This window comes from Pseudophryne corroboree, chromosome 1 (genome assembly GCF_028390025.1).
Source record: "Pseudophryne corroboree isolate aPseCor3 chromosome 1, aPseCor3.hap2, whole genome shotgun sequence".
Lineage (NCBI taxonomy): Eukaryota > Metazoa > Chordata > Amphibia > Anura > Myobatrachidae > Pseudophryne > Pseudophryne corroboree.
Window position 1 is genome coordinate 451,684,839 of NC_086444.1, and position 72,089 is coordinate 451,756,927.

General features: G+C 45.8%; 1 protein-coding gene across 1 annotated transcript; it reads left to right on the forward strand.

Moving 5' to 3' along the window:
• Positions 1-4,326: 4,326 nt before the first annotated feature.
• On the forward strand, positions 4,327-38,911 carry LOC134892613 (twisted gastrulation protein homolog 1-A-like). The gene is made up of 5 exons (XM_063913623.1): positions 4,327-4,557; positions 13,049-13,168; positions 13,764-13,863; positions 15,043-15,252; positions 36,704-38,911. Exons 1-5 carry the CDS (start codon positions 4,546-4,548, stop codon positions 36,949-36,951), a joined length of 690 nt encoding a protein of 229 aa, XP_063769693.1. The 5' UTR covers positions 4,327-4,545; the 3' UTR covers positions 36,952-38,911.
• Positions 38,912-72,089: the final 33,178 nt, after the last annotated feature.

A 72,089-nucleotide genomic window follows, 5' to 3' on the forward strand; every position in this document is an offset into this window, starting at 1 on the left:
CAATGACCTGCTTTCAGCCAAATCCAGGGGCCACTTCTCTCTGCTTATCCTTCTGGACCTCTCTGCTGCCTTTGACACCGTTGATCATCCTCTCCTCCTCCGCACACTCCAAAACATTGGCCTCTCTAGCACTGTCCTTGACTGGTTTAACTCTTACCTCACTAACTGCTCCTTTTCTGTGTCTGCCTCCGGCACAACCTCACACCCTTCCATCCTTTCTGTTGGTGTACCTCAGGGTTCTGTCCTCGGCCCCCTTCTGTCTCCCTGTACACCTCTTCTCTGGGTGCGCTCATTAACTCCTTCTGCCTTCAATACCACCTCTATGTTGATGACACACAACTCTACCTCTCCTCTCCTGATCTGTCCCCTTCTGTCCTCTCTCAGGTTTCCAGCTGCCTCTCCGCCATCTCCTCCTGGATGGCTGAGCGTTCTCTGGAGCTCAACATGGACAAAATTTAACTCATTATCTTTCCCCCAGCCAGAGTAACACCCCCTACCGATATCTCTATCACTGTTGACAACACCATCATCTCCCCCGTTCCCCAACTATGCTTGGGCGTCACTCTTGACTCCTCCCTCCCCTTTGCACCCCACATCCAAGCTTTGGCGCAATCCTGTCGGTTCCAGCTACGCAATCATGCTCGCAACAGGCCATTTCTCTCCCAGAGTGCAACTAAATTTATCCTCCACTCACTGGTCATCTCACAGCTCGACTACTGCAACATTCTCCTAACTGGCCTCACTTGCTCCCCTTCAATCTGTCCTCAACTCCGCAGCTAGGCTTATCTTCCTCTCCCGCAGCTCCACATCTACCACTGCCCTTCGACAAAATCTGCACAGGCTCCCATTCCCCTACAAAATCCTCTTCAAACTCCTCACTCTCACATACAAGGCCATCTCTAATTCCACTGCTCCCTACATCTCCAACCTCCTCTCACTTCATACTCCCTCCCACCCCTTACGGTCCCCTCTCCTCTACCCTGGTCACTTCTTCCCATGCTCGAGTTCAAGATTTTGCCCGTGCTGCACCACTTCAGTGGAATGCGCTCCCCCACTCCATTAGACTCTCCCCGACCTTGCAATGCTTCAAACAGGCACTGAAAACCCACCTATTCATCAAAGCGAACCCTTCTGATGCATAACCTAGTCCTGAGGCTGCTCCTCCATCCCCCTGCCTCATGCCTTGACCATCTTTGCTTTGCTTACATCCTGACATCAGGCTACCTCCCTGTCATCTGTCTGTCGCCCCTTTCTACTAGATTGTAAGCTCCTCAGAGCAGGGCCCTCTTTCCTCTTGCTGTCAAAACCCTCTTCTCCACACATTTCACTCAAAGCCCTCTCCTACTCAGTGACCATCTTTACCCGCTTTTTCTCCTGCTGGTAAAGGCTCATCTCTATCTATGGCCATCAGCAGGGGCATTTTAAGAGAGGAGGAGGCCCGTGTTCAGCCTCCTCCGTCGGGCCCCCTCCTCTCTGCCCAGAGCGCCGTAGAGTCTGAGCACTAGAGGGCTCAGACTCTACTGCGCATGCGCAGATCTCCGGGAAAATGGCGCGGCGGCCATTTTCCCTGAGATCTCTCTACTGCGCATGCGCAGAACGCCGTGAAAATGGCCGCTGGGCCATTTTCACTGGGTTCTAGCGGCGCTACGGATGCCGGCGCTGGACTTCGGAGTGGTAAGTATTTTACAAATGGGTGCAGTGTGTGCGGTGGGGGCCCCCTCTGGACTTAGGGGCCCATGTGCACCGCACACACTGCACCCATTATAGAAACGCCAGTGGCCATCAGCTCCTAGTAGTACGCTGATCACTCACTTGCTACTTACTTCTAAGCTGTATTATGTTTTGAGAATTGTGGTGCTCTTTGTTACCTGTACTCTATTTTTGTTATTTATTTACTATAATGTTAAGTTTTGTCTCCCTGTGCTGTCCTTTGTACGGCGCTGCAAAACGCTTGTGGCGCCTTATAAATAAAATGTAATAATAATAAAATAATACAGTGGTGTTTGAACGTTTGTGAAGCCTTCTATATTTCTGCTGAGATTTGCCTAAACCTACCTCAGATTTTCACACAAGTCCTAAAAGAAGATAAAAAGAGCCAAATCAAACACATGAGACAAAAAAAAAAAAGACGTGCTAATTTTTTCATTAAGCACAATCTGTGGGTGGCAAAAGTATGTGAACTTTTTGGCTTTCAGTATCTGGTATGACCCCCTTGTGTAGCAATAACTGAGGGATTTTACACCAACATACCCCTTACTTCCATACAAAACAGATTCAACTCTGTTATGTTGGTGAGTTTCCTCCCATGAACTGCTCAATTTCGGTACTTCCACAACATTTCGATTGGATTAAGGCCAAGACTTTGACTTGGCCATTCCAAAACTTTACATTTATTCTTCTTTAACTATTCTTTGGTTGAATGACTTGTGTGCTTTGGGTCGTTGTCTTGCTGCATGACCCACGATCTCTTGAGATACAGTTCATGGACAGATGTCCTAACATTTTCCTTTAGAATATTCTGGTGTAATTCTGAATTCATTGTCCCATCAATGATGGCAAGTCATCCTGGGCCAGATGCAGCAAAACAGGCCAAAGCCATAAAACCACCACCACCGTGTTTAACAGATGGTATGAGGTTTTTATGCTGGAATGCAGTGTTCCCCTTTCTCCAAATATAACGCTTCTCATTTAAACCAAAAAGCTCAATTGGACTCATCTGTCCACAAAACATGGTTCTAGAGCCTTCTGGCTTGTCCAGGTGAAACTGCAGACGGGAAGCAATGTTCTTTTTGGAGAGCAGCGGCTTTCTCCTTGCAATCCTGCTATGCACACCATTGTTGTTCAGGGTCCTCCTGATGGTGGGCTCATGAATATTAACATTAGCTAATGTGAGAATGGCCTTCATTTGCTTAGAGGTTACCCTGGGTTCCTTTGTGATCTTGAGAACTATTAGACGCCTTGCTTTTGGCGTAATCTTTGTTGGTCAATCACTCCTGGGGAGGGTAATAATGGTCTGGAATTTCCTCCATTTGTACACAATCTGTCTGACTGTTGATTGGTGGAGTCCAAACTCTTTAGAGATGGTTTTGTAACCTTTTCCAGCCTGATGAGCATCAACAACTCTTCTTATAAGTTCCTCAGAAATATCCTACGTTCGTGGCATGATACACTTCCACAAACATGTTGTGAACATTCACAGATCCCTGTTCTTTTAAAAAGACAGGTTGTCCACTTTTGTTTATCGAAAAGCCGCTACACAGGACCCTCTGAGGTTAGAGGAGAGAAAATGTCATACCCATCGAAGAAAAGGGTACTTCACAGTAAGGGCAGTAAAAATTTGGAATTCTCTGCCAGAGAAGGTAGTCATGGTGGACTCAGTCAATATGTTTAAAAATGGATTAGATAAATTCCTAGCTGAAAGATATATCCCAGGAAACAGCATTTACAGGAAGAAAATTTTAGAAAAGGCATGACTTATAGTTGTAATTTAGACTTAAAAATATAACGTCATCTGGCCTGTATAGTTAAAATATAGTTATATACAGATTAGTGTAAGAATTATAATACAGGTTGAACTTGGACATTTTGTCTTTTTTCATTCTCATTAACTATGTTACTATGTTACACCTGATTATCAACCATAGATTAAAAATACCTGACTCATTTCACCTTTAAAATATCTGCTAAGCCTAAAGGTTCACATACTTTTGCCACTGACAGTTATCTGATATTGGATCATTTTCCTCATTAAAAAAAATGTGAAAGTTTAATTTTTTTGTCTCATTTGTTTGATTTGGTTCTCTTTATCTATTGTAGGACGTGTGTGAAAAACTGAGGTAGTATTAGGCCAAATTTCAGCAGAAATATAGAAAATTCTGAAGGCTTCACAATTTTTTAAGCACCACTGTAGCTATAACTAATAGGCAGAATGCCACTGTATTTAGTAGTCCTACTATCCAAGCCCCATACATTTTCTTCAAAAGCAGGACAGTTGGGAGGTATGCCCATATGTTATTTGTGTGTGCAGCCACACTACACAGGCCTGCTTAGCTGAAATGCTTTAAATCAGAGCTTCCCAAACACCACCAACCTTACAATGCAGGTTTTAACTAAGGCTATCCATGCTTGAACACAGGTGACTTAATTAGTAGCTCAGTTAATTTGATTCAACCACAAGGTGCAGTAACTTCCTGTGTAATAATGTGTTCTGCACAGTGAGCGCTTCCTATTGATTTACCCTCCCCCTGTAGCTGGTGACTTTCTACATCCAGCTCCACATTTTCACTTGGCTCCCATCCAAATTATAATCTTTTCCACATGTGTCTTGTTTTTCTTTGCATACTCCCCATAGATATTGAGTTTCTCTGCGACAGTCTTCCCCCTCTGTCCAACTACTCCCCCTTATCCTTCTTCCACCCACAGGCTCTCTTTTTTTCCTTACGCTTCCCTCTTTCTTATACATCACCCTCCTCTGCCACACACAGTCTGTCCACACAGGGCACGGTGCTTCGTAGAGACAGCGGAACAAACTACTGGGTAGTGATTATGGAGAAGAAAGTAAGTACAAGATTGTGGTTACAATGAGGATGCTTTCTGGGTTGTATCTACAGTACAATATAAGCCATGGGAGATGCATATTTCTGGCAACACTAATGTACAGTTTTATGATTCTTTGATTTACTCCTTATGCATTTATATTTTGTTTTTCTTCTTTCTGGCTTCCTGCTAAATGGCCTATATCAGTTATCCTTTTATGTTGTTTAATGCGCGGAGAATACAGAGCCGGTAGTGTACCACATGTGGTACATGATTAGCAAATGGGTGTACAGTTATACACATTGGCTCGCGGCAGCATAACATGTTAACATGGTTTCTAGCCAGTGGTGGTAAAACCAAGAATTTGCCAGTTTTATATCTACAGAAGAGCCATAGAACTTTGTGATGACCTTATGAAAAATACAGCATAAATATTACTTCTAGTTTTACAAAATAGGAATCTGAGCAGTTTTCCAGTGAGACCTATCAGATACATTTCCTGCCCACAGCTCCTGCTTTTAAAGAACAGATTTTGACCCTGGCCAGTTCATATTCTCAATACAATCCTCAATGTACAGTAACGTGCGTTATGTTTGTGACACATTAAGAATGTAGCAATCTAAATTCATGGATTACGCACAAACCGCACAATCTGCATAAATGCATCCTTCCTAGCCGTTCTGCTTCCTGAGGTCAGAAATTAAATGTCTACAAAGAGGACAAACATTTCAATGTTTCCCAGCCCCCGAATGAGCCTGAGAATCTCATTTTGCAAAAAAAGTAGAATTTAAAACAAGATTTTATTTTAAACACAAATTATTGACATTTTTTTTTAGAGATTCCAGATTTTTTACAATAAAAGTATATAAAAGTGTATATACTTTTCATTTCAAGATTTTTTTATTAATTTGTCAAGGATAAAACATTTAATGAACTAAGTGTCGTTACAGCACTCTTCTTACAATTTAGATTGTCTGACATAAACATTAATATTAGTACATTGTACACCTTAAGTTCTATCGTACCAGTGTCATATCATAAGTATATGCACCAGCAAGGTGAAACCAATAGCACAGCATAGCAATTTCACATGTAAACAAACATCCATTTAAAAGTAACTAATAACACCCCTTCCAACGTCGGTGCTGTGTAATGACAATTTAGGCTGACTGTTAATTCCCTTTTTTTTCAATAGATACATCCTACCTAATAAGGTTTAACACCTGGCCACTGGTGCACACCTACAGAACATATAGACATACTGGGTTAAGGAAAAGTGTGATATACTCTGCGACAAGTGCGTACAAAGTGGAATACTTGATGCCTACTAGTCACAGGACAAACATTTTTGTTGGCTACACAAAGTATACAAATCAAAGCCTGACTTTATTTAGCTGCCAGAAACTTCCATATTGAAAATACAGGTTGAGTATCCCATATCCAAATATTCTGAAATATGGAATATTCTGAAATACGAACTTTTTTGAGTGAGAGTGAGATAGTGAAATCTTTGTTTTTTGATGGCTCAATGTACAAAAGCTTTGTTTAATACACAAAGTTATTAAAAATATTGTATTAAATGGCCTTCAGGCTGTGTGTATAAGGTGTATATGAAACATAAATGAATTGTGTGAATATACACACACTTTGTTTAATGCACAAAGTTACAAAAAGTATTGGCTAAAATGACCTTCAGGCTGTGTGTATAAGGTGTATATGTAACATAAATGCATTCTGTGCTTAGATTTAGGTCCCATCACCATGATATCTCATTATGGTATGCAATTATTCCAAAATACGGAAAAATCCGATATCCAAAATACCTCTGGTCCCAAGCATTTTGGATAAGGGATACTCAACCTGTATCAGTCTTGTCTGTCTGCTATCAGCATATATCTTCACCCAGGAAAATAAGAATATAGGGGTCATTCCTAGTTGATCGTTCGCTAGCGTTTTTCGCAGCGCAGCGAACAGGTTACTACTGCGCATGCATATGTACCGCAATGCGCAGGCGCATCGTACGGGTACAAAGAGGATCGGTGCTGGGCGATGGATTTGACGAAGAATCCATTCGCACAGCCGATCGCAGGGAGATGGACAGGAAGAAGGCGTTTGTGGGTGGCAACTGACTGTTTTCAGGGAGTGTTTTGAAAAACACAGGCTTGTCCAAGCGTTTGCAGGGCGGGTGTCTGACGCCAATTCCGGGACCAAAAAGACTGAAGTGATCGCAAGGGCTGAGTAAGTCCAGAGCTACTCAGAAAATGCAAAAAACTTTTTCATCCCGCTCAGCTGCACAGGCGTTCGCACACTTGCAAAGCTAAAATACACTCCCCCGTGGGCGGTGACTATGCGTTTGCATGGCTGCTAAAAGTACTCGGAATGACCCCCATAGTTTACTGTGTACAGAATCCTTGGATTTAATATATACATACCCCGGTTATCAGCTGCATCACTGACAATATATTTAGCTAGTAAAAAATAAAAACATTAAGGCTCCATAAAGACAGATTCACAGCGACACTGCTAAGTAAGGAATGGAAAATGACCTCCCTGCACAAAGCAAACATAGATTTTACAGGCACAAATTGCACATTATCTAAATTATTTTGTCACATGTGAATTAACTTTGCTTCTGTAAATGGACTTGCTATTGTTAGATGGTTGCTGTCCATGTGCAGCAGGCATGTCAAACTCGTGGCCCTCCAGCTGTTGTGAAACTGCAAGTCCCAGCATGCTTTGCCAGAATACCTTCCACTGATCAGCTGGTAAAGCATGCTGGGACTTGTAGTTTCACAATAGCTGGATGACCATGAGTTTGACATGCCTGATGTACAGTATATGGCATATATACAGCTGATAATTTGAGCTGGTTTCCTTTGTTAGAAGTGAATGTTAATATGGCCAGAACGTGCTGGTCAGGCTGGTCTTATGCTGCCAGGTGAAAATCTAAGGGGCCCATTTATCAGGGATCGCATATTCAATGCGATGTGGGCGCGATATTAGCACACAGGATCACATTGCAACAAGAGCTCATATCTGTGGGATGTATGATCCTACACAGGCAGGGACAGGTGAGCCCATCCCCTCGATGTGTTGAGTGTGGTGCCACGGCTCCTGCACGTGCGTGGTCCCCGCTGACTGCACATGCTCAGCGGCTGCTTCCAGGGACGATTTCGGGGGAACCCTCTGACGGTTTGAGATGCGATGAGTAACACATAAGCTGCAATGGGCCTCAGCCATTTTCAGATGGCGTCAGCTGTGGGGACCAATATCAGGAATGCTTTGCATTTGGTATATTGATAAATCTGGCAGCATTGCATCCCCCCTAGAAACCTATGTTCGATGTGGCTGCCAGCGGGAATGAAGGGATGGCTGCAGGTATTGGATATATTTTCTGTGTTACATAGGAACATAGAATTTGTCGGCAGATAAGAACCGCTTGGCCCATCTAGTCTGCCCCTTTTTTTTTTATCTCTAACCTTGTTTGATCCTTATTTCTTTGTAAGGATATCCTTATGTCTATCCCATCATGTTTAAATTGCTCTACTGTCTTAGCCTCTACCACCTCTGATGGGAGGCTAGTCCACTTGTCCACTACCCTTTCTGTGAAGTAATTTTTCTGCAAATTACCCCTGAACCCCCCCCTCCAGTCTCAGTGCATGTCCTCGTGTCCTATTGCTTCTCTTCATTTGGAGAATGTTTCCCTCCTGGACTTTGTTAAAACCCTTGACAGAGGCGGAACTACCGCCAGTGCAACCAGTGCGTTGCACTGGGGCCCGCCTCTGTCCAGGGGCCTAAAGCATGTAATGAGTCAAACTGACTCATTGCATGCCACTGTGTGCTGCGGGCAACCGCTGCCCGCAGCACACAGCCGCCCGGACAGAGAGGAGAGGAGCGCAGCGGTACAGGGGAGAAGGAGGAGGAGGGAGGTGGAGGAGGGAGCCGCAGAAGCGCTTTGTTACAGGTGGAGGCGCTGCTGCTGCTGTCCCTCTGCTTCACTATAGGCTGCCTTCCGAGAAAAGCCTATAGTGAAGCAGAGGGACAGCAGCAGCAGCAGCACCTCCACCAATAACACAGCGCTGCTGCGGCTCCCTCCTCAACCTCCCTCCTCCTCCTTCTCTCCTGCCCGGGAATTGTGACCAGAAGCTGCACCGAGGAGCCTGAGCGTGCGGAGAGGGTAAGTATAATTCATTCTTTCTTTCTTTCTTTCTTTCTTTCTTTCTTTCTGTCTTTCTGTCTTTCTTGGGACTGTCTGCCGTAATGTGTAAAAACGGGGAATCTGCCTGCCGCAATGTGTAAAAAGGGGGAATCTGCCTGACGTGATGTGTAAAAACGGGGAATCTGCCTGCCGCAATGTGTAAAAAGGGGGAATCTACGCTGTCTGCCGTAATGTGTAACGAGGGCACGCTGTCTGCCGTAATGTGTAAAAAGGGGACGCTGTCTGCCGTTATGTGTAAAAAGGGGACGCTGTCTGCCGTTATGTGTAAAAAGGGCACGCTGTCTGCCGTAATGTGTAAAAAGGGGAAGCTGTCTGCCGTTATGTGTAAAAAGGGCACGCTGTCTGCCGTTATGTGTAAAAAGGGCACGCTGTCTGCCGTAATGTGTAAAAAGGGGACGCTGTCTGCCGTTATGTGTAAAAAGGGGACGCTGTCTGCCGTTATGTGTAAAAAGTGTACGCTGTCTGCCGCTATGTGTAACAAGGGCACGCTGTCTGCCGCTATGTGTAAAAAGGGGACGCTGTCTGCCGTTATGTGTAAAAAGGGGACGCTGTCTGCCGTTATGTGTAAAAAGTGCACGCTGTCTGCCGTTATGTGTAAAAAGGGGGACGCTGTCTGCCGTAATGTGTAAAAAGGGGATGTTGTCTGCTGTAATGTGTAAAAAGGGGAAGCTGTCTGCCGTTATGTGTAAAAAGGGCACGCTGTCTGCCGTTATGTGTAAAAAGGGCACGCTGTCTGCCGTAATGTGTAAAAAAGGGACGCTGTCTGCCGTTATGTGTAAAAAGGGCACACTGTCTGCCGTTATGTGTAAAAAGTGTACGCTGTCTGCCGCTATGTGTAATAAGGGCACGCTGTCTGCCGCTATGTGTAAAAAGGGGACGCTGTCTGCCGTTATGTGTAAAAAGGGGACGCTGTCTGCCGTTATGTGTAAAAAGTGCACGCTGTCTGCCGTTATGTGTAAAAAGGGGGACGCTGTCTGCCGTAATGTGTAAAAAGGGGATGTTGTCTGCTGTAATGTGTAAAAAGAGGAAGCTGTCCGCCGTAAGGTGTAAAAGGGTCTCTACCTGGTGTAGTGGTGCTACTGTGCGGTGTAATTTTAATAATGGAGACTACTGTGCACCGTTTTATGAATTGGTATTATTTTGTGGCCACACCCCTTCCCCACGAAGCCACGCCACTATGTATTTTTGCCTACGGCGTGCACTGCCCCTGTTTTGCATGCAGGGGTGGGGCTCCGATGCCGTTACTTGCACACAGTGCTAAAATGTCTAGTTACGGCACTGTTGCTAGGTATCCATTTCTCTGGCCCTGAGCAGGTCCCACTCACCAGATCCTCTCCAGGGGTGAGGGGGTGGACTTGGATGGGATGGGGGGGGGGGGGGGGGGCAAAGCATTTTGTCGCACCTGGGCCCACCGCTCGCTAGTTCCGCCACTGACCCTTGATATATGTGAAAGTTTCTATCATGCCCCCCTTTCCCTTCTCTGCTCCAAACTATACATATTGAGATTTCTTAGTCTTTCTGGGTATGTTTTGTGATGTAGGCCATGCACCATTTTAGTTGCCCTTCTTTGTACAGTCTCTAATGTATTAATATCCTTTTGAAGATATGGCCTCCAGAATTGAACACCGTATTCTAGATGAGGCCGTACCAATGACCTATACAGTGGCATTTTTACTTATTTCTTTCTGCTGCTGATTCCTCTCCCAATGCAGCCAAGCATCTGACTAGCCTTTCTCATTGCCTTGCTACATTGCTTACCTGCCATTACGTCATCTGAAATAGTGACTCCTAGATCCCTTTCCTCCTGAGTAGTTTCCAGTATAGTGCCATTAATACTATATTTAGGGGTATATTCAATTAAAGTCGGATCCATTCCGACATGTATTTGTCGTAATGAATCTGACAACCCTTATTCAATCCCATCTAAAATTCGACTTTTTCAAGTCGAATTTAGATGGGACACAGAGGAGGAGAGGGGGGGGGGGCGAGCCGCGGGGGGACAGCCGGCAGGCATACAGGGAGATCAGCGCTACGGAGTAGCACTGCAGCAGGATGTCACTCAGCCGCCCGACCTCACAGCAGCTTCCACCCGGCTCCAGCAGTGTGCTGGAGCCGGGTGGAAGCTGCCGTGAGGTCGGGCGGGTGAGTGACATCCAGCTGCAGCGCTGATCTCCCTGTATGCCCGCCGGCTGTCCCCCCATCTCCCTGCGGCTCCCCCCCTCACCTCCTCAGGGTCCGCATCTCAGTCCGACATCATTTTGATGTCGGACTGAGATGGTCGAAAAGGGGGCCAAAACCTGTTGGATTTGGCCCCGTTTTTCGACATCAACACGTGGATCGGCAGATATTCCACCGATCCATGTGCTTTTCGACAAGTCGAATTTATCGACTTGTCAAAACATTTAGCAAAATATTGAATAGGTTGAATCAGGTTTCGACCTTAAAAAGTCGAAAACTGCCGTCTTTTCGACATACAGCTGTTTTCAACTTCAATTGAATATACCCCTTAGCCTTTGGATTTTTGAGGCCCAAGTGCATGATTTTGTATTTTTTGGCATTAAACTGTAATTGCCACACTCTTGACCATTCCTCTAGTCTACCTAGATCCTCAATCATTTGTTTTACCCCACCTGGTGTGTCTACCCTGTTGCATACCTTTGTGTCATCTGCAAAAAGGCATACTTTCCCTTTAATGCCATTTGCAATGTCACCAATAAAGATATTAAAAAGCACTGGTCCAAGTACAGATCCCTGGGGTACTCCACTGGTAACATTTCCTTCCTGTGAATGCACTCCATTTACCACAAGTCTCTGTTTTCTATCCTTCAACCAAGATCTTATCCATTCAATAAACCTAATATCCAATCCCAAACTTTCTAGTTTATTTAGCAGTCTGCGATGTGGAACAGTGTCAAAAGCCTTACTAAAGTCTAGATAAGCTATATCCATGGCTCCACCTTTATCCATCACTTTAGTCACACAGTCAAAAAAGTCAATAAGATTTTTTTTGACATGATCTCCCCCCAGTGAATCCATGCTGTTTGGGATCCTGTAAATTGCCGGATTTGAGATAATCTACAAGTCTTTCTTTTAAGAGTGTTTCCATCAATTTCCCTACTACTGACTGACTACTCACTGGTCTGTAGTTGATTGCCTCTTCCTTGCTTACACTTTTGTGCAGTGGGACTACGTTTGCTCTTTTCCAGTCCTCTGGAATTACTCCTGTAGCTAATGTAGCACCTCTTTAAGTAAGGTGTTCCCTTAGTAATACATCCCAGGGATACTTAATATTTGTGGCTAATCTCTGAAATCTGGTGTTTTTGGGGAAATAGCAGCAAATATTTTTTGATAGATGGGTCCCTAAATCTTTGATACTTCTGAATCATGTTTAAATCAGAGATCTTTCACCACAGCCTGGAAGTGGTTAAAATGGTCTGAAGCCAAAGTAACACTGTAATGCAGGATTTCCCAAACTTGGTCCGTAAGGCACCCTAACAGTCCAGGCTTTAAGGCTATCCTCGTTTGTGCACAGATAATATAATCAAACTACGGACCTTATTCAGAGATGAACGCAGCCAGATCTGCGTTCATCTCCTCACATGCTGGAAGCCGCCCAGCACAGGGCAAGGCCATGCAGCATGTGTGAGGCCGCCTCCCGACTCATCAAATTAGATTGTGACGAATCGGAACTAAGGTTGACCTGCGGGAGTGTGATGGGGAAAAAAATTGTCCGGCCCACCCCAGTTTGGAATGCCCCCCCAATGGCACGACGATGTGGCAGCGTCCAGGTTTGAATAACCCCCTAACTGGGGTAGTAAGTCAGTAAAATTTGCATAAGCATGGATATCCTTAAAACCTGGACTACTGGGATGCCTTGAGGACTGAATTTGGGATGCACTGAAAGAATTTGGGAACCACTGCTCTAATGTACTCATTTGGTCCAGTAAGTAACACTCAGAACTGTGCAGCTAGCTGTAAATGTGGCCCAACTGCTTGTACATCCTGCTAATAGGAATTTCAGCAAAAGGTAACAGTAAATACAGGTTCACACTAATTTACCTCAGGTTGACACTGAAAAGTAACATATGTATTCTTTACAAAATATTTAGTTTGGTACCTTTTTATATCTATTGTTTATTATTATAAAATCAGATTATTGTGACTGGCACAAAGTGGGGGATTACATAGTGGAAGAGGCATTTGTTTTCTTTCTGACACTGTATTTATGTACAGGTAAGCTGTCTGCAGCAGCGTAATAGCATTGTCACCATTAGTTGTCTCCAATTATGGCAGGTGAGACAATGGCATCCAGTGGGGCTCCTCTTTGCTGCAGCATACTGCTCTGTGATCTCATCTGTAAGCGGATGCAACAAAGCTCTCTGTGCAAGTGACGTCAGCAAGTGTCTGCTGCAGGTAAGTGATCGGCGATGGCTTCATTCAGTGTATATCTCCTCTATTGATATCACCTTTCATTAGGCCTATTCATGAGGGCCAATAACTCAATGGATAGAAGCTTTCAATTATCTAATTTGTAGAATAAGTAGTTTAAAAATTAGTGTAGATCTCCTCTTAGTATAAACTTTTTAAAAGACCTGTTCCATAAGGGGCCATTAACTGATCTTAGTGGTGGACAGCTCGGGTTATCATAAGGGAAATTGATCCCAAGCTTAAGTTCCTCACTTTCCTTGCAAGTAGGTTCTCTCTCCTGATCCGTGCAGTCCTGGAGATAGCTAGACAATGCTCACACACACACGCTCACACACACGCTCACACACACACACACACGCACACACACACACATACACACACACATAGAGAGAGAGAGAGAGATTTTTGTTATAGATTTCACCTTCAACTGCATTTAGATGTGCTTGTCTTGTGGAAAAAAAAATATTTCCACATTAAACATCCCTCTCATTTGTGGCCTGTCCTCTACCAAGTTTCCTGGCACAGTTGAAGACGTCTGTGTGTGTCACACTGACTGAGCGTTCCCATGTTCTCTATGCAGGAGCTCTGCCAGTGCAACATTAAAGGAGAGGATTGTCCCTGCTGTCCGGATTGCATGCTGTGTCTGGGCAGTCTGTGGGAGCAGTGCTGCAGCTGTGTGGGTAAGTACTTTATGCCAACATTTATTTATTAACAGTTTCTTATATAGCGCAGCAAATTCCGTTGCACTTTACACATGAAATCCTAGTGGCTGTGCACAAACACACAAGTTCACACACTAAGGAGAACATTTACTAAGCAGTGATAAGAGCGGAGAAGTGAGCCAGTGGAGAAGTTGCCCATGGCAACCAATCAGCATTGACGTAACATTTATAATTTGCATACTATAAAAGTATAGAGAGCAGCTGATTGGTTGCCATGGGCAACTTCTCCACTGGCACACTTCTCCGCTTTTATCACTGCTTAGTAAATGTCCCCCTAAGTTCCCAGAATGACAACAAGCACCACAATATTAGCCACAATCCTGGCATGTGGAGGCTGTGACACTAATGCCGGCCTATGGCTCCAGTCACACATCTATCAGAAAGTGTGTAGCTTTTTAATACAGCTGTGACATTGGAGAGCCTTTATTAATAGTACAGTTCATGCAGAATTTATATTTCACCAAAGGCATGCCATACCACTGGAAGTGATGTCATTTTATCCTTAGTCACAAATCTGAAAACACAATGAAATATCCAACACATTGTAGTGCACTAACGGCATCTTTAACCAATAAAGGGGTAGATGTATTAATGGTCGGTATCCCGTTATATGTGCTGATACGCCCCCCCATGTATGACTGCAGCGGTGCATGCTCAGTGACAGGAGAGATATGTGCCCCCGTCATTATCAGCGCTGCTATCTAAAAGATAGCACGTAAGAATGTAAGAACAGTCAGTTGCACTGACCGTTCTGTCGGAATCGATAGCTGCAGGTGTCATTGCCCTATCGCCACAGCAGGGACAGCGCTGTCCCTGGCTGTGGCGGGTGCAGGCTCCGGGCCGCATGTGAGATTTTGTGCGAGTAGCGAGATCTTGTGCATGAGCCCTGGAGCCGGCCGTGGGAGAGACACACAGCGCATCAGAACTATGATGGTGCGCTGTACGCTGTAGCAGGGATCGCCGGAGTGAGTTTTCATTCCCCTGCTCCAGCAAACAAGATGTTCTTACATGTCGCCGATGTACTTTCCTGCTTTGCATTGGTAAAGAGGCGAAGCAGGAAAGTTACAGCGGCACGATATGTAATAGTACATATACCCCAGTCTTCTGTGTCCCTTAACAATTATTTCCATGCCTCAGGTTTGTGCAGTGAAAATAAAGGCAGTCGGAAGCAAGCAGCCCGGAGAAGTTCACTAGAGGTATTGCCTGTTCCATTGCCATCTCTATTCCAATCCTTATGTGAATTGCAAGGAGATGCCGCTGTTGATTGGAGTGTTCACACATTGCCTGTCGCTAAAGAGATCAGTCAGCAATCTCACATGGATCATATCCTGCTTGGTGCACATTCAGGTACAGTAATCCAAAAATCACAAGAACTTGAGTAATTACACCACTTGGAAGAGTTCAGTGCATTGCTGTTATGTGTGCCTCCAGCATCCAGATTCACTTTTAGAACTGTATGCATTCCATTCAGAGGGGCAGCAGACAGAAATTGTAAAAAAAAAAGCAAGGTGAATACTGGAGAGACTTCAGACTGATACAGAGCATAATGCCTAAAGTCAATAGTATATATAGAGCCTGATTCAGATGTGGTTGGAGGGAGCACCACTGCTGCTTACTTGGTAGCCGCACCAATGCTCAGATATGTTAATGTAGCAGGAATTGTCTGGTATAAGTAGACAAAGTCTGCATGCATGTGAGAACCAGTGGCGTGTCCAAGAACACAGCATCAGATCACTTGCGATACCACCAGCCGTCTGAGTGACCCATGAGGTTACGCGAGCCCCTACAGCTCTGTCAAAGAGGCCAGGAAATCTCCATCGTAAGAGTCCTTGGCACTTCGGCAGCTGTCAAACTGCTCCCGTAGTCGCCCCCTCCCTGCCCCAAACTGCTACAGAATGTTAAGCTCTTGACATCTGCAGCCACTGTGCGTTCAACAAAGCAGTGCGGGTCCGGTGCATGTGCAAAGTACCACCCATCGGTACTATGCAATGATCTTTCAGTTGCTTTGGGCCCTGAAACAGGCCCATAATCTTATAAACCAGCAATGACCAGCCTGGGGACCACATCATTCAGAGCTCTCAGCACTGACATTAATGGTAAGTACCTGAGTATTAGAGTTTAGAAATGTCAAGGCAATCGGTGTAAACAGTATAAACAGACTGATTGGGTGCAGTTGCTTTACTGGCTGTTGGGATCCTGGCGTTCAGGAGACCGCCGCCGGAATCACGACACCCAGTCATATATCTACAGCTGGAATCCTGACACCCGCCCACAATATCCACTCGGTTGGTGGGTCCACGCCACCAACCAAGTGGGAATAAAACCTGTGGCGATCTAAGCTTGTCACCGAGCCCGATGTGTGGTGAGCGCAGCGAGCTCGCGAGGGGACTCCCTGCCGGCAGATGGGATGCTGATGTCGGTATAGTGACAGCTGGCATCCCGTCTCCCAGGATATCGTATGCATCTCAGACTGATAAGTATTGGAAAACCTTAATCTTCCACTGTTTCTGTCCCAGATCTATCTCTAATCCTGCCAATAGCCTGGGATTCATGTATTAACATGCTTAGTACAGTGGTACAGCTGACCAGTACATGAGCTGTTGCTTCCAGCTGTGTTTACATTGTGCCATCTACTTATTTATGTTCTATATTCCATATGATTATTTTATGATATGGTAATTCCCTTAAGTGAGTGACTAGGAAGCAAGGACTGGTTTCATGTAGGTTCAGGGGTTATCTAAGCAGTCCTATCTCACTTTGGTAAAAATCATAAAATCTCATTATGATAGCAGAGCAGCCTGGAATTTTCATGCCAAGACATCATGGATCAGATTCCCACAGAGAGCACAGGTGACATCAGAATCAAAAAGAAGAGAACCAAATGGGTTTTTGGTTATGGTAGCTGTATATGACCCATTTGAGGTTGAAATCCTCCACAACAGCCCCCTGCCTCTCTCTGAGCACTTCTTTTCTCTTCCTCCTGTCTCCAACTCTTTCTATAATCATTTTTCTGTGCCTATGTGGCAGATAATTAGAGCCGGAACTAGACTTTTTGGTGCCCTGTGCCAAAGAGAGAATTGGCACCCCCCTCCCCATTTTTCCAATAGGGATATTAAGCACATGCCTTGTGTCCTTGTGTATATATATTACCTCCCATGTATTATAATATATTATATTATATATAAATAATACACACACATTTATAGACCACTGCAAGAAAATGGATTTGGACACAAATCCTCTTTATACCTCATTCATGCACTTAACTTGAGAGCTTTTTGTTATTCAGTTACAATACCCTTTACACATTACACAATACACATTTCAATATACTGCCATACCCAGGATTCAAACCTATAACCTGTTGAATTCTAATCAAACACCCTGCTCATTGAGCTATTTGATCCTGCATAAAAACTATGAACAGTATATGAAGCTACTAATACATTGTAAAAAATAAAAATAAATCAGCATTGCAATAGAGCAGATCTATGTTGTGTGCAGCACATCTAATCTCTTGCAGCTACACACTACATATATCTGCTCAGCCGCAATGCTGATCAAACCTCCACAAATTACAAGGTAAGCTTCAAAAAGTTACAATGAATAGATTGTCGGACGGCAGTGCATAGGCAATGGGTTCGAATCCTGGGTATGTCAGCATCTTGAAATGTAATAAAGGACAGTGTGACTGAATAACAAAGAAATCTCAAGTTGAGTTCATAAATGTTGTATAGGTATTAGCGACAGAAGAGGTCAGGGTAGGAGATAGGGGTGGTCAGGAGATGCTGGGCGTCAAGAAGGGGAGAAGCTGCAAGGGAAAGTAAAAGAGATAATTGACAAGTGCCGCCAACAGTGCCCCCTACCCTGCAGCGCTATATGCGGTGCCCCTTCAGCACACACCTAGTTACGGCCCTGCAGATAATTATTAGTGAAAGTGCTGATTTGCTGATTCTATAAGATTCAGCTAGCAGACCCACTTATTCCCCAATCACGTTCTCTCTATAATGACCAACATGGCTGACATTCGAGAACTGGGGGAGTGAGGAGGAACGAAAAGGTTGCAGTATATTTTTATTGAATCTGCAAAGTGCAGACAGCCGGTTAAGTATAATATCAGCGCACCATCTGCTTTAACAAAATGTACTATACAGAGTGTGCCAGGGGGTGACTAGCATGTTCTTGTCCAGTCTACTCTGTAGCCATTGGCAGGAGCTCAAATACAGACACTGAAAGTGTGCAAGAAAATAAAGTGGGAGCACTAGAAGAAAAATAAAACGTAAAAAATGAATGTTTTAACTTTTAATACATTCCAATTATAAAAACTCTATTTATAACGTAATTGATGGACTGGCAAATGTTCATACTTTTCCTAATGAACTAAAGTTAGTATCCAATCACTGCCAGCTCTCCATTTCCTGCTATCATAAGAAGTTCAGAGCCGCACTGTTAAATAATGCAAAAAATACATTACAAGAGCCAATGACTACATTTCAGCCATACAAAGTGCTAATTTGTAATACTAGGTATCAAGGGAATGATGACAGGACTTGACAAGTACTATTATAGTCTATAATACAAAAAATCATGTATTTAGCCAATGTTAAATATTGCAATAGCACATATATCTTTCATAAGCAGTACAGTGCCATTGTTTGTATGTACTTATTACAAAAAGGATCCAAATGATAAAAATACCTGATTAGTATAGTATTTTCTGTGCTGGATCATGTTTGTGGAACTTCTCTAATCAGGTATGGTTTTTGAGTGACATACAATTTATTTTTAAAATACATATATCTACATATTAAACTCTGAACAGAAAGGAGAAACTTTTAGTTAAAAAAGTAGCTTTGTTTTTCTACTATACTTTGATTCAGGAATGTCTCCTAAAGCTACACACACTGTCAGATTTTTTCTGGTCAGCCGGACAATCAGATGACTTTATCGGGAAATTGTAGGCACCAGTATCTGAGCTACACACTAAAAGATTTTATTTTTTTAATGTTGCCGATATTCTGCCACACCACACTGCATTTGCATATATCCGCCTGCAAAGGAGGATGACATAGTGACAGGGAAACATAGGGAATATGGACATATAATTGAGAATGCACACACCTACCTGATATCAGAATCAGCTTTATTGGCCAGGTACACTTGCGTATACTAGGAATTTGTTTTCGGTTTACAGTGCAGCAGCCAGGGGGGAACACGTAGACAAGAGGGGGAATAAATGCAGTATACAGATTAAATAAAAGTAAACAGTGTTCGTTCCAATCAGAAGATCGGAGTAGACTGGACAGTCAGTCCGCCCAGCGATTTGTCAGGAGTTCAGCAGGTGGACTGCTTGTGGAAAGAAGCTTTTGAGGCTTCTATTGGTTCTGGTGGGAATGGCCCTATATCTTTTCCCGGACGGCAGCAGGTTGAGCTCGCCATAGCCTGGGTGCGGCGGATCATTGGCTATCCTAGTCGCCCGTTTTTTGGCTCTGGACCGGTACAGGTCATGGACAGGCGGGAGGTCAACTCCGATGATCTTCTCAGCGGACCTTACCTTTGGAGCCTGCGTTTGTCTCTCTCGCTGGCGGAGCTATACCAGACGATAATCGTCGAGCACAGGACAGTTTCTACAATTGCGGAGTAGAATAGGAGCAGGAGATTCTGTGGGACGTTAAACTTCTTAAGTTGCCTTAAGAAGAACAGCCTCTGCTGCGCCCTTCCGATGGTGGCATTTGCATTTGGTCCCCACTTGAGGTCTCTAGAGATCGTAGTCCCCAGGAACTTGAAGGAGTCCACTAGCGGCACCGCACTGTCAGCTATGATTAGTGGGGGTGTATCAGCTGGTTTCTTCCTAAAGTCTACTACCATCTCAACGGTTTTAAGTGGGTTGAGCTCCAGGTTGTTACAGCTGCACCACCGGGCCAACCGATCCACTTCCCGTCTGTAGTCCAATTCGTCCCCTTCTTTTATGAGGCCGATGACAGTGGTATCGTCGATTGTGGCTGAGATTTTGAGTTTGGGATGACAGACTGCAAAATCGATAGTGCGTGTGTGTGGGCAAGATGTTCCAGAATTACTTAGCTTTAGAGTCCAGCAGTAATCAGTCAGCAAATTGGGGCTCCACTTTCCTTGGTAACGCCTTTCCATGTTCCACTGTCCTAATGAAATTGCTCACTGTGCTCTTCGCTCATCGCAACCTTGTTTTCCGAAAAGAAACAAAGAAAAAAGTCCAAGTAAGAGACCAAGATCAAGGGTGGGCAACTATTACAGCTGGGGGGGCCACTTGCCAGGTTTTGTCGAACTGTTGTGGGCCGTGAATTGTGGACCAGACCTGCAGCACTGGAGGGTCTCATTTTGCAGGTCTATATGCATGTATAGTCCAACATACTGTATAATTGTATGTCTCTTATGAATACTGTTTTATGATATCAGAGTTTATATTCCATCTCTCTCCCTCACAGACTACCTGCCGTCTCTCTTCCCCCAACTGTTATTTTACTTACACAGCCCTCCTATGACTCCACTGGTCCATCTTATATCTCCACTCGGGTACGGGTCGTTGGGTCGACTCAACTTAGGTCGACCACTGAAGGTCGACATGGTCATTAGGTCGACATGCACTAGGTCAACATGGGCATTAGGTCGACATATACTAGGTCGACAGGTGAAAAGGTCAACATAAGCTGTGTCGACCTAACGACCGTTTCCCCTTCACTCTGCTTGCAGCTTGCACCTGCCCATACTGAGTCTCCCACTCTATCTAGTCTCTGTAACACAATTCACTCTATCTATTCTCTTACATAAAACCTGGCAAGTGGCCCCCCCAGCTGTAAGAGTTGCCCACCCTTGCACTAAGGGTTAATTTCTTGATTGACAGGCAGAGGCATTCATGGGGATGGGCGGCCAGCGTTGCCGGAAGTGGTGGGTGTGTCACTCAAGTTTTCTGGGAGTGGCGAGTCCAAGGACTGCGTCCCAGACACAGTTTCATTGGCCTCGCAAACCACACTGTGACTGATAGTCTAAGTAAGCTCAGGCTTACTCAGTCTGCAGTCGCAGATAAACATCACGACCGATGGTCACAAGGTTCATCCAGAACTGCGATCGCATCGCAGTGTATAGATCGTAGATGCAGGAAGGATAGCAACTCCTCCTGGATTTGCATGGCTAAGGATTGCATTACTAAATTAGGCCCTATGTCTGCTGCTGGCATTGGAACACTTTTGACAGCATCAGTAATGGCTGTGCCAGAAATCTTGATGCCATCTTGGAATGCGCTTTGTATGAATATAAGGTCTGTTTTGTTTGAGGCTTGCTTTCCTGACTATATATCATAATAACATTTTGTATTGTGCAATAACAAGATTTATGGTAAGAACTTACCGTAGGATCTTGATCCGTGGCACCAACAAGCTAAAAGCTTTGACTGTTCCCAGAATGCATAGCGCCACCTCCTCTATAACCCCGCCTCCGTGCACAGGAGCTCAGTTTTGTTAACCAGTCCAATGCTGTAACAGGTAAAAGAGATGACAACCGTTAGTAGCCACATACACCACATTCTCACGACAGGAGAAATTGTCAGCGGCTAATGCCATACCAACCCAAAGAAGTGAGTCAGGGAGGGCGCCCTGTGGAGCCTAGTGTACCTTGCAGAAAGAGATTTAACAACGGTATGTTCTTACCATAAATCTCATTTTCTCCTGCGGGGTACACTGGGCTCCACAGGGAAGGACATTGGGGATGTCCTAAAGCAGTTCCTCATGGGAGGAGACGCACTATAGCGGGCACAAGAACCCGGCGTCCAAAGGAAGCATCCTGGGAGGCGGTAGTATCGAAGGCATAGAACCTTATGAACGTGTTCACTGAGGAACACGTAGCCGCCTTGCACAATTTTTCAAGGGTCGCACCACGTCGGGCTGCCCAAGAAGGTCCAACAGACCGAGTAGAATGGGCCTTGATGGTAGCAGGAGCTGGAAGGCCAGCCTGTACATAAGCATGTGCAATCACCATTCTAATCCATCTGGCCAGGGTCTGCTTGTGAGCAGGCCAGTCACGTTTGTGAAAACCAAACAGTACAAATAGAGAATCAGACTTCCGAAGGGATGCAGTTCTCTTCACATAGATACGGAGAGCCCGTACCACATCCAAAGACCGATCTTTGGAAGTCAAGTCGGGAGAGGCAAAGGCCGGAACCACGATCTCCTGATTAAGGTGGAAAGAAGACACCACCTTAGGTAAGTACCCGGGACGTGTTCTAAGAACCACCCGGTCACGGTGAAAAATCAGATATGGGGACCTACAAGACAAGGCACCCAGATCCGACACCCGTCTAGCAGAGGCAATAGCCAGCAGAAACAATACCTTAAGAGAAAGCCACTTAAGGTCCGCAGATTCAAGTGGCTCAAACGGAGACCCTTGCAACGCCTCCAGAACCACCGACAAGTCCCAAGGAGCCACAGGCGGGATATAAGGAGGTTAAATCCACAACACACCCTGAGTAAACATATGAACATCAGGTAAAGTCGCAATTTGTATCTGGAACCAAACCGACATGGCAGAAATATGAACCTTGATGGAGGCCTAACGAAGGCCCAAGTCCAGGCCTTGTTGTAGAAAGGCCAAAAGTTTGGCCGTACTAAACTTGTAAGCGTCATGATTATTAGTGGCACACCAAGCAAAGTAAGAATTCCAGACCCTATGATACAGATGTAGCCACCTTTATCTTGACTGGCTGAGGCGTTTGTCCCGATCGAGCATACGCAGCGTAGGGAGGCGCGCCTAGTCACAGAGAGGCGTACCTAATCGCACGGAGGCAGACAGAGCGTTTGGCGTTACCTTTACGTGTAATACCTGCGATCAGCCACCAGGTGTCGCTTTTTACAATCACCACTGAGCATGCGTGTGGTCTCCCGTAAAATACAATACTGAAATATATAATAAGGACTACTTTACTAAGGCGTCTCATTACGCTGCATACAGTAAATACTCATTACGCTGCATTATTTAATACAGTATATACGATACAGACACAGATAGTACAGCATACAGTATATGATCCATCTACAGTACTTTATGAATATGTGAGCGTCCAAGTCCCACAGACAAAACAACAGAAAACCAGTAGTGTACACTGTCGCAAATGGACGTGTTAGAAGTTCACTATTGCCTCTTGAGATTAGGAATTTTGTACAGTATGTTAGCGTCCTAATCCCGTAGTCATTACAGCATAATCAAAACCAATGGATTTATTCATATGTCTGTGGCGAAGTGGTGAAGTGTTCCGCTTCCTATACTCAGAGTCCTGAGTCGATTCCTAAAGTACAAATGCATGTTAGTTTTTTCCAGACACTTTATTATTTTTTTTATTCACATAAACCAGGGCAAAGCTGCAGGAGCGGTTCTACTGTTAAGGTTCTATGCACCGTACAGTACACATACAATTCTGTAGCTGGGCAGACTCAATAGAAATGGCTACCACCTATGACTCCTTGCCCCACAGAGGCCCTAGGCTACGGAGCAAGTAACAGTCCAGATTTTACAGGCTATGGGGCAATGCTGAAGGAGCGTCACAATCCCCTAGCTAAAATACACAGGGGCGATAGGAATAAGCGAGGTCTATGCACATTATGGTACACCGGACTCGATCGCATAGCACACTGGCAAAATGGCCGCCGCCCCTGAACCCTTGTGCATGGGGCAATGCTGAAGGAGCGTAACAATCCCCTAGCTAAAATACACAGGGGCGATAGGGATAAGCTAGGTCTGCACATTACGGTACACCGGACTCAATCGCATAGCACACTGGCAAAATGACCATTACCCCTGAACCCCCACCTCGTGGCAGGCAGCGATGGCTACGGGGCAATGCTGAAGGAGCGTCACAATCCCCTAGCCAAAATACACAGGGGCGATAGAAATAAGCGAGGTCTATGCACATTACGTTGCACCGGGCTCGATCGCATAGCAAACTGACAAAACACAAGTTTTACATAAAGCAGGGCAAAGCTGCAGGAGAGTTTCTACTGTAAAGGTTCAAATGCACCGTACGGTACACATACAATTCTATAGCAGGGCAGACTCAATTGAAATGGCTACCGCCTGTGAGTCCTAGCTCCTAGGAGGCACTCAGCTATGGAGCAAATAACAACACAGATTTTGCAGGCTACGGGGCAATGCTGAAGGAGCGTCACAATCCCCTAGCCAAAATACACAGGGGCGATAGAGATAAGTGAGGTCTATGCACATTACGTTACACCAGGCTCGATCGCATGGCAAACTGACAAAACACAAGTTTTACATAAAGCAGGGCAAAGCTGCAGGAGAGTTTCTACTGTCAAGGTTCTATGCACTTTACGGTACACATACAATTCTATAGCAGGGCAAACTCAATTGAAATGGCTACCGCCTGTGACTCCTAGCTCCATGGAGGCACTCGGCTATGGAGCAAGTAACAGCACAGATTTGAAGCAATGCTGAAGGAGCGTCAGAATCCCCTAGCTAAAATACACAGGGGTGATAGGGATAAGCGAGGTCAATGCACATAACGATACACCGCAAAGTACCCCATGGTTTTGATTATGCCTTTTCTTTGAACACTGTATTTTCCACTGCCTCGCCCTACCCCCATCCCACTTTCCCCTTCCCCCCTGGAAGCCTGCAAAGTACATGCAGTAGACAGGGAGGGAGTTCTGATCAGGTTACAAGACATGTGCAACAGTATACTACTGTATGTAGGAAAATCCTCCACCTACTCTGATTTATGTGAAACCTGTGTGCACCCTTTCATTGAATGTATAACAAAGAAAAAAAATAAAATTAAAGTGAATGTCACGGGAACATAGAAAAAAAAGGTTGGCACTTTGGGACTCTCAGCGTGGGAGGTGGGAGCCTTCATCACTAGGTTGGTATGGAAGGGAAGACAATTAGCTACCGGAGGGTATTAACCCCACGTTTCTGTGACCCCCACAAGGCTCATGGCAAGCGTCGGAACCCATGGTGGGTCTGAATTAACGGGCCCATTATAGTCTATGGGAAAATGGGTCCTCTTTGCATACTGATATCTCTGGTTCTGGGTGTCCCAGAGACTCAGGACTGGTACCATACAAAAGAGGAGACTCTTGGCTTTCGGGGCAGACCAACCACTAGTTTATGTGACACTGGAAAAGGAAACGGGAAGCAACCGTGTTTCGGGTCCCCTCCAGTTGTCCGCCTAGCTTGCACAGGATGCAGGGTTTCTGGCTAGATAGGAAATACTGTACAGAAATGCTAAGCATGGTAATTTGACATCCAGGAACATAGGGAGGAGTTTTTATCTCTCTCCATTATACTTAGAAAAATTACACTTGCCACTGTACATTACAAGCTGTTCGTGCTAATTAGTACACTAGTAGAACATACTGTACAGAGATACTAAGGACAGTGATTTGGCATCCACGAACTTAGGGAGGAGCTTTAATCTCTCTCCATTGTAATCTTTCTAAGTATAATGGAGAGAGATAAAAGCTCCTCCCTAAGTTCCTGGGTGCCAAATTACAGTCTTTAGTATCTCTGTATTCTATGTTCTACTAGTGTACTAATTAGCATGAACAGCTTGTAACGTACAGTGGCAAGTTTAATATTTCTATGTATAATGGAGAGAGATAAAAGCTCCTCTGAAAATTCCTAGATGCCAAATCACCATCCTTAGTATCTCTGTACAGTATGTTCTACTAGTGTACTAATTAGCACAAATGGCTATTAACGGAATGCCAAATCACCGAACTTAGTATCTCTGTACAGTATGTCCTATTAGGGTACTAATTAGCATGAACAGCTTGTAACGTACATGGCAGGTTCAATCTTTCTATGTATAATGGAGAGAGATAAAAGCTCCTCAGTAAGTTCCTGGATGCCAAATCACCGTACTTAGTATCTCTGTACAGTATGTTCTATTAGGGTACTAATTAGCTGTTTGTGCTAATTAGTACCCTAATAGAAAATACTATACAGAGATACTAAAGACGGTGATTTGGCAACCAGGAATTTACGGAGGACAAAGATCAAACCTGCCACTGTATGTTACAAGCTGCTCGTGCTAATTAGTACACTAGAAGAACATGCTGTACAGAGATACTACGGACAGTGATTTGGCATCCACGAACTTAGGGAGGAGCTTTTATCTCTCTCCATTATACTTAGAAAGATTACAATGGAGAGAGATAAAAGCTCCTCCCTAAGTTCCTGGATTCCAAATCACTGTACTTAGTATCTATGTACAGTATGTTCTACTAGTGTACTAATTAGCACGAACAGCATGTAACACACAGTGGCAATTTTAATCTTTCTATGTATAATATTGAGAGATAAAAGCTTCTCCCTAAGTTCCTGGTTGCCAAATCACCAAACTTAGTATCTCTGCATAGTATTTTCTATTAGGGTACTAATTAGCACAAACAGCTAATTAGTACCCTAATAGAACATACTGTACAGAGATACTAAGTACGGTGATTTGGCATCCAGGAACTTACTGAGGAGCTTTTATCTCTCTCCATTATACATAGAAAGATTAAACTTGCCGCTGTACGTTACAAGCTGTTCGTGCTAATTAGTACACTAGTAAAACATACTGTACAGAGATACTAAGGACGGTGATTTGGCATCCAGGAACTTACTGAGGAGCTTTTATCTCTCTCCATTATAAATAGAAAGATTAAACTTGCAACTGTACGTTACAAGCTGTTCGTGCTAATTAATACACTAGTAGAACATACTGTACAGAGATACTAAGGATGGTGATTTGGCATCTAGGAACTTACTGAGGAGCTTTTATCTCTCTCCATTATACATAGAAAGATTAAACTTGCCACTCTACGTTACAAGCTGTTTGTGCTAATTAGTACACTAGTAGAACATAGAGTACAGAGATACTAAGGACAGAAATTTGGCATCCAGGAATTTAGGGAGGAGCTTTTATCTCTCTCCATTATACTTAGATAGATTACAATGGAGAGATTAAAGCTCCTCCCTAAATTTGTGGATGCCAAATCACTGTACTTAGTATCTCTGTACAGTATGTTCTACTAGTGTACTAATTAGCACGAACAGCTTGTAACGTACAGTGGCAATTTTAATCTTTCTATGTATAATATAGAGAGATAAAAGCTCCTCCCTAAGTTCCTGGTTGCCAAATCACCATCCTTAGTATCTTTGCATAGTATTTTCTATTAGGGTACTAATTAGCACAAACAGCTTGTAACGTACAGTGGCAATTTTAATCTTACTATGTATAATATAGAGAGATAAAAGCTCCTCCCTAAGTTCCTGGTTGCCAAATCACCATCCTTAGTATATCTGCATAGTATTTTTTATTAGGGTACTAATTAGCACAAACAGCTAATTGGTACCCTAATAGAACATACTGTACAGAGATACTAAGTATGGTGATTTTGTATCCAGGAACTTATTGAGGAGCTTTTATCTCTCTCCATTATACATAGAAAGATTAAACTTGCCGCTGTACGTTACAAGCTGTTCGTGCTAATTAGTACCCTAATAGAACATACTGTACAGAGATACGAAGTATGGTGATTTGGCATCCAGTTAAAAGCTGTTCGTGCTAATTAGTATACTAGTAGAACATACTGTACAGAGATACTAAGAATGGTGATTTGGCATCTGGGAACTTCCAGAGGAGCTTTTATCTCTCTCCATTTTACATAGAAAGATTAAACTTGCCGCTGTACTTTACAAGCTGTCCGTGCTAATTAGTACCCTAATAGAAAATACTATACAGAGATACTAAAGACGGTAATTTGGCACCCAGGAATTTAGGGAGGAGCTTTTATCTCTCTCCATTATACTTAAATAGATTACAATGGAGAGATTAAAGCTCCTCCCTAAGTTCGTGGATGCCAAATCACTGTACTTAGTATCTCTGTACAGTATGTTCTACTAGTGTACTAATTAGCACGAACAGCTTGTAACGTACAGTGGCAATTTTAATCTTTCTATGTATAATATAGAGAGATAAAAGCTCCTCCCTAAGTTCCTGGTTGCCAAATCACCATCCTTAGTATTTTGCATAGTATTTTCTATTAGGGTACTAATTAGCACAAACAGCTTGTAACGTACAGTGGCAATTTTAATCTTACTATGTATAATATAGAGAGATAAAAGCTCCTCCCTAAGTTCCTGGTTGCCAAATCACCATCCTTAGTATCTCTGCATAGTATTTTCTATTAGGGTACTAATTAGCACAAACAGCTAATTGGTACCCTAATAGAACATACTGTACAGAGATACTAAGTATGGTGATTTTGTATCCAGGAACTTATTGAGGAGCTTTTATCTCTCTCCATTATACATAGAAAGATTAAACTTGCCGCTGTACGTTACAAGCTGTTCGTGCTAATTAGTACCCTAATAGAACATACTGTACAGAGATACGAAGTATGGTGATTTGGCATCCAGTTAAAAGCTGTTCGTGCTAATTAGTATACTAGTAGAACATACTGTACAGAGATACTAAGAATGGTGATTTGGCATCTGGGAACTTCCAGAGGAGCTTTTATCTCTCTCCATTTTACATAGAAAGATTAAACTTGCCGCTGTACTTTACAAGCTGTCCGTGCTAATTAGTACCCTAATAGAAAATACTATACAGAGATACTAAAGACGGTAATTTGGCACCCAGGAATTTAGGGAGGAGCTTTTATCTCTCTCCATTATACTTAGAAAGATTACAATGGAGAGAGATAAAAGCTCCTCCCTAAGTTCGTGGATGCCAAATCACTGTCCTTAGTATCTCTGTACAGTATGTTCTACTAGTGTACTAATTAGCACAAACAGCTTGTAACGAACAGTGGCAAGTGTAATTTCTCTAAGTATAATGGAGTGAGATAAAAACTCCTCCCTATGTTCCTGGATGTCAAATTACCATGCTTAGCATTTCTGTACAGTATTTCCTATCTAGCCAGAAACCCTGTATCCTGTGCAAGCTAGGCGGACAACTGGAGGGGACCCGAAACACGGTTGCTTCCCGTTTCCCTTCCCAGTGTCACATAAACTAGTGGTTGGTCTGCCCCGAAAGCCAAGAGTCTCCTCTTTTGTATGGTACAAGTCCTGAGTCTCTGGTACACCCAGAACTAGAGATATCAGTGCGCAAAGTGGACCCATTTTCCCATAGACTATAATGGGACCGTTAATTCAGACCCACCATAGGTTCCGACGCTTGCCATGAGCCTTGTGGGGGTCACAGAAACTTGGGGTTGGTACCCTCCGGTAGCTAATTGTCTCCCCTTCCATACCAACCTAGTGATGAAGGCTCCCACCTCCCATGCTGAGAGTCACAAAGTGCCAACCTTTTTTTTTCTATGTTCCCATGACATTCACTTTATTATTTTTTTTCTTTGTTGTACATTCAATGAAAGGGTGCACACAGGTTTCACATAAATCAAAGTAAATCTGCAGCAGCGATTCATTCCACTATATACAAATACACAGCGGTAATGAGTATAAATGAGTGTATTCCGACGCAACTAACTGAGCAACACAGTACTGTAGATCGTCAGCATTTGTGTATTGTACCTGACCTGAACTCCCTCCCTGTCCACTGCATGACCTGTGCAGGCTCCCAGGGGGGAAGGGCGATGGGGGTAGGGAGAGGCGGTAGAAAACACTGTGCTTTTGAAATACAAGTATTAACGTCCGAGTCCCCTAAGGCATAAACCAACACCAATGGGAAGGAAGTGCCAACCTTTTTTTAATGTGTTCCTGTAACATTCACTTTATTATTATTATTTTTCTTTGTTATACATTCAATGGACGGGTGCACACAGGTTTCACATAAATCAGAGTGGGCGGTGGATTTTCCTACATACAGTAGTATACTGTTGCACATGTCTTGTAACCTGATCGGAACTCCCTCCCTGTCTACTGCATGTACTTTGCAGGCTCCCAGGGGGGGAAGGGGAAAGTGGGATGGGGGTAGGGTGAGGCAGTGGAAAATACCGTGTTCAAAGATAAGGCATAATCAAAACCATGGGGAACTTTGCGGTGTATCGTTATGCGCAAAGACCTCACTTATCCCTATCACCCCTGTGTATTTTAGCTAGGGGATTCTGACGCTCCTTCAGCATTGCCCCGTGACCTACCATTTCAATTGAGTCTGCCCTGCTACAGAATTGTATGTATACCATATGGTGCATAGACCCTAAACAGTACAACTGCTCCTGCAGCTTTGCCCTAGTTTATGTGAATAACTCCCTCCCTGTCTACTGCATGACCTGTGCAGGATCCCAGGGGGAAAGGGCGATGGGCAAGCGGGAGGCGGTGGAAAATACTGTGCTTTTGAAATGCAAGTACTGTATGAGTCTGAGTCCCCAGTAGCCTCCTGCTACCTCCATCGCCCTTCCCCCCTGGGAGCTTGCACAGATCATGCAGTAGACAGGGAGGGAATTCAGGTCCTGTGCAATACACAAACGCCGAAGATCTACTGTACTGTTTTGCTCAATTTGTTGGGTCAGAATACACTCATTTCTACTCATTGCCGCTGTGTAGTTGCATTTAGCGTAAAGAATCGCTCCTGCAGATGTACTCTGATTTATATGTAACTTGTGTGCACCTTTCCATTGACTGTCTTACAATGAAAATAAAATAATACAGTGTATTATTACAATAAAAAAAAAAGAAGGCACATTAGGTCTCGAACCCTGGACCCTCAGCATGGGAGGTGGGAGCCTTCACCCCTAGCCCACGATGCCTCATGAGAGATTCCCAATTTCATGTGTAAAAGTACTGCAAACAGCGCCCGGCCCCCACCCCATTGGTGTTGGTTTATGCCTTAGAGGACTCGGACACTCGCATTTGTAAAGCACGGTATTTTCCACCGCCTCCTGCTAGCCCTCCATTCCCATTATGCCTTAGGGAACTCAGACGCTCATGTATTTTAAAAGCACGGTGTTTATACATTGTACTGTACATTCTTCCTTTTACACAATTATTTGCGTCTCCATACACATACAGTACTCTACAGTAGGTCACCATCTTTATCCACCGCCTCCCGTTACGCCTACAGTATTAACATTACAGTCGTCACTGACCAATTGCCAGAGCTGTACAGGTACAGGTAGATCAATCCGCCGCTATACTGTACGATCGAAAGTACTGGATTAGTGGAGCATTAGCCACCCGGTGGTGGAGATGTGTAATGCATGCTGAGTATCTAGATCGCCTCAACGCGCCTGCCTGTGATTAAACTCAGCTATCGCCTTAGCGTGACTAAACGGACGTCTAGGCGGAGAATCGGTCAAGACAAAGGTGGCTACATCTGTAAATCCGAGCAGAAACCGGTTTCCGGGCCCTCAACATGGTTTGAATGACTGTCCCAGAAAATCCTTTGGCCCTCAGGACGGAAGCTTCAAGAGCCACGCAGTCAGCGCCAACCAGGCTAAATCCTGATACACACAGGGGCCCTGAATGAGGAGATCCAGGTGCTGTGGAAGTAGAAGGGGACGTTCTATCGAGAGACCCTGAAGGTCTGAGAACCATTGCCGTCTTGGCCACGCGGGAGCAATCAGAAGTAGGATTCCTCCTTCTTGCTTGAACTTCCTTATTACTCTGGGCAGGGGCGACACCGGAGGGAACACGTATGGCAGCTGAAAGTTCCATGGAATTGCCAGTGCATCCACGAACGCTGCTTGAGGATCCCTTGTCCTTGCTCTGAAGACGAGAACCTTGTGATTGTGTCGAGATGCCATCAGGTCCACATCTGGAAGGCCCCACTTGTCCACGAGTAGTTGAAACACTTCTGGATGGAGGCTCCACTCTCCGGCGTGTACGTCCTGACGACTGAGAAAGTCCGTTTCCCAGTTTAGGACCCCCGGAATCAATACTGCCGATATGGCTGGCAGATGGCATTCCGCCCACTGAAGAATCCTTGCTACTTCCCTCATTGCCATGCGGCTTCGAGTGCCGCCTTGACGATTGATGCACGCCACTGTGGTGGCGTTGTCCGACTGTACTTGAACAGATCTGTTCTGTGTTAAATGCTGGGCCAAGTTCAGTGAGTTGAACACCGCCCGCAGTTCCAGAATGTTTATTGGGAGGAGAGACTCCTCCCTGGTCCACCTACCCTGAAGGGAGTGTTGCTCCAACACCACGCCCCAACCTCTCGGACTGGCATACGTCGTCAGAAGGACCCAGTTGGAGGTCCAGAAGGGACGACCCCTGCTCAATCAATGGTCCTGTAGCCACCATTTTAGTGACAGACGGACCTCCGGAGACAAGGAGATCATTTGCGACCTGATCCGGTGAGGCAGGCCGTCCCACCTGGCAAGAATCAGCTTCTGCAGAGGGTGGGAATGGAATTGAGTGTACTCCACCATGTCGAAAACCGACACCATGAGACCTAGCACTTGCATTGCTGAATGTATCGACACTTGCGGATGAGATAGGAAGCATCGAGTTCTGTCCTGAAGCTTCAGGACTTTCTCCTGAGACAAGAACAACCGCTGGTTGTGAGTGTCCAACAACGCCCCCAGGTGCACCATGTTCTGAGCGGGGACCAGGGAACATTTCTTCCAGTTGATGAGCCACCCGTGGGCATGCAGAAACTGGATAGTCAGATCCAGATGGCGTAGGAGAATTTCTGGGGATACAGCAGGATCATGACCCCTTGACGGCAAAGTACAGCCGTCATTACCGCCATGACCTTGGTGAAGACTCGCGGAGCCGTGGTCAAACCAAAAGGTAACGCCTGAAATTGGTAATGGAGGTTGCCAACCGCAAACCTCAGGTACTGCTGATGCGACATTGCAATGGGAATATGCAGGTAAGCATCCTGTATATCCAGGAAGACCATATAATCCTCAGGTTCCAAGGCCAGAACAATAGAGCGAACAGTTTCCATACGAAACTTGGAGACCCTCACGAATTTGTTCAAGGACTTGAGGTTGAGAATGGGCCGAGAGGACCCGTTCGGTATCGGGACTAGGAACAGCGGTGAATAGTACCCCTTGTCTCTCTGAGCCAGAGGCACCTGTACTACCACTCCTGTGTCCAGGAGGGACTGTACCACGGAATGAAGAGTGTTTGCCTTCACCTGATCCAAAGGGATGTCTGTCAGGCAAAATTGATGAGGGGGACGATTCTTGAAGGATATGGCATAACCTTGAGTGACGACTTCCCGTACCCAGGCATCTGAAGTGGTCTTCAACCATTCCTGGGTAAACCCTAGAAGTCAGCCCCCCACCCTGGGATCCCCCAGAGGGAGGCCCGCCCCGTCATGCAGCAGGCTTGTCAGTTTTGGAAGCAGGCCCATTTAGGTTTGGGCTTAGTGGGTTTGGAAGTGCGAGCCTGTTTCGGGTATGCCTGACCCTTTGCTTTCCCTGAAGGAAGAAAGGAGCGAAAGGAAGTACTCTTAGCCTTCGGCACCGAAGGAGCAGTACTAGGTAGACAAGCTGTTTTAGCAGAAGCTAAGTCAGCCACTATCTTGTTGAGGTCTTCTCCGAAAAGAATGTCTCCCTTAAAAGGGAGCACCTCCAGAGTTTTCTTAGAGTCCAGTTCCACAGACCAGGACCGCAACCAGAGAATCCGGTGAGCCAAAATGGACGTAGTTGAAGCCTTGGCCGCCAGAATACCGGCATCAAAAGCCGCCTCCTTAATGTAATGAGAAGCTATGACAATATATGACAGACATTGTCTAGCATGATCAGAAACGTTGGAAGGCAGCTCAGCTTCCAACTCCTGAGCCCACGCTTCAATAGCCTCTGCAGCCCAAGTCGCTGCAATGGTGGGCCGATTCGCAGCACCAGCTAGGGTGTAAATCGCCTTTAAACAACCCTCCACGCGCTTATTCGTCGGTTCTTTCAGAGATGTGACGGTAGTTACAGGCAGAGCTGAGGATACCACCAGCCGCGCCACGTGCGAATCCACTGGCGGGGGTGTCTCCCAAGTTTTACTTAGCTCCGCCGCGAGGGGATAGCGAGCCAGCATCTTCTTGTGAGGTGTGAATTTCTTTCCTGGATTTTCCCAGGATTCCTGACGTATGCCAACTAAATGGTCAGAGTGAGGTAAAACTTGTTTAACAACTTTCTGTCATTTAAATCTGTCCGGTTTCTTAGGGGCAGTATCAGGCTCTGGGTCATCAGTAATTTGAAGGATTAACCTGATAGCCTCCAACAAGTCAGGAACATCCACCCGTGAAACAGATTCCCCATCAGAAGTATCAGAATCAGTGTCTGTGGGGTCAGTATATACGCCATCCTCATCAGACGAGGTGTCTGGGACGTTGGTGGATTGTGAGGAAGTAATGGCCCGCTTAGAGGACCCCTTGGTCTTAGGTGGACGAGGGTGAGATTTCTGTTTAGTCAGTTGTTGGTTCAATTGCTGTAACTGAGTGGACAGTTGATCTGCCCATGGCGGATTAACCGCAGGGACCATAAGCGGTTGTACTGGCACAGCGTATTCAATAATGTGGAGAAAGTAGCCCAAGGTGGATCTTTTTGAACCCCCGTTGCTACAGTCCAACTGGGGGGTAAGGAACCCTCGGAACCTGAACCCTCTGCTGCTATATTTTCCTCAAATGTGTCTGCAGCGTCACCACCACGCACTGTGGGATCAGCCCCAGCTTCGTCGCCCTTGTAGCTGACATATCTGAAAGCTCAATCCAAGGCAACCCAGTACAATATCAGCAGCACAACACCTGAGAAGAACCCCCCATGTAGTGTATTAGCACAAACAGAGAGTTCCAGAGGTATATGGTGACTAAAAATCACAGAGAAAAATACACAATAAGTATATCTTGTGAAACACCTATATTAAATATAACCCTGATGACGCACTTAGCCCCCTCAGGTTACAAAATATAGGGATAGCAATCTGAGTGAGATACACGAAATGGAGGTCACACAGCAGGTATATGCACACACACATAGTCACATTGTACAATGCAGAAATTATAACATGCTATAAAACTGCACTGGACTAGCAATACAGAGTAATACTAAGTATAGCTATACACTCAATAGATATATCAATGCACAGTAAAGACTGGATGTATATCACAGGGTACTTGTACTAAATAACTCTGACTAAGGGGGTCATTCCGAGTTGTTCGCTCGTTGCCGATTTTCGCTATGCTGCGATTTGTTGCTAATTGTGCATGCGCAAGGCACGCAGGGCGCATGCGCTTAGTTAACTAAAAACTTAGCAGTTTTGCTGTGCATCCTGCGGCTCTTTTCAGTCGCACTGCTGATCGGTGAATGATTGACAGGAAAGGGGCGTTTCTGGGTGGTAACTGAGCGTTTTCCGGGAGTGTGCTAAAAAACACAGGCGTGTCAGGGAAAAACGCAAGAGTGTCTGGAGAAACGGGGGAGTGACTGGCCGAATGCAGGGCGTGTTTGTGACGTCAAACCAGGAACTAAACGGACTGAGCTGATCGCAATCTGTGAGTAAGTCTGCAGCTACTCAAAAACTGCAAAGAATGATTTATTAGCAGTTCTGCTAATCTTTCGTTCGCTATTCTGCTAAGCTAAGATACACTCCCAGAGGGCGGCGGCCTAGCGTGTGCAATGCTGCTAAAAGCAGCTAGCGAGCGAACAACTCGGAATGAGGGCCTAAATGCACTGTTTCTTAACTAACACTGTCAGCAGACATGTAGAAAACTTGTGTCCTGTAAAATGCACAGCGCTGACATGCAAGCGGCTTTACAGAGGAGGATTTGCCCAAACAGTCCCAGGATCAGCTCAGCTTGTCCCAATGGCGCCGAAACGCTGACAGGGAGTGAGGGAGAGAGATGCAGCACCAGGGTGGGAACATTTACTCTAAATGGCGCCCTGGGCTGGGGGAGGGGCTACAAGTCAAAGCCTTATCTCCTTGCTGGACTTAACCACCGGGTACTGTGGGTTTTATAGTAAACGGTTTTTAGTAAAACCAACCTGTGCCCTTGCCCTGGTGGTCTATTGGGGTCCCTGTACTACCACAGGGTCCACGCCAGCGCGTGCAGCCCGCCTCCCACCGGCCGCGCCAGATCGCGATTTCCATCGGGTCCCGCCTAGGGGACCCACTTACCTCCTCCCTGAGTGCGGCCACGCAATCCTGGAGAGATGCGGTTGGGTGTGTGACTGACAGATGAAAACCGGAGCCTCCGCTGTAAGTACCCGGCAACCAGGGCGCGGGAGTATACAGTGCCGCTGGGGGAGGTGATGGAGCTGCAGCAGGAGATGTCTGACTGACATATAGCACTTCTAAGTGCCTGTGCAGCGCCCTTGAAGTCTTCATTTTTCACTTAAAAAAGCTCTTCTGAGGGCTGCTGGAGCAGTCCACCTGTTGTTGTATGCCTGCACTGCATGGTACCAACTACAAAACTGAGCTCCTGTGCACGGAGGCGGGGTTATAGAGGAGGCAATGCTGTGCATTCTGGGAACAGTCAAAGCTTTTAGCCTATTGGTGCCTCGGATCAAGATCCTACTCTACACCCCGATATCATTCCCTGTGGAGCCCAGTGTACCCCGCAGCAGAAATAACCTTTTTATTGCTTATGTTTATTACAGCTATCTATGGGTAGTTATCTGTTGTTTCATCACCATACAGTGGTATACCCAGAACCTATTTCTGGCACATGATTCCATGTCAATGTGCAGTAGTATGCAGTAACTATGAGTATGATAATACAGCATTAGTGGACTCATTGCTCCAGTGTCTACTGAGTTACATGATGTCTCAGTGAACGCAAGGACTAATTATACCGACTTACATACAGCAATAACATGTACAGGATATAACATCATTTACTCAATGTTTGTTTTCTTTTTCTCTACCTCAGCTCTCCCTGCTCCATCGTCAGTGAACGTGTCCAGTGTTTGCACAGTGATGTATTTTAAGTCCTGTATGCCCATGCGACGCTGTCATGAAACCTGTGAAGTTACTGGATCCTCTAGGTATCGCTGGTTCCACAATGGCTGCTGTCAGTGTGTGGGACCAGACTGCTATGGATATGGTGCAAAGGATCAGCTATGCCAACAGTGTCACCCTAAGGGGATGCTGCCAGCTGGGGAAGCCGATGCAGCATAGTACTGGAAAGGGCAGCAACAGGGAGAGGGAGATAACAGGACATGTGAGATGAGATGAAGTGAGCTACTGGTCTGCTATAGGTGCATCACTTCCCCAAGTGAATTTAATTTCAAGCTCTGAACGTAGAAGGCTTATTTGTGGCCCGGTATAAAATTCTACTTTAGAATGTGTACATAATATATAATATGTGCATTATAAACTGCAGGCCCACTATAAACTGCAGGCCCACTTCAGTGTTTGGAACTGTCCCCAAAACATCAACCTGCATCAAGCTTTTTGAGGCTTCACCTGACAATGTATATGGTGGGTAAGTGAGCTGTCCCTTCAAAGTACAACTTACAAACACTTTATGAGCATTGTATTAATTTAAATGTGTGTTATTATCTTAATAGTATACTTGGGTCAGCTCTATCTGGGTGAAATGTATCAATCCTTACAAACACTGAAGAAGAAGGCAAGCGGAGGTCACCCATAGCAACAAATCACCTTCTACCTATCATTTTATAGAATGCGCTTAAAAAATGCTAGCTTGAATATTGGTTGCTATTGGCAAATTCTCCATTTGTCCATTTCTTGACTGTTTACAAGGTTTGATAAACCTCCCCCATTTTATGTCTTAAATTAATCATGAGAGTGAGGGGACATCCAGACAGTCTTTACTATTATTCACGTGTGTGTGTTTAAATGCTTGAAATGAACAATGAAATTGGTTTTTCTAGTGTAACTTGAACGTACAAAATCTATTTTGTTAAAACAATAGGAAGAGACACAACCTCTGCTTTCTGATATGTGATGGGAAAAGCAAGTGCTTTTGTAGGGAGAGAAGCAGCTCCTGCAAGGCATGGAACACTTTCTCTGAATACACACTCTCTCCGCCTATACTGTATATAACCTATTCTTGTCCTGCAAAATAATAAAGGGCTAAATGTAATAGCCTCCGAGTTGCCGGAGGCGCGGGACTTTCTGCATAAAGGTTGGTTTCGCCTTGTAAATGATTACAGCTTTACAAACCGGGCACACTTGCAGTAAGTCCCGCACCTCCGGCAGCTCGGAGGCTATTACATTTAGCCCCCAAACGTCTTCTGGCATGTGGATGTAAAAGTGAGTGCACTCAAGATCCTAATCTGTCCACTACTTTTGCAGCCCAGAGACGCTGCTATATAGTCCTGCAAGTCCATGTGCTCTCTGATAGAACCAGGTGCAAAAAACATAAGCACTACTTACTCTTTTGTAAGTGAATCTTATTTTCATTTTTTTAAAAACACATAACTGCATGTTTTAGAGGATAATAAAACATTAGTTGTAGGGCAATAAGAGCCACGGCCAGATTGACAACTCCAAGACACAGCTGGTGGGTTTAGCATAGTGTTACAATGTATCTGTAAAATTAGCCTCCTAGCATATTGACTGGAGGACCAAATAAGTTGACACAGGGGTCTATTCATGAAGTAGTGAAAAGAATGGAGAAGTGAACCAGTGGAGAAGTTGCCCAGTTGCTCTGTACAATTTTAAAGTATGCAAGTTATAAATGTTATGTCAGTGCTGATTGGTTGCCATGGGCAACTTCTCCACTGGCTCACTTCTCCACACTTTTCACTGCTTCATGAATAGACCCTAGATACAAAATTAATGAATAGCGTTAAGAAAGATACTTATAATAAATGGGCATTTTACGCAAGAGTCCATGTTATTTACTGGACCTACATTATCTTAAAATTTCAATGACAGAGAAGTAAAAAGAAAAAGGCCAACATCAACCTTAACATACTTATGCTATTAGTGGGATGCAGTCAGGATCTTGGCCGGAATACGACCCTATTCTAAATGCCGACACTGGCATCCAGAATGGGTACACCACCCCCACGCAGGAATACTGATAACCGGGATCCCGAATGAGGACACACCGCGCCGCAAGTCAGGTAAGAGGTGGGTGTGGGGGAGAGTTTAGGTTTAGGCTGTGGAGGGGGGCGGAGGGTTAGGCTATGGGGGGGAGTTAGGGTTGGGCTACGAGGGGTGGGGGTGTTAGGTTGCAGGGAGGGAAGGTTAGGCTATGGGGGGGGGGAGGGTTAGGTCTCGGCAGCATGGATAGTAGGTTAGGTTTAGGCACCTTCGGGGGGGTGGTTACTGTTAGGCAACAAGGGGGGAGATTAGGGTTCGGCTGCAGGGAGTGAGGGTTAGGGAGAGGGGGGAACACACCTTACTCACCCCTGTTGGCTTCTAAAACATCGGGATCCCGGCGTTGTATTACGACCGCCGAGATCCCATGCGACGGCGAATCATACTGATCCCCTATTGGTAATATTACACCTCTTTCTAAATACAGAGTTCCCTCCCTCCGTTATATGACTGCAGAATACCCTGACACAGCATAACATACTAGTGGAAGGCTGCCATTTGCTCTGCCTTACTATCTTGTCATAAAGCGATATACTGTAGGATTTGGATATAAATACAAATGCCCTGCCTGTCATACAAGGAAATGATTAATAATGTGATATCTGCTCTGTGCTCACTAATGCTAAAAGCACATATGTGGGGATTTAATAAAGGGCCTCTTCGTCATACTGCATGGTGTTTGGCAATTGAACCGCATTATTTCAAATTGGCATTCTAAGTTTTACTAATGGAAGGAATGCAAATTGGGCATTGTATTCAGCTGTAAATTAGCCAGAAAAGAAGCAGTTAAATACTGCATGCCATTTCAATATGATGCGAATAACAATAAATGTTTCTGCTTCTAAGGATCTGTATTATCCGGAGTCATTCTGTATACTGCAGCTGATATCGTTAGAATATATTTTGATACTTGAGTTAAGATATCAGCAGTTGTCTGTTAGTGCATGGCAAGTATCTCTCAGGCCACTCATCGGGGGTAATTCAGACCTGATCTTAGCAGCAATTTTGTTAGCAGTTGGGCAAAACCATGGCCCTCATTCCGAGTTGTTCGCTTGCTAGCTGCTTTTAGCAGCAGTGCAAATGCTAGGCCACCGCCCCCTGGGAGTGTATCTTAGTTTAGCAGAAGTGCAAACGAAAGGATCGCACAGCGGCTACAAAAAAAGATTGTGCAGTTTCTGAGCAGCTCGAGACTTACTCCTAGCTAGCGATTACTTCAGACTGTTTAGTTCCTGTTTTGACGTCACAAACACACCCTGTGTTCGGCCAGCCACGCCTGCGTTTTTCCAGGCACACCTGCGTTTGTATCTGACATGCCTGCGTTTTTACACACACTTCCCGAAAACGGTCAGTTACCTCCCAGAAACACCCATTTCCTGTCAATCACTCTGCGTCCAGCAGTTTGACTGAAAAGCGTCGCTAGACCTTGTGTGAAACTGCATCGGCTTTTGTGAAAGTACGTTGCGCATGCGCACTGCGCCTCATACGCATGCGCAGAAGTGCCGCTTTTTTACCTAATCACTGCGCTGCGAACGAAAGCAGCTAGCGATCAACTCGGAATGACCACCCATATGCACTGCAGGTGTGGCAGATATAACATTTGCAGAGAGTTAGATTTGGGTGAGTTATTTTGTTTCTGTGCAGAGTAAATACTGGCTGCTTTATTTCTACACTGCAATTTAGATTTCAGTTTGAACACACCCCACCCAAATCTAACTCTCTCTGCACATGTTATATCTGTCCCCCCTGCAGTTCACATGGTTTTGCCCATCTGCTAACAAATTTGCTGCTACGATCAACCCCGAATTACCGCCACTGTCTCTGACTATAGACTTTCCATTGCAGGGATTTGTGAGAATTTACATTTCTTAGAAAAAATATTTCAATGGCCATAGTGGGGTCAAAGTTCACTTTTACTGCTCAAAGAGACAGTTTGCACTGAATCGAATCATTGTAGCCACACCCCCAGTGTACATTGAAGGTAATATTGGCATTGCACGGACATGGCTATGATGATGTGAATGCGCAGCCACATCCTCACCCACTGCCTCTTCCACCGCATCACGCCCTTCCACGCCTCCTATGATAAGCCACCTCGCCCACCGGAGTACCAACCTGGCTGCCCACTCTCAAAGGGGGCAGCCATAAAGTCAGCAACTATGGACGACATATCAGTGGTCTTCCTCAGATGCTTTGGGCTTCGCTGCTCTCGATATGCAGGTTGCAGCCCCCTGACTAGATTCCTATGTTCGAAGGCAGGCAGTCAAACTAGTCCCTGTGAGGTGAACTGGAAAGTAGGAGACAGAAATGGGTGAGAACCAGATGGGCGAGGAATCAGGTCAGAATAGCTGAAGTCAGAACCAGGAGGTCACTAGAAGCAGTACCAAGGGAGTAGGAAGGCAGAATCACAGTTTCTGACAGTTTTATACATCAGGGACCTCCCTCTAATAGAGCTGCAAGATTTCTTAAGAGTAGCGGTGAGAGCTGCAAGTAATGCCCCCTACACACTCGGCAGCGGATACGGCTGACGGGCGACGCGGCGGCTGGGAGGAGGGGGGGGGGACTGAAGTTTCTTCACTCCCCCCATCACTCGGCTCCATAGCAGTGCATGCCAATATGGATGAAATTGTCCATATTGGCCTGCATGTATAAGCGACGGGCACCAATGATGAACGAGCGCGGGGCCGCACATCGTTCATCGTTGGTTGCTACACACTGAACGAGAACTTTCATATCGTTAAGGGAAATCTGTAAGTGTGTAGTGCCCTTAACACATATAGCAGCTGGGAGGTAAGATCTTATCCAGCTTAATAACTCATCAGGCTAGCATCCACACTGCCACTTCGTTGGCTGCACAATTTGACCGCAGAGTAACACAGTGAATTTGGAGTTATTAATTAGGTATTTTAATACCCTATAAGTGGAACTTCAATTCAGTATACTGGAACATTAGTGTTGCTTCTAAAATGGATTTTAAAAGTTCATCTGAACTTTGACAGCAATTTATGAATAGACTACAAATAATTCTTGTTAATATAGTTTTGGATTCATTGTGAGCTGGGAATATTTACATCTCATAGTTCTGCATAACATTATTGCATGACAACTATTCACAGAATAACCAAAGAACTTTTTTCTGCATATGAACTGGTTAAAAATAATACATTTTTCTAATAAGGTTCTTATATTATTTGATAAGACAGCGTGTATTAAATCACTAGCCATGTGTAGTTTATATTGTATTTTATAAACTGTCATATTAATTGTTATCTGTATTCAGCGTTTCTTTGAGTAATTAACTCAATATAATTATTGCCTTGCAGATCCCCAATGGAGCCATATAAATAAACCATAAAAATAATAATAATAATAATGCACAGAAGTATTACCCCCATCCCACCAGAATTCAAATATTTATTCCATCCCTAACAATGGGGGTAATTCCAAGTTGATCGCAGCAGGATTTTTGTTAGCAATTGGGCAAAACCATGTGCACTGCAGGGGGGACAGATATAACATGTGCAGAGACAGTTAGATTTGGGTGTGGCGTGTTCAATGTGCAGTCTAATTTGCAGTGTAAAAATAAAGCAGCCAGTATTTACCCTGCACAGAAACAAAATAACCCACCCAAATCTAACTCTCTCTGCACATGTTATATCTGCCTCCCCTGCAGTGCACATGGTTTTGCCCAACTGCTAACAAAATTCCTGCTGCGATCAACTTGGAATTACCCCCATTATTAACTAGTGGCCGAGAATAAATATTTAGGGATAGTTTAAAAAAAAAAAAAAAAGAAATACACATTTGCACCTCCGGTCATTTTACACAAAAAAATAGCTTTTATACAGAATGCTACTACTTAGGCCAGGCATGTCCAAACTGGGCCCTCCAGCTGTTGTAAAACTACATATCCCAGCATGCCCTGACACAGTTTTACTGTCAGAGAATGCTAAAGCTATGTCAGGGCATGCTGGGATGTGTAGTTTCTCAACAGCTGGAGGGCCGCAGTTTGGATATGCATGACTTAGGCCTTTGATCCAATTGACAGACAGTTGTTATATGCTTAGATTTTCTCTACCACTATAAAATATGATTTACAAAACCACCAGGGACACTGCTATTGCAAATACATTTATTTTTCTAATGGACAAATTAATTGATTCATTCCTAACGGTAAAGATTTCCCTTGCTGCGATCACCAAAAAGAAAAGCAATGTTGAGGACAGCTGGGTTGTCTATTCTTCCCACCTGCTATCTGCATTAGTGACCATCCAGATTCCACTCCTGCATCCAATCTTTGCTCCTCTCTTGAGCTGCATGTATAGATGACAGAAGGCCTCACTATCGACCCGCGGATCGTTAACGATATATGGGGCTATTCAGGTTTGTTAGCAAACCAAAAAAGTTAGCAATTGGGCAAAACCATGTTGCACTGCCGGTGGGGCAGAAATAACATGTGCCGAGAAATGTAGATTTGGGTGGGTTATATTGTTCCTATGCAGGTTAAATACTGGCTGCTTAATTTCTACACTGCAATGTAGATTTCAGTTTGACCCCCCCCCGCCCCCAAATAAATAAATATCTAACTCTCTCTGCACGTTACATCTGTCCCACCTGCAGTGCAACATGGTTTTGCCCAATTGCTAACTTTTTTTGGTTTGCTAACAAACCTGAATAAAGCCCACATTGCGTACAGACTTGATGATATAATGAATGGTCGTTATTGGCAAAATTGTTTCGAATGTTGTCTAGTGTGTCATAAGCTTTATGTTTATATTGTGTAAAGAAGTACCCTTTTATGTAATTTCCGTGTTCATAAAGTTGTACAGTAAAAGGTGTATTTTTATTTCTTATACACTGTAGTCTATATATAAAACAAAAACCTAAATAAACACTGTTGCAATAAAATGAGGAACAGGTGGATTTATTAGAAAACACAACACCTGAAAGTCACACTGTATTTAACTAAATGTTCTTTTATTATATATATATATATATATATATATATATATATATATATGTAAATGTACAACAAACACCTGTGATGATTTTGTATATATATTTTTAGGCCATGTAGATTAAACGTTAGAAATTGCCTTTTTGGGCATCATCTTTAGTGTGGCAGGGAATGCTAGTCCCACAGCAGCTGAAGGGCCGATGATGAAGACCCATGGTATTGAGTAATCCAGAAGCTTCGACATAGTACAAAATTAATGGACAACACGAGGAAACATGTATTTGTCAAAGAACCTCTCCTTCCATGTAGAGCAACAACAGAGCTGCACGGTGGTACAATGGTAAGATTTGCTGGCTGCCTCACAGCACTGAAGTTATGGGTTTGAGTCTAACCAGTGCCCTATTTGTGGAGTTTGCATGTTTTCCCTGTGGGGTGGTAATCAGTATGCCACCTGTTGGGATCCCGGCGGTCAGTATACCGGCGTCAGAATCCCGACACCCGGCATACCGACAACTGTCCTCCCTCTTGGGGGTCCACGACCCCCCTGGAGGGAGAATAAATAGCGTGACGCTTGGCGAGCCCAAAAGGGGCTCCTTTGTGCTCGCCCCGCTGCCGCCATGCCGGCAGTCGGGATCCATCCGCCTGTATGCTGGCCGCCGGGATCCCGCTCGTTGGCCACTCATACTACACCCCTCCCTTTGCTTGCATGGCTTTCCTCCAGGATGCTCCAGTTTCTTCCCACAATCTAAAACCAAGGGGCCTAATTCAGAGTTGATCGTAGCAGCAAATTTGTTAGCAGTTGGGAAAAACCATGTACACTACAGGGGGAGCAGATGTAACATGTGCAGAGAGAGTTAGATTTGGGTGGGGTGTGTTCAAACTGAAATCTGAATTGCAGTGTAAAAATAAAGCAGCCAGTGTTTACCCTGCACAGAAACAAAATGACCCACCCAAATCTAACTGTCTGCAAATGTTATATCTGCCCAAAACAGACAGGCCACCCCCCCCCCACCGAAAAAAAAGTCTACCGCACTCCACGCCTATGTGAAGTCACCACGCCTATGTGAAGTCACACATTGTGATGTTACATGTAGGCGAAGCATTGCGGACCTACATGAATGATTCAAGGAGAGCTGATGCACAGAGAAGGCTTATTTTAAGAAGTCCGTCCGGGGCATCAGCCTGCTGTTGTTGAGCAGCCTGGTACAGCTCTCCAGGTATTGGCAGTAGGAGCCAGGTGTGGGCCCCCCTATCTGTAAGGGCCCGCGGGACTCCAGACCTCGCAGAACCCCTCTAATGGCTGACCTGCACACCTGCAGTGCACATGATATTGCCCAACTGCTAACAAATTTGATGCTGCGATCTACTCTGAATTACCCCCAATGTTAGGATACTTGGTTTCTGACTATAATTAACCCATCGTTTGTATATGTTCCCATATAGTAGGGAACATAGATTGTACTTTCCACTGGGGAACGAATTGATGAGAATAACAATATTCTCTGTAATGTACAGGATACTGTACAAGTTAGGAAGTAAACTTTGGGATTGCATGGTGTTTGAACAGTTCCCACAGTTCTTTCAGACTGAAAAGGCATAGCAGACCATGCAGCTGCTATAGGGCATTAATGTGTGGAGCATGGTATTGAGGCCACATATTGACACCATGTGATATATTTCCCAACTGTCTCTTCTCCCCCCTTGCACATGGCCTTTGTCCTCCCAGCTGACAAACGTCAAGCCTGCTGTATTCATTCCCACATGGTCAATTGACAAGCTGAGAGGTCATCACCTTTCAGTAAAAGAAAAACTATGCACCCCTGCAGTCCCGGTAAAAAAGAATTCAGTGTATTTAGTCAACAGTCACCATGTCGACATTGACAAAGTCGTCATGGTTATAATGTCCACACTAATGAAATGACATCAAGGTGACAATGTTGACAAACCATTTTTCAGGTACCACCAACGCCAACATTTTCAATTGTTGACATTTCAACCATGCCCACATCATAACATTTGGCATTCTGATGTTGACACAGTGAATGTTGTCATCCTGGCTACATACCAACAAGAGCATATATGTTCTTTAAATACACAGTGGAAGAGAGCAAGGTTCTACAGTGTTAGCTAGACATGTAGATTACCTAATATTTATTCATTAAGACAGTGGTTCCCAAACTTTTTTAGTCCAAGGCACCCTTTGGGTCTCCCTGACTTTTTCAAGGCACCCTTACGCAAAAATAATTACCAAACTGTCCCTTTTTAAAGTACTTGGGTCAAAACAATGCTATCAGTATTTAGATGAGGAAAAAAATAACTTATTAACTTGTTTGTAAAAAAATAAACATAAATCCAAGAAAAAATATATTTATTTAATTTGATTTCTTTTAAAGAACAATTGACAGCACTCATTAACAGGAATAACATCAAACAAAATAAAACAACAACATGTAGGCAGTTATTAGAGTGTTCAAAAACTACAGCACTTATTAATGGGATATGTGAGCCTGTTGTGCACTGCACAACTTTTCAAACCTTGGGATCAGCTTGGACACTGCCACCCTTATTTCCTGTTCCACATTGATTTTTGAACTGTACTTGCTTTTTATTACAGCAACTGCTGAAAACCCAGCTTCACACAAATATGTTGTTGCAAAAGGAACAAGGATTTGCTGTGCTTTAGCACTTAGCATTGGATATTCATCTTTAATGGATATCCAAAACTCTTCAAGTCCCATGCTGCTGAATTTTACTTTCAAGGTCTTGTCACAGGAGAGCTCGATGAGTTTTTCTTCTTCTACAGAAGAAAATTCGATTGGGGCACTAGTATTGAATGGATCCTGGATCCATACAAACTTTTCCATATTTTCAGGAAAATATTTTTCAAACCAGCAACTGAGGTTTGTTAGGTGCTGCTCAAAAACTGATTTAAAGGGGGGCGTGGCCTAGCGGGACTCTGGAGTGGTTGTATGGTGCCTGAGCTCCTGCTACGAACCAACTAATTAAAGCCCTTTTGGGTGCCCACATACCTGAGATATTGCCCACAGTGCACCCACAGGACCCCCACAGCGTGGGGAGGAGAGTTGCGGAGCCGGAGTGCAGGCCTCTCCTGCACTTGCGGGTTGCGGCCTCCACCCGGGGTGAGGCCGGGACCTAAATTTAGGGGCCAGCCGACTGGACTCCGGTGCGCGCCGGGCGCCACAGCCCGCAATAGCTGGCTACACAGACGTGCCCCCGGCCTGAGGAGCCTTGCTGGGAGCAGCAGCGGAGGCGAGGAAGAACCCCAGGAGTTGCGGGCTAGCCGCCGAGACGAGCTGCGGCCCTGCTCGTGAAAGACCCGGTGGCGGCGGCCATCTTGGGAGAGGCGGGCGGAGAGCAGCGGAGGCTGAGAACGCCGTTGGCGGTGGACACCCCACCCTTGGCGCCTGACCGTGGGCTGAGGAGACTCTATAGGGCCCCCAATTGAACTGACGGACCACGGGCGGCGGTGGAGGAAGGTTGAGGCCCGTTTGAGCTGTGGTGCGGCGGCCATCTTGGAGGAGGCAAGGCTAGCTATAGAGCCCCTGCAGATTCTTTCCAGCATTGCACAGTTACAACTGAGGAGCTGGGTGCTGTGTATGTGCTGGGAGCTGGAATATAGTGTGCATTCAACACCTCATACCTTTACAGGCAAAGTCAGCATTCTATAAGCACTGCCTGACCCTCATCCACTACATAGTGCACCGGAACCCCCTGGTGGTAGCCCATATACAGCATCCCCCACACCTGCAGAACAGGGGCACTATTTGAAGAGAAAGAGATATCTTTGGCTCCTTGAAGTGGTGCAAGCTCCGGCACATATAGAATGTAGACCCCTCTTCAATGAATCCTCATCGTCACTCCCCGCAATCATTTTAGCTGAGGTAAACACGCACATGGCGTAAGAGGATACCTGCCGTCCTAGACCTTAGACAGAATTCTCCTTTCTACTGGAACCCTCCCATTCACTCAAAGTATTACATGATGGCTCCAAGAAAGAATAAAGCCTCCAAAGCAATCTCTCAAGTTGCCTTTTTCAAACCTTCCCCATATCGAAATAAACCTCAGGGCCCTGGATCTTTGGCCTCCGGGTCAGATCTCCCGCCCACAACTTCATCGCCCATGATGGCTCTATCTTCACCCCAAGATCCCCACCCCTCTCCCCGCCTGGAAGACAGCGAAGCCTTAACGGTGGGCACCATGAAGCTATTGCTACGCCAGTTTAAGGATGAGGTGGCGTCCGAATTTCGTACTATGCTGCAGTCTTGCCAGCGGTCCGTTGAGGAGTTAGGTGAGAGGACCGGACACTTGGAAACCAAGATGGGGGAGGTAGTGGGATCTCATAATACTCTGATCGATTCCCATGATATTCTTGAAGGGGAGGTGGCGGCTCTGCGGGACAAAGTAGCGGACTTGGAGGACCGCTCACGCAGAAATAATCTCAAGCTCCGAGGGGTACCGGAATCCGTTTCTAATAGCAGCCTACATGACTATACAATCGAAATATTTAAGAAGCTGCTACCCTCCGCTTCATCTGCGGACTTGATATTGGACCGTATCCATAGGGTCCCGAAGGCCCGCAGTGCTCCCGAAGGAGCGTCGAGAGATGTTTTGATGAGAGTCCATTTCTTTCATATCAAGGAATCCCTACTTAAAGCAGCTAGACCTACCTCAGATACGGCGAGTGCTATGGGCCGGCTTCAGCTTTTCGGAGACTTATCGCACTACACCCTCACCAGGAGACGTTCCTTTCAGCCTGTCACCGTCGCCCTTAGGAAAGCTGGAATCGTATATAGATGGGGTTTCCCCACACGTTTATTGATCTCTAGAGAAGGATCCACTATAGCAGTGTCTTCGGTCGAGGACGGTTTGAGACTTCTTCACAAATGGAATGTAGCTGGAGACCAGGGGCCCGACTCTCCTGACCGCCGACTTCAGCCGGACTGGTCGACGGTTGGAGAGTAGGCCCTTATCACAGCGGGGTTTTCCCTGCCATCGATAACCATGTATAAGATTAGCATTTACGTATGATTATACTAACCTCAGGGCTTATTACAAGTTATAAGCCTGGTTAATACATGCTTTATATTCCTTAGACTAAGGTACGGCAGGGTTGTTGTTTATCCTTTTGTTCTTTGTTTCTTATTTCTCCTTAAAGGTCGTGATGGTTCCACGGGCTCCCGGACGGGTCTGTATGCTCTTCGCTGAGCCCTCTTATTATTGTTGTATCTACAGTATTGCTCTGGGCCAGTTCCGGGACCCTGTGACTCATTACTAACTAACACATCATTCCATTCCTAATGACACCATGTTTATATGCCATGTGCGATTGTTTATACAATTTACTAATACTATGCTTACTTGATTGCGGGTAGGTTGGCCACTAACCTCCCAACTTTGCTTGGTGAGGCGCTGTATGTTTTGGCGCCTTACTATGACTTCGTCTCTACACGGAGTTGACTTTCCTTGTTTTGTGTGCTATATTTCTCTCTTTTCCCTCTTTGTTCCCCTCAGTACGTCTCCTTTTGTGTCCTCCCCCCCCCCCCCATGACTATTTTCTTCCCACACATGTGTTCAGGGAATTGTACCTTTTTATCACATTTCTGGGTTTCAGCGAACGAGCCGCCTCCTGCTTAGTTCATTATGGTTAACTTGGTATCACTGAACGTTAAGGGATTGAATTCCCCACAGAAACGTAAACTGGCCTTATCCTCCTTCTATAAAATGAAGGCGAATGTGGTCGCCATTCAGGAAACCCACTTTAGGAAATTAGACCCTCCTAGATTCTATGATAATCACTTCCCTACCTGCTATATGGCCAATGGGCCCGTAAAAAAAGCCGGAGTGGCTATACTAATCTGTAATAATTGCCAATTTACTCTAGAATCCCAAATCGCAGACCCCGAAGGAAGGTACTTAATATTAATCGGAAAGCTGGAAGATACTGTTGTCACCCTGGCCTCCTGCTATGCTCCCAATTCTGGTCAACTCTCCTTTTGTAGGAATCTATTCTCCCTGATACAGAAACACGCTAAAGGTGCAGTCATGCTATTGGGGGACTTTAATTTAGTTGTAGACCCCTCTGTTGATAGATCTCACCCCACCGGAAGTCCCTCGGCTAAATCCAGAACTCCCCCTAATAATACCCTTGGGCTTCGACAACTACTAGGAGAGTACGAACTCTACGATGCGTGGAGAACTAAACACCCTACGGTTAGGGATTACTCCTTTTATTCGCATGTCCACTCCTCATATTCTAGAATCGATCTGGTATTAACTGATAGCAGATCACTACCGGCCATTATAAAAATTGACATACTACCAATGACATGGTCGGACCACTCTCCGCTTAAGGTCGTGTGGAAGCTTGAGGCCCGTAGAAACACTCCGAGCCCTTGGAGACTAGGAAATTTCTTGTTAGGCCATCAAGAAGCTTCACTTGCCATGCAACAAACACTAAGGGTTTATTTAGAAACTAACAAACCTGAAGACACTTCAGTCTTTAACAATTGGTGCTCTTGTAAGGCTGTAATGCGGGGGGCCGCCATTCAGGCCGCTTCACGGCTGAAACGTTCACAACTTGCTGAACGAGCAGAAGCCGAGAGCTAAGTTGCAAAACTAGAAATAACACATAAAGCCGACCCACATAATAGAACTGCCTTTAAGCTTTTGCTGGCCGCAAGGGAAAGGGTGAACACTTTTTCTCTGCGGGAAGTACAACGCAACCTAGCTCGACTAAATCAGAGATTCTATGTATTTGGAAATAAGGCAGGGCGTCTTTTGGCAAGGAAACTGAGAGGTAGGCGAGCTAAGGCCAGAATCCATTATATTTATTCTCCCACAGGTTCAAGAGTCTCTGACCCATTTAGAATAGCAGATACTTTCGCATAGTATTACTCCCGACTCTACAACTTACAGTCAGACCCCGATACCACCCAACCCATTGAAGCTGAAATTCAGTCATTTTTTAAAAATTTATCCCTGCCGACACTGAACTCCGAGACCTGCCTGTCCCTTAGCTCCCCCTGGACGATGTCTGAACTTGAGGCAGCTATTAATGGTCTTCCACGAGATAAAGCACTGGGCCCAGATGGTTTTCCATCTAATTTCTACAAAACTTATAAAGAAGACTTGACTCCAGTGTTATTGGCCGTCTTTAACGAGGCATCAGAAACTGGGAGGTTCCCGAAAGAGATGCTCGAAGCAAGGATAGTAGCTATCCCTAAACCGGGTAAATCTCCCGCATCCGTTCAAAATTACAGACCAATAGCTTTGTTGAATACAGACGTCAAACTCTTTGCGAAGTTAATCGCTAACCGTCTTTGCCCCTTACTGCCTACCCTTATAGCTGCTGACCAGGTTGGATTCGTCCCGGGCAGGCAGGCTCCGGACAACACTCGGAGAGCTTATAATATCATTGAATATTGTAATGTTAATAGAACACCCCTCCTGGTCCTTTCATTAGACGCTGAAAAGGCGTTCGATAGGCTACACTGGGGGTATCTAAGATCAGTTCTGGGTAAGTTTGGATTTCAGGGTAGGTTTCTAGATTCCATCTTTGCATTATATTCTACCCCCTCCGCCAAGGTATATGTTAATGGATGCCTCTCCAGGGGTTTCGAAATTCTAAACGGCACAAGACAGGGGTGCCCTTTATCTCCCCTGATTTTCGCTTTGGCTATCGAACCCCTGGCTGAGACTATTAGGACTGACACAGATGTTTCGGGCCCTGAGATAGGGGGACTGAGCCATAAAGTCAGTCTCTTCGCAGATGATATACTAGTCTGCTTGACAAACCCCGAATCCTCCCTTATTGGACTCCATGCCATATTAGACAGGTACTCCAGATTGTCATTCTATAAATTGAATACTTCCAAAACGGAAGCTTTCCCACTTCATATCCAGCCACATATCCTGGCCTTAAGGATAGATACAGATATGCTTGGCAGGTGAGATCTATTAAGTATCTAGGTATACATTTATCGCTCGATAAAGACCTTTACGATTGTAACTACACACCTTTATTTAGCGCCTTTGACAAATTGATTAAAGAGTGGTCCCTACATGAAATCTCCTGGCTGGGGCGGGTCTCCGCAACCAAAATGGTGCTACTACCGAAACTCCTTTACCTATTTCGGGCTATCCCCCGCCATTTCCCTAAAGCTCTTAGTGTTAAGGCTAATAAAACGTTATCACACTTTATTTGGAAAGGAGCGAAACCACGGATTTCTAGGCAGGTTCTGACATTGCCCAAGAGCTTTGGTGGGGTTGCTTACCCCAACCTAGACGCATATCACTCTGCATGCCTTCTCAGCCAGGCACGAGATTGGTTTGTCGCCCATTCCCCCAAACCATGGGTAGTTATCGAAAAAGCCTTCTTAGGACCGATTAATATAACAGACCTATTTCTATTACCTATACAGAGTGTCCCGAAATGGACAGGCCCTGGAGACGCGATTAGAAGTACACTGAAGACATGGCACTCCGTGGTTGCATTTGACCCAACTATAAAACTACCGGCAGCGGACCTCTCTATCAGAACGGTCGCTAGTAATATCCCTGATCTTGTTTTGGACGCCTGGATTGACGCTGGAGTTGTGAGACTGAAAGATCTTTTTTTGAATAATAGCTTGATCCTGTTCTCCCAGCTTCAGTCTCGGTTTGGGATTTCAAGGCATGATTTTTTCAAGTACCTACAGATACGCCATTGGCTCCAACCGTATGTTAACGAGACTGAGGAACCACTCCCCCTACCTCCTATTATGCTCTCCAGAGTGTCATCCCCCGGACATAGGGGTGGGATATCCAGGTGGTACCAGTATATTGTCCTTTTGAATAAAAAAGGGAAATTGCCGGCGCAGATGAAGTGGGAGAGAGATCTATCTAGGGTACTTCGAGAAGAAGAGTGGGATACAATCTCATCACTATGCTTTAAAATTTCTAAATGTCTCCAGCACTCAGAAATGTTCTATAAATTATGCAATAGGGCGTACTTCACCCCGCAGCGGCTTCGCCACATCTGGCCCTCGACTTCCCAGTTATGCTGGAGAAAATGTGGTGGCGAAGGCTCCATCCTACATATTTTTTGGGATTGTCCTGCCCTGAGGCCTCTGTGGACGGAAGTATTCTCTCTTTTGGGGGAGCTAGTGGGAACGACAGTACCATTGGATCCACTGTTAGCCCTATTTCACTACCCCTCTCACACTTTCCTGAGCTGTGATAGGTATATCGTAGGACATGTCTTAATATCAGCTAAGGCAGCAATAGGCCAACTGTGGAAATCACAGTCCATACCTCACATCCAGACGGTTATTAATAATACCCACAAACATTTTCTGTTTGAAACAGCGGGATGTGCGTATTCTTCTTCCCCCTCTTCTATTTATATGAGATGGTTCAAATGGAGTGAATTCCGGGAGAGAAAGGGTCACTCCATAATTTTTAGTGATCTCATCGATACGGCAATTCTGCATCCTTCACAACCAGACGATACCTAGTGGTGCAGGTGCCCCCCTATTCAACTAATTAACTAACTAGTTATTTATGTCTCTGTTACAATATTCGAGGGTGCCCCCCTGATACGCATATCCTCCCCTCTATAACTATCCCTCTTGTGTCGTTGTCCTGTTGTGTCTTCCCCTCTCTACTGCTCTCTCTATTCTATTATTCTCAAGGTTATAGCTACGATTGATAGTTAAGAGAATTAATGTACACGATCAGTGAACTGAGCTGTTAGATTCAGAGGTGGTGTATGGGATTGTACCTACAGTAATCAGCTCATGACTGTACTCATTCTATGACCTCTGTTCATGTACATATGTTTGACTTCTCTTCTTTGTACTTGGAATTTTATAAAAATAAAAATCATTTTTGAAAAAAAAAAAAAAACTGATTTAAGTTCATGTGTCAAACAAACATCATTGGATGTAACAAACTGATGCAACATGGGGAAACAGTCATTGTAACAATCTTCAATTAATTTTCTTCTCCATAGAAACAATTTTTTCCTGAATGCTGATACCTTCTCTGAGAGTTTAAGAATGTGGGTGTTGTTTCCCTGCAGTGAGAGGTTCAATGCATTCAGTTTATCAAAGAAATCACACAGGTAGGCTAACTTGGACAAAAAAACAGTATCCAAGTAGTTATTGGCACGCTCATGTTCTTCTTCTACAAGATACGAGTAGAGTTCCTGGTGTAACTTAAAAACACGATGAAAGTACGTTGCCACGGGAGAGCCATCGTGAGCTGCAGTAATACAACAAAGATGTGTGCTCAGAGCCCATATCCTCACACATTTTTCTAAAAAACCTTGCCTTCTGTGGCCGAGTTTTTATAAAGTTCACAACTTTCAACACACTTTCCATGACTGCATTCAGTGGTGGACTCAGATGCTTTGATGCAAGGGCTTCCCTGTGGATAATGTAGTGGGTCCAAAGCGCGTCAGCAGCTTTGCTTCGTATGAGTGCCTGCAATCCTCCATAACAGCCAGACATAGAACGACCACCATCAGTACAGACACCAAAGCACTTTGTCCAGTCTAACTGGTTTTCACTCATAAAAGTGTCAATGATCTGAAACAAGTCTTGTGCCTTTATACCGGCGGTGATACTTTTACAAAAGAGAAGGTCTTCAACAATATTGTCACAATCTACAAAGCGTGTGTAGCAAATCAAATGAGCATCCTTGTTACTGTCTGTTGCCTCATCTAGTTGTAGCGCAAAATCCTTCCCTTTAAATTTTTCAATTAACTGGTCATTTAGATCTTCAGCCATATGTTGGATTCTGCGACTGATGGTATTGTTTGATAAAGGTACCTTTGAAAGCAGTTTTTCAGCTGATTCCCCAACCAGAATGTTAACCGGTAAAATCAGTTCTTCTGCGATGGTGTGAGGCTTTTTACACATTGCAATTCTATGTGCCACCTTGTAGGATGCAAGCAAAGCATTGCTTGGTATGGATGCTTGTTTAAAAAATGTGCCTTTTTGTCCTTTTAATTCTTTTAGCTTTCTACTGAAGAAATCACGCGGTTTCTTAGCCATGTTAGGGTGATTGGTCTCCAAATGGCGTCTTAGTTTGCTTGGAATCATGCTTTCTGTTGACAATATTTTCAGGCACAGTACACACTGTGGACGCTCTTCATGGTTGATATCTACAGATGTAAAACCGATGTCTAGGTAAGTATCGTCGTATCTGCGATGTTTCCTTTTCTTCCCGACTGTGCCACTGGTCCGTGGTTCTTCATCCTTTTCTTCACTACCAGACTTCTTTCCAGTGTGTAAAAACCTTTCCATTTTTTGTGCAACAAAATAATTCTGTACTGGAGCAATCACAATAAATTAATTTAAGTTGAAGGCAAATCCTGTGTAGCTTCCATACGAGAAGTAAAATTGTGCTTCTAAAAAGCAGCATCATAAAAAGCATAGCCAAAACTTTCTGGGCCCCATAGCAACATATTTATGGGGCCTCTGTCCCAATGGTTCTTGAGAGACACCACTCCGCAACAGTTATTAATATTATGTCCCTTAATAGTGCACTGGTTAATTTTCCGAATCATAGTATTGCCGTAGTTAATGTTATGCCCCGTAGTTTATTTTATGAACCATTGTAGTTCCATAGTTTGCAATGATGCCACACTGTAGGGCTACCAGTACATATTATGCAACACAGTATTCCCAATTCACATTATCACTGTGTCCCCAATTCATATTATGCCCCATTACAGTGCCCTCCAGTTCATACTCTGTCAGTTCACAGTGCCCTCCAGTTCATACTGTGTCACTTTACAGTTCCCTCCAGTTCAAATTATGCCGTGTTACAGTGCCCCATTTTGGAACATTACTGTGCCCCATTAAAATATCCAATACAAATACACTTCTCACTGAAAATTTAATGTCGCACAATTAAGGCTGCACAATGGTATGAAAATTTTGTGGAAATGGGGGCTTTACTGTGCTTCGGGCCATTCATGGAGAAGGTTACCGTGGAGAAGTTCTTGACTTCTCCAGTGACATCCCAGCTCTGTGGCTGAATCGCATCACCATACATTAGTATGGTAAGTGCGATTCATGAAGGAATGTGTAGAGGGACCCGCCAGCTGAATCCAACACCGCAATGGGAGACCGCAGGAGAAGACAGTGCTGCTGTAGCCCGAGATACCACACATTGCCGGAAAGGTGAGTATTCATGAATTGATACTTACCGAAGTTATATATCGCATCAAACCGATGCGATGTATAGTGATAAGTATCAATTTATTTTACGTAGCGTACATGAATACTCCCCTATGGGGGTCATTCCGAGTTGGTCACTCGCTAGCAGTTTTTTGCTGCCGTGCAAACGCTAATCCGCCGCCCTCTGGGAGTGTATATTAGCTTTGCAGAAGTGTGAACGCTTTAATCGCAGAACGGCTACAAAAATAATTTGTGCAGTTTTAGAGCAGCTCCTAACTTACTCAGAGCTTGCGATCACTTCAGACAATTCAGTTCCGGATTTGACGTCACAAACACGCCCTGGGTTCGCCCAGTCATGCCTGCGTTTTCCCTGGCACGCCTGCGTTTTTCTGAAGACTCCATGAAAACGGTCAGTTGCCACCCAGAAACGCCCACTTCATGTCAATCACTCTGCGGCAGCCAGTGCGACTGAAATGCTTCGCTAGACCTTGTGTGAAACTACATCAGTTGTTGTAATAGTACGTCACGCGTGGGCATTGCGACACATATGCAGAAGTGCCATTTTTTTGCCTCATCGCTGCGCAGCAAATAAATGCAGCTAGCGATCAACTCGGATATGTCTTTTTGCGGTGCGATACTGGTCACCTGCACCTGCATTCATTTGGAAAAACAACAACCCAGGCTTTGTACAAAATAACAGTTTTTTTTGCAGTCAAATACATCAATCTAAAAAGGCTCCTGTGCATCCATGCACCAAGACCAGCCCCCCACCCCCCACCTGCTTACCAGCTTGTCGTCATATAAAGGGCCCTACATACTTAAAGATTGTACTGAACGATATGAACGTTCTCATTCATTAATGAATGAGAACTTGTTCATTTCTTTCAGTGTGGAGGCACCACCGATGAACGATGCGTGGCCCAGCGCTCGTTCATCGTTGGTGCCAGCTCGTTCATACATGCAGGCCAATATGGACAATCTCATTCATATTAGCATGCAGGGCTATGGAACCGGGTGACGAGGGAAGTGAAGAAACGTTACTCCCCCCGTCACCTCCCCCTCCGCCGCCGGGTCGTTTGACGGCCATATCGGCCGTCGGGCAGCTCGGCGGCGGGTGGCCGAGTGTGTAGGGCCCTTAAGTCACTAACAGCAGGCACCCTCCTCCTATAGATTTCCCTATGCAGCATCTCACATACAGTATCACATATTAATATTGTACTCACTTTTTCAGGCAGCTCCTCTATCACGCCAGCCAGGACTTCAATGAGCAGTCAGGATCCTTGCCCAGCGCAGTCCTGCAGCGCACTTCTTGGCCACACCAACGCACTCTTTGACCACTCCAGCCTGCTTGCACCAGCACTCACCACTGATTACACTGCACACATCCCACTTAACACCACCCCTTCCCTGCCTTGTGACTCCAGTCACCGGTTACCCCCCCCTGCACCTGAGAGCACAACATCTCTCTCTCTTTCTCTCTCCTCCCTCTCCCCCGTGACTTCCTGACCAGTGACATTACCTCCCCCCCTTCCCCTGCAGCCAATGAACTATTATACATCTCACACTCTCCTCCTCTCCTCCCCCCACGGCGCCAGCTGATCAGAGATTGCTTGTAGAAGCCGCTACAGACAGCCGCTCTTCCTCCCCCCCCCCCCCCCCCGCTGATGACTTACGGGACGGGTACTCCAGCCGGCCGCGCTCCCCCCCCTCCCCAACCCAATGCCGCCGATGACTTATGACACGCCAGTCCTGACGGCCGCTCTAGCGGGAGAGCGGCTTCCCCCCTGTTGATTCCTTGCGCTTACGAGACGGCCGCTCCAGCCGGCCGCTCCAGCCGCCCGCACTGCCCGCCCGCCAGCCGCTCCTGCAGCACAGTCTCCCCCTCCATCCTCCGGCTAACTTCAGGCTGCGGCATCCCTGTGACAGCGCTGCGGCACCCCTGGGAGCCGCGGCGCACAGTTTGGGAACCCATGCATTAAGAGTTTCTTATATAGCGCAGCATATTCCCTTGCACTTTACAATTGGAGCAACCGTAAATTAGCAGACAGACATAGAGGGCCTCCTTGCAAAAAAAAAGTCGACATGAGTCTTTCATGATTTTTTCATTGTAACCGACTAGTTCATATAATAGTGTGCCGAGCGCAGCGAGGCACTGTGCCCGAAGCTTGGCAAGCGTACGTTGTACTTATATGTGCCCATGTCGACATATGTTGACATGCACAACCAAAAACAATGAAAAACTTGTGTCGACTTTTTGACCTGACAACATTTTAAATGTCGGTATTTTAACCGTCGGTCAATTGTGGGTATTTTGACCATCAGGATTTTGATTGTAGGTATTTAATACTAAACCCTCTATAGGGAAATAGGCATTGATACACAAGGATAGGTGATATCTATTGCATAATTGTCCACCAGATTGCAAAGGTTCTTGGTGGGCTGTATGATATAGTCCCCCCAGCAATGTCGGCCAGAGGTCAGGAGGATATCAAATGAAAGAAAATACTATATGTGTGGACTGTACAGAGGGGATGTCATTAAATATCAATATTTATGAAGGCTATTTGGGCAGTCCTGGAATTTGATAAGCTTGCCTGAAGAGGAGAGTTTTCAGGGAATACTTGAAGGTTTGGAGACTAGAGGAGAGTCTTATTGTGCATGGAAGGGCATTCCACAGAGTGGGTGCAGCCCAAAGAAACTCCTGCAATCGTGAATAGGAACGAATAAGAATTATGGATGAAAGACGCAAAGTGGAGAGGTTGAGTTGGGAGATATTTTGAGATAAGCGAAGAAGTGTATGCTAGTGTTGTTTGGTTAATGGCCTTATATGTAAGTAAAAGGATTTTTTATTGAATACGGTAGAATACAGGCAGCCAATGGAGCAACTGACAGAGCGGATCAGCAGATCATGAATGTCTAGCAAGGAAGATCAGTCTTGCAGCTGCATTCAAAATGGTGTCTTTTTTTTTTTTTTTGTGTGGTAAGACCAGTTAGGAGACTATTGCAATAATCAATGCGGGAGATGATGAGAGCATGGATTACAGTTTTTGCAGTGTCTTGTGTAAGATAAGGGTGTATTTTGGATGTTTTTTTTAGCTGTATGTATCATGATTTAGAGACAGATTGAATGTGGGGAGCAAAGAACAGTCAAGGATGGCACCTAGGCAGCGAGTTTGTGGGGTAGAGTTGATTGTCAAGTTATCAACAGTGATAGAGATATCAGATCGGAAACGGCTAATGGCCGGTGGAAATATAATTAATTCTGTTTTGGAAAGATTAAGTTTGAGGTGGTGAGAAGACATCCATGATGAAACGGCAGAAAGGCATTCAGTGACACGGCCCAATACCGATGGTGGCAAATCTGGGACGGATAGGTATATTTTGAGTATCATCCACATTAGTTTGCCAAGAGATGAGGTATAGACTGAAAAAAAATCAGAGGGCCTATGACTGAGCCTTATGGTACTCCAACTGATAGAGGTAGTGAAGAGGAGGTGGATTTAGAGAAGCGAACACTGAAAGAATGATTATAGGATGAGAACCAAGAAAGGGCTAATATGTACATGTGTGCAGGATATATGGTGTGTGGGAACAATATTTTGTGGGACTAATATTTTATTACAATAAAAGACAAGGAAAACATATATATAAAACATAAAGGGGAAGATTTTACCTAGTGATATTCTTGCTATCACTCACTAAGAATCTTAAATGGTGCTCTAACCAATCAGCATCTTTCATATGTTTGAAAAAGAGTAAAAAATAAGAATTTACTTACCGATAATTCTATTTCTCGTAGTCCGTAGTGGATGCTGGGAACTCCGTAAGGACCATGGGGAATAGCGGCTCCGCAGGAGGCTGGGCACAAAAAGAAAGCTTTAGGACTACCTGGTGTGCACTGGCTCCTCCCCCTATGACCCTCCTCCAAGCCTCAGTTAGGATACTGTGCCCGGACGAGCGTACACAATAAGGAAGGATTTTGAATCCCGGGTAAGACTCATACCAGCCACACCAATCACACCGTACAACTTGTGATATGAAACCCAGTTAACAGCATGATAACAGAGGAGCCTCTGGATAGATGGCTCACAACAAGAACCCGATTAGTTAACAATAACTATGTACAAGTATTGCAGACAATCCGCACTTGGGATGGGCGCCCAGCATCTACTACGGACTACGAGAAATAGAATTATCGGTAAGTAAATTCTTATTTTCTCTGACGTCCTAGTGGATGCTGGGAACTCCGTAAGGACCATGGGGATTATACCAAAGCTCCCAAACGGGCGGGAGAGTGCGGATGACTCTGCAGCACCGAATGAGAGAACTCCAGGTCCTCCTCAGCCAGGGTATCAAATTCATAGAATTTTGCAAACGTGTTTGCCCCTGACCAAGTAGCTGCTCGGCAAAGTTGTAAAGCCGAGACCCCTCGGGCAGCCGCCCAAGATGAGCCCACCGTCCTTGTGGAATGGGCTTTTATTGATTTAGGCTGCGGTAATCCTACCGCAGAATGCGCCAGCTGAATAGTGCTACAAATCCAGCGCGCAATAGACTGCTTAGAAGCAGGAGCACCCAGCTTGTTGGGTGCCATCAGGATAAACAGCGAGTCAGTTTTCCTGACTCCAGCCGTCCTGGAAAAATAAAATTTTCCGGGCCCTGACTACGTCCAGCAACTTGGAATCCTCCAAGTCCCCAGTAGCCGCAGGCACCACAATAGGTTGGTTCAAGTGAAAACCTGAGACCACCTTCGGGAGAAACTGAGGACGAGTCCTCAACTCTGCCCTATCCATATAGAAAATCAGATAAGGCCTTTTACATGACCAAGCCGCCAATTCTGACACACGCCTGGCCAAGGCCAAGGCCAACAGCATGACCACTTTCCACGCGAGATACTTTAGCTCCATGGTTTTAAGTGGCTCAACCCATGCGACTTTAGGAAATCCAACACCACGTTGAGATCCAAAAAGTGTCACAGGAGGCACAAAAGGAGGCTGAATATGTAGTACTCCTTTAACCAAAGTCTGAACTTCAGGCAGTGAAGCCAGTTCTTTCTGGAAGAAAATCGACAGAGCCGAAATCTGGACCTTGATGGACCCCAATTTGAGGCCCAAACGTCACCCCTGCTTGCAGGAAGTGCAGGAATCGACATAGTTGAAATTCCTCCGTCGGGGCCTTCATGGCCTCCCACCAAGCAACAAATTTTCGCCAAACGCGGCGATAATGTCTTGCGGTGACATCCTTCCTGGCTATGATCAGGGTAGGGATGACTTCCTTCGGAATACCCTTTTCCTTTAGGATCCGGTGTTCTACCGCCATGCCGTCAAACGCAGCCGCGGTAAGTCTTGGAACAGACAGGGTCCCTGCTGCAGCAGGTCTTGTCTGAGCGGCAGAGGCCAAAGGTCCTCTGCCAGCATCTCTTGAAGTTCCGGGTACCAAGCTCTTCATGGCCAATCCGGAACCCCGAGTATGGTTTTCACTCCTCGCCTTCTTATTATTCTCAGTACCTTGGGTATGAGAGGTAGAGGAGGAGACACATAAACCGACTGGTACACCCACGGTGTCACTAGAGCGTCCCCAGCGATCGCCTGAGGGTCCCTTGACCTGGCGCAATATCTTTTCAACTTCTTGTTGAGGCGGGACGCCATCATGTCCACCCGTGGTCATTCCCAACGGTTTACCCGCATTTGGAAAACTTCTGGATGAAGTCCCCATTCTCCTGGGTGTAGGTCGCCCATCGGAGAATCCTTGTGGCTTCTGCCATCGCCATCCTGCTTCTTGTGCCGCCCTGTCTGTTTACATGGGCGACCGTCGTGATGTCGTCTGATTGGATCAGTACCGGCTGGTTCCGAAGCAGGGGCCTTGCTTGGCTTAGGGCATTGTAAATGGCCCTTAGCTGCAGAATATTTATGTGAAGCGAAATCTCCTTGGAAATTTCTTCCCTGTGTGACTGCACCCCAGCCCCGAAGGCTGGCATCCGTGGTCACCAGGACCCAGTCCTGTATTCCGAATCTGCGGCCCTCTAGTAGATGAGCCCTCTGCAGCCACCACAGCAGCGACACCCTGTTTCTTGCTGACAGGGTTATCCGCTGTTGTATCTGTAGATGGGACCCGGACCATTAGTCCCACAGGTCCCACTGGAACGTCCTTGCGTGGAGTCTTCCGAATGGAATTATGCTTCGTATGAAGCTACCATTTTTCCTAGGACTCGTGTGCATTGATGTACCAACACCTGTCCTGGTTTTAGGATGTCTCTGACTAGAGATGACAACTCCTCGGCTTTTTCCACATGAAGAAACACTCTTTTCTGGTCTGCGTTCAGAAACATTCCCAGGAACAGAAGACGTGTCGTCGGGACCAGCTGTGACTTTGGAATATTGAGAATCCAGTCGTGCTGTTGTAGCACTTCCCGAGAGAGTGCTACCCCCACTACCAACTGTTCTTTGGACCTCGCCTTTATCAGGAGATCGTCCAAGTACGGGATAATAAAAACTTCCTTCTTGCGAAGGAGTATCGTCACTTCGGCCATTACCTAGGTAAAGACCTTCGGTGCCGTGGACAACTCCAACGGCCGCGTCTGGAACTGATAGTGACAGTCCTGTACCACATATCTGAGGTACTCCTGGTGAGGGGGGTAAATGGGGACATGCAGGTACGCATCCTTGATGTCCAGGGAGACCCTGTAATCCCCCTCGTCCAGGCTCGTAATAACCGCCCTGAGCGATTCCATCTTGAACTTGAATCTTCTGATATAAAAGTTCAAGTATTTTAATTTCAAGATGGGTCTCACCGAACCGTTTCGGTACCACAACCACTGTGGAATAGTAACCCCTTCCTTGCTGAAGGAGGGGCACCTTGACAATCACTTGTTGTGATTATAGTGTTGAATATCCACCAACACCTTCTCCCTGGCAGAGGGAGGTGCCGGTAAGGCAGATTTTAGGAAACGGCGGGGGGAAGAACGTCTCGAACTCCAGCCTGTACCCCTGAGATACTACTTGAAGGACCCAGGGATCCATGTGAGAGAGCCCACTGTCCTCTGTAATATCTGAGACGGGCCCCCACCGTACCCGGGTCCGCCTGAGCAGCCCCAGCACCATGCTGTGGACCTACCGGACGCAGGGAGGACTTCTGCTCTTGGGAACTAGCTGTGTGTTGCAGCTTTTTCCTCTACCTTTGCCTCTCGGCAGAAAGGATGAGCCTCTAGCCCTCTTGCTTTTCTGGGGCCGAAAGGACTGTACTTGATGATACGGTGCTTTCTTTTGTTGTGGGGTAGCCTGTGGCAAAAAAATCGATTTCCCAGCAGTAGCTGTGGAAACGAGGTCTGAAAAACTATCCCCAAACAGTTTTACCCCCTTATAGGGCAACTTCCATGTGCCGATTCGAGTCGGCATCGCCTGACCACTGCCAAGTCCATAACCCCCGTCTGGCGGCAATGGACCTAGCGCTTATTTTTTGATGCCAGCCGGCAAATATCCCTCTGTGCATCACGCATGTATAAGACCACGTCTTTTATATGCTCTATTTTCAGCAAAATATTGTCCCTATCCATAGTTATTTTCCGACAGGGAATCTGACCACGCAGTGGGAGCACTGCACATCCATGCCGAAGCAACGGCTGGTCGCAATATAATGCCCTAGTGTGTGACCATATCTTATAGGGTAACCTCCTGCTTTCTATCAGCAGGTTCCTTCAGGGCGGCCGTATCCGGAGACGGTAGTGCCACCTTTTCTGATAAGCGTGTAAGCGCTGTATCTACCCTATGGGGTGTTTCCCCGCGTGACCTATCCTCTGGCGGGAAAGGGTACGCTGCCAATAACCGTTGTAGAAATTATCAATTTCTTACCGGGGGAAGACCACTCTTCCTCACACACCTAATTTAATTACTCAGATGCAGGACAAACTACTAATAGTTTTCTCTCACCAAACACAATACCCTTTTATGTGGTACCTGGGGTGTAATCATAAATGTGTAATACATTTTTCATTGCCTCAATCCTGTAACGGGTGGACCTATTTGGAGGGTACACCAGTCTCATCGATGTCGACACTGGAGTCAGTATCCGTGTCGACATCTGTGTCTGTTATCTGAGGTAGCGGGCGATTTTAGAGCCCCCCATGACATTTGAGACGCTGGAACAGGCACAAGCTGAGTAGCCGGCTGTTCCGTGTCGTCGACCTTTTATGTAAGGAGTTGACACTTTCACGTAATCCTTCCATAAGTTCAACCACACCGGTGTCGACCCCGCAGGGGGTGACAACATATTTACAGGCATTCGCTCCGCCTCCACCTCATTATCCTCCACATACCTGTCGACACAGCCGTACCGACACACAGCACACACACAGGGAATGCTCTGATAGAGGACAGGACCCCACAAAGCCCTTTGGGGAGACAGAGGGAGAGTATGCCAGCACACACCAGGGCGCTATATATCACAGGGATAGCACCTATAAAAAAGTGTTTTCCCTTATAGCTGCATATATATTGTATACTGCGCCTAAATTGTGCCCCCCCTCTCTTTTTAACCCTTTCTGTAGTGTATTAACTGCAGGGGAGAGCCAGGGAGCTTCCCTCCAACGGAGCTGTGAGGGAAAAATGGCGCCAGTGTGCTGAAGGAGATAGCTCCGCCCCTTTTTCGCTAACTTTTCTCCCGCATTTTTATGGATTCTGGCAGGGGTTAATGTACATCCATATAGCCCTGGGGGTTATATGTGATGTATTTTTGCCAGCCAAGGTGTTAATATTGCTGCTCAGGGCGCCCCCCCCCCAGCGCCCTGCACCCATCAGTGACCGCAGTGTGAGGTGTGCATGAGGAGCAATGGCGCACAGCTGCAGTGCTGTGCGCTACCTTGATGAAGACTGATGTCTTCTGCCGCCGATTTTCCGGACCTCTTCTTGCTTCTGGCTCTGTAAGGGGGCCGGCGGCGCGGCTCTGGGACCGGACTCCGAGGCTGGGCCTGTGTTCGATCCCTCTGGAGCTAATGGTGTCCAGTAGCCTAAGAAGCCCAAGCTGGCTGCAAGCAGGCAGGTTCGCTTCTTCTCCCCTTAGTCCCTCGATGCAGTGAGCCTGTTGCCAGCAGGTCTCACTGAAAATAAAAAACCTAAAACTAACTTTTATCTAAGAAGCTCAGGAGAGCCCCCTAGATTGCACCCTGCTCGGTTGGGCACAAAAATCTAACTGAGGCTTGGAGGAGGGTCATAGGGGGAGGAGCCAGTGCACACCAGGTAGTCCTAAAGCTTTCTTTTTGTGCCCAGTCTCCTGCGGAGCCGCTATTCCCCATGGTCCTTACGGAGTTCCCAGCATCCACTAGGACGTCAGAGAAACTAGTGATACCACTTACTGTTAAATCTGACCCATAGTGTGGGAGTAAGATTTATTTTTAATAAAGGTTACAGGAAGTATGATCTTAAACAGGAAAGAGAAAGGGAGGAGGAGGGATGCAACACTGATCATATGCACTTATTCATTAACTCAGAACGAAGCTACAGATATTGGAAAAACTAGCCAGTTTACAGAATAAAGAATATGCACGGAATAGTTGTCACTATATTTAGAATAAGTACACGGAAAAAGACATGCTCAGGGTGATATAGATTAGGGCTATGTGGATGCCATGTACTTGATGTGCAAAACAGTGTCTTGGCTTCAAAATGTTGCTCTACTGCCCAGTAATATATTGTCACTTTTGTGTTTTTCATGCACAATTATTATTTTATGATTTAGCTTTATTTTATTCAATATGGTGCATACAGAGACATATATAAATCATTTAGATTTAGACAACTTCTGTATCTCACTCAATTAAATACATATGAATAAATGTGCAAAATGGAGCGTACAAAATACATTTTAAATTCAAATTGAATTGGTAGTTTTGTTAATTATTTTAAAAAGGATGTACACATCAATTGTAGTGGTCACTGGCTGTGACACGGAATGGCTGTGAATAGTTTAGTTGTGATTAGTGCTGTAGAGGATGCATATAGAAATTGACCAGCTGGGTGCAATACAATACAATACAATGCAATACAGTGTAAGTATAACAGAGAGTAAAAAATAAATACAACTTCCCTCTGGGATATCTGATTGGGTGGGGTCCGGTCAAAATACCGACAGTGGGCTCCTGACGGACAGAATCTTGACAGATCCCGGAGGCACGTACTGGAGTTAGACACTAGGGGGGTGGTAAGGGTGAAACACTTACTCGGAAGCCATCGGGATTCTGACCGTCAGTATTTGGTACCCAACCTGATTGGGTGCGGAATGCTATCATAACACAGCACTGAAGTTTTTTATTTCTTTCAGTCATTCTCCGAGGCAATTAGTTGTATTCTTGCCCTTCAAAATATTTCTTTGTAGACTTTGAACTGATTTTTTAAAATTGTTTATAATAATACTTATATATGTTATATGCCTTCATAAGCAGGGTGCTCACTACTGTATGTCTTGTCTGCAAGGAACAGTGACAACAATGAGGTCAATGGCTGGGGAGGCACTGGCTAGTATCAGATTTCCACACACATTAACGCAATAGTTCAAGTGGGCATTGTACAAAGGTGCAGCCGTGTATGTATACTTTGCTACCCTATATTACTTCTTACTGACTAATAAAAATAGGATTTTAGTACCTACCGGTAAATCCTTTTCTCCTAGTCCGTAGAGGATGCTGGGGACTCCAAAAGGACCATGGGGTATAGACGGATCCACAGGAGCTTGGGCACACTATAAAGACTTAAACTGGGTGTGAACTGGCTCCTCCCTCTATGCCCCTCCTCCAGACCTCAGTTAGAAAACTGTGCCCAGGAGAGACGGACATTTCGAGGAAAGAATTTATAATTTAAACACAGTGAGTGTTATACCAGCACACACCACGAACACACCGCAAGACATGGCCTTCTACAGAAAACCAGCCCACGGTATGAAAACCATACAGCCATATGCTGAGAGAATATGTAACACAACCTGTGTGTCAGCCTACCAACAATAAAAAACCACATGCCATGGCATGAACAACGTCAGCGATAGCCTGACCGAGAAGAAAACCACAAAGTGCAACCAAAATCAATAACTGCAGACACAGTACGAGGGCGCCCAGCATCCTCTACGGACTAGGAGAAAAGGATTTACCGGTAGGTACTAAAATACTATTTTCTCTAACGTCCTAGAGGATGCTGGGGACTCCAAAAGGACCATGGGTTCTATACCAAAGCTCCAGAACGGGCGGGAGAGTGCGGACGACTGCAGCACCGATTGAGCAAACATGAGGTCCCCATCATCCAGAGTATCAAACTTGTTGAGCTTAGCAAAAGTGTTTGAAACCCGACCAAGTAGCCGCTCGGCAAAGTTAACCCGCCGAGACACCTCGGGCATCCGCCCAAGAAGAACCCATCTTCCCAGTAGAATGGGTCTCCCCTACTCCGGCAACTGCAATCCAGCCGTAGCACTAGCACACCGAATCGTATCACAGATCCAGCGTGTAACAGACTGCAGAGACGCAGGCCCACCAAGCACGCTGAGAGCATACCGGACAAACAGAGCCTCTGTTTTCCCAAACTGAGCCCAATTGGCGACATAAATCTTTAAAGCCCTGACTACATCGAGAGACATTGAATCAGCCAATGCTGAAGTTACTACAGGCATCAACCCAGGCAGGTTTTTGATAAACCCCCGAAAACCCGTTTCGGCAGAACTACTAACCGAGTTCTCAATTCTATCCACTTGGAAGATCAAACAGGGGCTCTTGTGAAACAAAGCCGCTACTTCCGACAACCGCCTTGCGGTTGCCCAAAAAGCAAAAGCACGACCACTCTCCAAGAGAGAAATTTTAACCCAACCTTTAATAAAGGTCCCAATCAGTGAGACACAAAAAACGCAACACCACGTCAAGAGCCCACTGTGCCAATGGGGCACAAATGGAGGTTGGACTCCTTTCACGAAAGCCTGAACTTCCGGAAAGGTGGCCAACTCTTTTTTTTTTATAGAAAATTTACAAGGCCAAAACTGCGCTGAACGGAGCCTAACTGTAGGTCTGCATCCACACCTGCTTGCAAAGAATGGAGAAGAGCGACTCAGCTGAAAATCCGCCGTAGGAAGCATTTTAGATTTACAACAAGACACATATTTACGCCAAATACGGTGTTAAGGCTTCGCCGTTACTTCATTTTTTAGCCTGAAGAAGTGCGGAAATGAGCTCACTGGGAATACCCGATCGGACTAGGAAATGGCGTTCAACCGCCACGCCGTCAAACGCAGCCGCGGTAAGTCCTGATACACGCCCGGATCTTGCTGTAACAGTTCTTCCCGTAGAGGAAGAGGCCAGGGATCTTCTATGAAGAAATCTTGAAGAACTGGATACCAAGCCCTCCTTGGTTAGACCGGAACAATGAGGATCGCCAGAACCTCTGTTCTCCTTACGTTTATCACCTTCAGCAGAGTGAAAGTGACACATAGACCGACTGAAAACCCCCAAGGTGTCACGAGGGCGTCTACTGCTATAGTTTGAGTGTCCCTTGACCTGGAACCATATTCCTGAGGTCTCTCGTTGAGGCGAGACGCCAACATGCCCAATTGAGGCACTCCTCAAAGACTTGTCACTTCTGTAAAACTTCTCGATGACGACAGTATTTCTCCCGGATGGAGAGCGCGTCTGCAGAGGAAATCTATTTCTCCGTTGTTTACGTCCGGAACTAAGACTGCTAATATAAAGTTTACCAGTCTTTCCACCTAGCAAAAAACTAATTCAGCTCCTGCCATTGCCGCTTTGCTCCTTGTTCCGCCCTAGCGGCTTACTTACGCCACTGCTGTCAAGTCGTCCGACAGAATGAACCCGGGCAGATCACGAAGAATATGTTCGTTGAAAATAGCTCTTACTTCAAGAAAGCACATTGTAGACCAGCTTCGCAGCTTGACCTTTTCCTCTGGAAATACTTTCCATGCAAGGACTGCTCCCCAGCCTCGGAGATCCGCATACATGGACACCAGGATCTAATCCTGGATCCCGAACCTTCGTCCCTCTAGGAGGCGAAAACTGAGCAGACGCCACAGGAGGGATATCCTGGCCATTAGAATTATATTCCGGTGTATGTGCCGGTGAGATCCGGACCACATTCCCAACAGGTCCCATGAAAACCACTTCTGGCATCTGACCTGCGCACCGAAAAGGCTTCTTAGGCTGCACTCAACTTCTTCATCGACGGAACATATAGATGGATTGGCACTGCAAATCTGATCCGACTCAGGATCCTCAGACCTCTTTCCACAGGAAAACACAGAACCTCAACCGTTCAGTATCTACCCTGATACCACCTCCGACATCTGCATCGTTGGGAACAACAGCCCTTCCCTGTGTTGAAGAACAGTCAGAGAAAGAAACAACGATTTGTACCACTTGTTTCTTGACCTCGCCTCAATCAGGCGAACCTCTCATTACAGAATAACAATGGCTCTTACTATTGAAAGAAAACCATCATACTACCATCACTCCAGTGAAATGGCAAAGACCATCCTGGCTATCCCTCCAGGTAATCTGAATGCGTAAAACAACGCACGTAAACCTTTTTTTTTTTATATATATATATATATAACCAGGACAGTAGAACAAGGCCCTGAACCTGATGCACCTCTGATATGGCGTCGCGTATTACCTCCCCTTCCAGAGGGGAAACGGTAAGATCTATTAGGAAACAGTGAGGGGAAACATCTGTAACTCCAGACATTCCCCCTCTGGATTCTACAATTAACTCACGGGTCCTGGTCTATTCCCGGACCAACTGAAAGGTAGTAGACGAGTCCCCACCGAAGTGGGGTCCAGGCAGATAGACTCAGCACCATGTGGTGGATGTGTGAGAAACAGAAAACGACCTCCGCTTCGGCGAACCTAACAAGGCTGCAGAACACTTACCTTTTCACACTCCATCTGCACAGAAAAGGAAAAAAGAACGGCATCAAACTAGTTGAATCGACTGCATCCCACAAAAGAATGCGTCACCAACCGTTGTGAGGGAATCTAACCCACCAAGCTAGATTTATCAGCAGCATTTGCTGAGATTGACTGAAGTAAGGCATCCCCAAACAGCGGTACACCGACCCAGGGAAAAAACTCCAGTATCACTCGGAGTAAGCCACAGTATTTCCCCGGCTACCTCCTGTATACGCACTGTAGCCTGCCGCAATATATAGAGACAACCCAACATAAGGAAAATCCCCTATCTCTGCAGGATAATTTCATCGGATGTCCTTCCGAATATAAACACTCCCTCATGTGCATGTAATGCAAATAAATCCAAAGAAAGAACACGGAGGGCATTGCTATATGCCGGCAGTGTCATAAACCTCCTGGCTCTGCAATCTTGGGCTCCTATCAGGCACACAAAGGGTTAGTGAATTTATTGGGAGGGGTTAATAGAATAGTCATCGGAATGTGATTGGAAGTAACTGTAGAGGAGGAGTTAGGATATAAATAGGTAGGGAAGGTTCTAGAAGGTTCAGCCTGACGTTGGACAGAGAAGTACAGTGTGCTCAGCACATATACTATTCACTCCTATTGTCTTTGAATTTCTCTTCATTCTTCCATAACTACAACTATTCTGTTTCTATATTATTCTCTTTGCTCTTCTGCTTTATTTCTATATTGTTCCTTTCTATATTCCTTTCTTTCTCTCGCTGTATATTCTGAATAAATATCCCCCCCCCCACCTGTATTTATGGAGCCCCTCGCTGTCACCTCTACCAGGCTGCGTAGAGCGATTAATGCCCCTGCCCGTTACCTCTCGTCACCCGGCCGGGAGCTGGCGTCAGGCGGCGGGGCCGTGGACGGGGCCGGAGCGCCTCTTCCTGTACGCGGCCGCGCTGTTTCCGGCCGGGTGCGGCAGGAGGGAGTGTGCGCGGTGACGGGTCGTCTCTCCCCGCGCGCTACCTCGCGGGCTCCGGCAGGAGTCGGGTAGCGGGCAGCGCGGGGAGGGGCGGGGGGGGGAGCAGGTCGCGGGCGCTCGCGGCTGCGGGCGCCCGTGTCTGACACTGTGGCGTCGGCAATTAGGGGCAGGGGCTGTCCCAGGGACCGGGCTGCGATCTGTGGCCTTTCAGGTTCTATGGGACGGGCCCCTGCTGCAGTGGCCGCTGGGTGCGTGTCTCGGCTGAGACGCGGGGGGGCTGTTAGGGAGGATGGCAGAGCCGGGGGCAGTAGGGCCAGCTCTGGGCGAGTGTCAGCTCGGGAGCGACCGGCAGGGCGTGCTTCCGGCAATGGATCGCGCAATGGCGCATCTGGTGGAGGGGGCGGAGCGGTTGCTCCGAGCAGCGCACTTAGGGCCAGGCGGCCCGCGGCCAGGGGTGACCCTCCTATAGGTGAAAGGGGGACGCAGGAGTCCGGGTCTGCTGACTCGGATGTGGGGGTCAATGCTAGGGCCCGCAGGAGAATTAGGCGCCAGGGGCAGCATGGGAGCAGCAGCTCAGTATCAGGCAGCAGCGTCTCTTCCACGGAGATAGGAGTGCTATGGGATGACCCCATTGTGGCGTGTGCGCCCACCTCTCATAATAGGAGGGGATCAGCTCCCTCTTTGAGGGATGGACGGTCGTATGCCGCAGTGGTTAGGTCTCCGGCCAGGAGTGGGACAAGGAGACAGAGGGCTCCGGACGGTGGGCGAGCGCCAGGGGCGTCAGTGGATGCTTCAGGCGCGTCGGCTATATGCGCGGCGGTAGTGGCGGCCTTGGTCCCCCTGCTTACCACCGGACCCGGTGGTGCGCTGGGGGGTGGCGAGGTGGATGCTGGGACGGTGTCGTCCCGAATAGTGCGTGCATTGGAGCAGGCACTGGCCTCCGCGCTAGCAGGCCCATCGGGTAATGGTTCGCTTGCAGCTCCTAGTGCCAGCAATGTTTCTGGGGGGGGACGGGTGTGTTAACCTCTTTCACATCTGCAGCAGCGGTTAATCGACCTGACGAAGACGGGATGGATCGAGACCGGGCTTCAGATTCCAGAGAGGGCACGGCTGTGGAAGGACGGGCAGCTGGCACGTCAGGTGAGTCCGCGTCTGACCCCGATTGGGTCGGCTCTGCAGCGAGCGTTGCGAGTGCGTCTTCATCTGCTTCGCAGGGGTCCTCTTCCT

Coding starts and splice junctions, on each gene's coding strand:
- LOC134892613 (XM_063913623.1), top strand. Junction 13,864..15,042: donor GCAGTGCTGCAGCTGTGTGG/GTAAGTACTTTA, acceptor TCCATGCCTCAG/GTTTGTGCAGTGAAAATAAA. Junction 15,253..36,703: donor CCTGCTTGGTGCACATTCAG/GTACAGTAATCC, acceptor TCTCTACCTCAG/CTCTCCCTGCTCCATCGTCA.